We start from the raw sequence: 72,089 nt of genomic DNA on the forward strand, positions 1-72,089 counted from the left end.
TTCTTATCCTACATGTTCACCCTGGACTAGAGGGAAAGCGTTCTTGGACGCCTTTTCAGCTCTGTTTCTTACTATATTCTTCCTACCTTGTTTACCTTGAACTATTCTAGTTGACATTGTGTGTTGACATTGACTCGTTGGGCCTTTCCTCCTGTACTTGTTTGTTCCCCAGTTCTTTCCTTTAACTGAAACTAGGAGAGGGCATTTAGGCCTCTCTACTTCGTTCTTTGGTTAGGTTTAGTTTTTCACCCCCTTTCCCTTGAATAATTTACACGGGAGAGTGCATTTACGTAGTCACGTTGTGCCTCTCGGCGTATACTTTGACTTTCTGTCTCTTTGGAGAGTGCTAGTACGTTGGATACGTTGGGCTTTTTCACTGTTGTCCCTCTTCACTAGTATCCCCTGTCCCCTTTTCATAATTTGGGTCTTCATAATTTCCACCCTATTCTAAGGGGAAGCATGATGGTGCCTTTTCTTTTCAATTTCTGGCTTTGTGTTTCTTTACCTCTTACTCGTTTCATATTTAGGAGAGTGCATTTACATAGTCACGTTCTGCCTCTCTTCCTGGCTATTCTTTTCATACGCTTGTTTCTCTGAGAAGAGAAGAAATTATATTCTAAAAGGAGCTGACACATGGTGTCTCTTCACTTGTACACTTGAGGGGTCAGAGTTCATACGGTGAGGGATTCCATGAGCGATATGCGCCGGCCTGTGCCTTTACCTTGGACTTCTAATAGAACTGCTAATAGAACTGCTCGGGTCTCCTCTATCCCGAGTTCTGGATTAAGTCGTGGACTTCGGGTCGTGGCTGAACCTGTCTCTGTGGTCCTGCCTTGGGTCTCGTCATGCTGCTTCCCTGATGGCTTCCTCAGGATTGTAGCTGACATCCTCGTGGATTCATCTTCTTATTACAGACACATGCATTTCCTAACATTCGGTCTATATGCTGTAAAATGTATTATCTCTTTGATTTACACACGGCATCTATTGCACGTCTGTCCGTCCTGGGAGAGGGATCCCTCCTCTGTTGCTCTCCCTGAGGTTTCTCCCATTTTCCCCTTTAAACTGTGGGTTTTCTCTGGAAGTTTTTCCTTGTACGATGTGAGGGTCTAAGGACAGAGGGTCTGAGGACAGAGGGTCTAAGGATAGCGGGTGTCGTTTTTCTCATACTGATATTCTTAACAATCTGTGCTGTTGTATTTGCTGTAAAGTGTCTCTACTGTAGGCTATTTTTATTACATGTACAGCACTTTGGCTCGACCAAAAATCGTTTATAAATGTGCTATATATATAAAACTTGATTTGATAGTAAAAATACATTTATGAAAAACTAAAATAACTATATATACACGTCTATGAACTTTACACATATTTTAAAAGCAAAGTTCTTCATGGCGAGCATTTTCTTTGGGGGGGGGTGCAGGCCAATGAACATTACATAAGTTTCATTTCATTGCTGTTCTTACAACTGCTGCTGTTTAGCTAACATGCATTATTGAGCTACACTGTTAGTAAAAATCTATTTATCTTTTTACACATTTTTTAGGTTTTGCTTTTAATGAAGGAAGTATTATGCTCTTTTTCTCAGGAACATAGTCATGGTATTATCAATGTTATCATGAAACACCTAGAAGCTAGTAGGTATGATTCACTACGACTGTACATTAAGATAATAATTGATCATTGCACATCATTGATTCAGAGCACCACTACATTTCACACTTCAAAATAAAATGTAATTTCAAAGTTTCATTCACAATGTTGTGTCACTCTTGCTTTCCTAGGGCTTTGAATAACGGAACAGTACCTTTACAATAGACACTTCTTTTAATGCTGCCTGTAGGACCTAAACTATTCTGATTTAAAAACTCACCATGTCTGTTGCACCATCTCTTACAATATCATCCCAGTAAACTGCATTGTTTCTGATTATGTGCTGAAAATCCTATAATTGTCAGATGTTTTGAATAAATAGCCCTAAAGAAATAAAGTGTACGGTTCCATGCATTGATTTAGATATTGGAGAATGACTCCGACGCACCAGCACTCCCCGAGTTTGCAGCCTCTGACACTTGGTAGACGTCTGAAAGACAAATAACAAATTGTTATTAGGGAAAATATATCTCAGTAAATGAAAAGAACTGCTCAATTTAAAATAAAAACGTGCTTCTTCTTCCACGCAGTCGATGGAACCAGTTGAGTCCAGTGGAGGAAATGCCCCCACTTGTACTCTAAAGTAGAAAACAAATGTTATATGGTATAAATAGGTGATTGCAGGATATCTTTGTTATTTAATGGGTAGAAACATTATGAACAAGAAAAACTGCATACACTTTAAAATGACTTACTCTGGTTGTATTGGAGCCTGTGCTTGTTGTAGTTGATTTTCTTGCGAGGATAGAACGGATCTACAGGAAAATCAAATTAATCTCAATCAATTTATGTGCGATTTAGAAAACATTCAAGAAGATTAACATTTTTAAACAAAGAAAATAAGCTTCCTTGCTTTATAATTAGCATTAACACTCTTGTGAGCTTTAGAGGGGCTGCTAGGCATATTCGCACAGTAGGCTACATTTTCTCCAGCACTGCCCTTGAGATACACTTTGTTATCTGAACTATTTCCAACCAATCCATTACATATATAAGTATTCAACAAATATGCCCTTAAATCCTCTATACACATGCAACAATTACCAGTTTACCTTAAAAACAATGGATTGCAAAACAAAGCTTGAAGCAGTAAAAACAAGCTCCACCTATGCCGAACAACAACTGTAATAACATTGAGTTCTCTGAGGTTCTCTGGGTAGCATGAATGGATGTTTCACAATGGCAACATCTATGGCGTCACCTCATCAGAATACTTTTTGCAAGTAACGATTGGCTGGAATACAGCATGTCATCATTGTCAAGGAAGATAGAGACCCTCTGTTATGGCTTCACCAACCATTTGGTGTGTTTTTAAGCTTTGAATTCTAGCTCTTACATGACAGGAAGATAGTTTTAATGATTCTAAAATGGCATGTGTGCTCCAGTGAAGCTGATACATGCTAATCCTGTGCCGTCTTTCGTTCATAGCCCTTGAGACGGCATTACCTGTACGCTTTTATGTTGTTATATTTATATCTTTACTTTGAGTGCATTCTCGTAATTAGATTGCAGCCAGTTAAATGGAGTGAGCAAGTTCATTTCACACGTATGTGTATATATTCCTTATAGTCAAGGGCTTAAAACTAGGCTGCCGGTATTTCCAAGATCCAAAGCTCTTCACTACGAAATGGTGGACGAAAAAACATTCTTCCAGCAATTCTGTTAAAATTGGAGGATTTGTTTTTCTTTTTTCCCATTAAAAAGTAATGGTGTCAACACAGCCTGAACTACAGAACATAAAACAGGTGGGCGGGGTCAATAGCCAGATTAGCTGATTAGCCGGCCTTCTATTTATTGTGTTGTGTACTCTTGCTTTGGCACTGGGCTTGCTGTAACATTGTAAATGTTCCTGCCGTTGGACAGTTAACCTGTTGAACCCCATCGACCCGCCCCATGGCGGAAAAACGCGTCACTGCAGGAGACAGCGTCTGGGGGCTTCTTAATATTTAAAAACCTATGAATGTGTCACACTCAATTAACGGGAAGAAACTCAGCTACCTGCCGATACGAGCCATTTTTACCGAAACAAAACACAAATCTTACAAGAAGCGTCCAAATGAGCCCTTAGCGAAAACGGGCTAATGCTACTTCCGGTGCTAACTAGCAAAAACGATCTTTAAAACTTCATATATTGCGCACAAACGACGTATCATCTGATAGCTGAGACTCCACATATTCCATTGGTATATGTTTCATCACTGCACGACAAGAACTCACTGAGCTAGCAGCCAGAACAGAGTAAGAAAACAACAATAGTTTTCAAAACCATAACAATAATTATGTCTTACCGTTGCTGTTTTGTGATCAAAAGTCGTGTTCAAGGGAATACAAACGCTGCTCAAGGTTAATCCAATGTCTCTTAGTCACTTTAGAATTGTTCCTGATAATCCATCGTTACATTCATGGCCGCAGAGTAGGTATAAAGTTTAGCAGTCCGGGGCTAATGCTGTCGCACATGCTGTTTACGCAAACTTCTCCCTCAACGTAAATGTTTAGCCGGATTTAGGAACTGCCAGTGGATTATATTATAAAGTTTCAAAAAAGGTATCAATCACCCAAATTGACCAATGGGTTCCAGAGATAGGATCCTGCGTAGTATAAATTATGCCAGCTCCGGCTCCTTTACGCACTTCGTTCTATTGCATGACGCAGCAGCACCACAGCACCACAGCACCACAGCACCACAGCACCACAGCACCACAGCACCACAGCACCACAGCACCACAGCACCACAGCACCACAGCACCACAGCACCACAGCACCACAGCACCACAGCACCACAGCAGCAGCGAACACAGCGACGAACACAGCGACGAACACAGCGCACAGAGATGACAGAGACGACAGCAGGCAACAGAACATAATATTACAAGGACAAGGATTTATTTGCATTTAGGACTTATTTGAGCAAATAATGGCAGCCAGAAATAGGACGTATAACACAGAAGAGGCCGTGGAAATGATTTTCACTGACTCTTCGTCAGATGATGGTGATCTACTCCAGCCAGAATCAGACCCTGATTATGAACTTCGGGAAAGGTATGTACTCTCTCTGTTTGTATCTATTAGTTATGTATTTGGTATAATAGTATTCATCTATAGTAATTCCACACTCGCAAACTACAAAATGGACGCTGCTTTGTTGTTCTAGTGAAATCGTTCTGTGAGACACGAAAACAATGGGAAAATCGTGTTGGTGAACATGAATCAATAGATTAATTGTATTTTGTGACTATAACACGGCAGTATATACATAAAGCTGTATTGTATATCTACCCAGTCTGACGGTATTTACACGGCATGCATTGTGAGTGATATACTGTTATTTCACTCACACAAAATGGATATTCTGCTGTTGTTTTAGAGGAATTATTTCTGATTTGAGTTACATTTTTGAAAGAGTAAGCCAGTAAAGTAATCGATTTGTTTTTTCCACATTTGTTTTCACAGTGATAAAGACGAGTATGATATGGCTTCTGGATCACAGCCATCAACATCTGCCTCATCTAAGCTACGACGTGCATCAGATCAGCATACAGCTTCCCCAGAGCCATCAACATCTGCCTCATCGAAGCTACGACGTGCATCAGATCAGTATACAGCTGCCCCAGAGCCATCAACATCTGCCTCATCGTCATTTTTTTTCCTTTTGTATAAAAACATTTGTTTTTGGATGGAATGAATACCTATAGTGATAATAAAATGATTTTTACAGTATGGTACCTGAAAAAAGGTCAAAGGGCACTGATGGTATCCAAATGTGCCCAAAGGTTAGTCCAGACTTTATTTTAAATAAAATAATAATAATAATAAACCTCTCTAAAAAGGTCAAATGTCACTTGTTTTGCCTCAATCTTGATACAGGGTACTTAATATATGTTATACTTTGGATTCCTGAAGCTTTTAGTCTACCATCCCATCATTCAAGGGTGGTTTTCACTATAAGTAATGGGGTTTTTTTTTAGGCAGAGGTAAGAATTGACCTTGTTCTATCTGAATTTTCTCTGACACAGAAACATCTATATTGATTCTGACACTTCTACATCCAACTCACAGATGTAACCTTGCTTTGATAAAATTAATGAATCATATAACCCTTTTAGAAGTTAAGTTATAGTCATTTGTTTTGGGCACGTCATTTTCGAGCCTGAAACCTGAAAAACAGCCTTGGGGTTTAACAGGTTAAGGACTTCTGATTCTGATTCTTGATGTTTGGCTTTGTTTTGTTTTTTTTGTGATCAAATTTTTATTGATGTTAATACACGACATGTACAACTACAAGCACAACATTTTTTATTTATTTTTTTTCCTTAAATGAAATAACTGAAAGTACACAAGAGAAACAAAATTAGATAAAAATAATTACTTACAAAATATACAAAATGCAGAATTCAGAACACACAAGACAACGAAAATAAAATAAACCCTACCCTCCCTCCCAGACATATAAACACACACACACACACACACACACACACACAGGGAAACGCAAAGGTCGCAATTGAAAAGACTGGATTATGGAAAGGGAGAAATCATTCTAAAAGATCTTTGAAGGAATCGACTGCAGAGCGCCAATTGTTTATATTAGTGTCATTTGTCCTATTTATTCGGGCAGTTGACAACTCTAGATAAACAACATCCAGGGATGCAAGGACCCAGTGTCTGAAGGTGAGGGAATTAGGAGGCTTCCATCGAACCGCAACCATCTTTTTTGCAGCTGTTAGACCAGCTAGTAAGATGCACATCTTAAGCTTGGTGATATTGAGCTTTGACAGATCATTCAATAGTAGAGCGGGTGCAGTCACCGGCACTGTCACTGAGAGCACACGTGACATGCCAGAAGCCACTTTAGTCCAGAATAGAGCGACAGTCCCACATCATGTGCATAAACGTGCCAGGGGACTTCATAGTGCATAAACTACATGAGGGATCGTCTATCATTTTCATACAGTGAAGTTTACGTGGGGTAAGATATGTTCTGTGGACATAGTTAAAGTGAATCTGTTGGTGATCGGGATTCCGAGAAGCTTCTTTTATGCTTGACCAAACACCCTCCCAACTGAAATCAGGGTCTAAAACTGGGCAGTCACATCTCCATACTCTGTCCAGCTGTAGGTTATCGTAGGAAGCCTCCAGAAAGAAATTATACAGTGTAGACACCATACCCCTGTTTTTCCCTTGTACAGTAAACAACTTATAAAGAGGATGAACGGGTATAGGTTGTTGCCATGGGACACCATGTGCCTTGAGAGCAGATCTGAGCTGCAAATAGAAGAAAAACGAGCTACCTGGCAGATTGAATGCACTCTTAATTTCTTGAAAGGAGCACAAGCCCCCGTTATCATAAATGTCACTCAAGTGGTGAATACGGCTGTTGCTCCAATGAGAGGATGAGACAGGTCTCCCACCAATTAGCAGACCTTTATTATTATATATAGGAGAAAGTGTGTGCCACTTGCAGGACATCTTACATTGTGATTCAGCTGTGCGACATATCTTGATGAGATGTGAAACTATAGGGCCAAAGCGTAGTTGACATTGCCTATTTGTTAAATTGGCAAAAAGGATATCCTGCAGGTTCCAAGGTTGTACGATATTTTCCTCTATATTATGCCAAGAAACGGAAGCATTAGGGTTAAGCCACACCAGTAACGGACGAAGCACAAATGACCAAAAATACAATTTAAAATTAGGCACCGCCAGACCACCACCTTCCCTCCTCCTCTGTATAGTGGATCATTTCAGTCGTGGACGCTTTGAATTCCAGATAAAGCGCGAAATAAAAGAGTGGATTTTTTTCCAATAGTCAACCGGGGGTGAGAGGGGGATCATTGAGCTGACAAAATTAATCCTGGGTAAAATGTTCATTTTGACTATAGATATTCGGGCCCGAAGACTGTTCGGAAGGCTAGTCCATCTTTCCAAATCCATCTTAATCCTGTTCCATGTTTCTGAGTAATTATATGTTACAATACGATTTAACGATGGGAACATTTCTATCCCAAGATATTTAAAGTGCTGGACAACTGGGACATTGGGTGGAAATTGAAGCATTTTAGCTGACTCATTAAGGGGTAAGAGGGCAGATTTAGACCAATTAATCCTAAAGCCAGAGAGACAACCAAACTCCTCACAAATAGATAACAATACAGGCATAGATTGAGTCGGTTTCTCCATGAAAACCAGAATATCATCTGCGTATAGCGCCACCTGATGGTGAGTGTCACGAACAGAAATCGGATGTATACTAGGGGATTGGCGTATCATTTGGGCTAGAGGTTCAAGGGAGAGTGCAAAAAGTGCTGGGCTCAGTGGACATCCCTGACGGGAAGATCTAGAAACAGGGAATAACGCGGAGGATAATTGCCCAGTGAGCACCAGAGCTGAGGGATTAGAGTACAGCACCTTAACCATATGTATAAAGCCATTACCAAAACCCATTTTCTCCAGCACAGACCACAGAAAGGACCACTCTAGTCTGTCAAAGGCTTTCATTGCATCAAGAGACAGCACCGTTAGCAAAGTTGTCAACCTGCTAGTTTGTATCTTAAGTAATGCTAACATAACAAATGCACACTCAACGTTATGGAGTAAATATCAAATAAAATCTTGAACTGGGGGCACTAAATCACAAAGTAACAGAAATCTCTATAATTTTGTTTTAATGCTTCATGATAATCTCATTATGGAATATAAAATATGATAACAATAATGCTAAAACTGATATGACTTTAGTCATTTTTCATTGCATGATATTAAGTTATAATCTTGTATTTGAACCTTCTGGCAGGTTAAAGGATTTGAATAATTCTACTACTACTATCAAAAGAGGAATCAATCATCTATCCACAATTATTAGTTTAAAGACAACATACCTTTGAATCGAGTAGTGTCCCTGTGACGGGGCTCTATTTGTCCGTTCACAAACACTGGCCTAGTCCGTTGGGTTACGCTCCAAAAAACTTTATTCTTAACAGCAACAAAAAATATACGAACCAGCATACCTTAAACAAACAAAATAAAAGACAAAAACAGGCCGTCCATCACTCATTCAGAGTAAACGTGTTCTGGCTGTTGCCTTCTCTGCAACAAACCCCCGAACACGTCCCAGCTGTTGCCTTCACTGCAACATTCTTCAGAGTGCCACAGTCCAAAAAACCCCGTCCCTTATGAGCCCATAGTCCCTCCCACAGGCTTACCGTCAACAGGTGACACAATTAGCTCAAAACCACATTTCAACATAAAAATCCGACCCAAACATAAAACAGGTTAACCACCTCTTAATACAATCATTCCCCATAATTAACAAAAGTAAAAATAAATAAGAAATTGCATGGTTCATTTGACGGAAGAGAGCAGGAAATGTTTGGTGTGTCGGCTGTCAGTGGCGGAGTCAGTCACTCTGTGACCCGCTCCGTCACATTATCCTCTCCCTCCCCAAGGTTGGCGATGTGCGGCAACCTGGAAAGGCAAACAGCCACCTCCACGCTTTGGCAATGCGTCCCAAACCGCAACAAACAGTTTGCATGTCCTCACCGCACTGGCACTGTGGAATCTCCGCACCGCACAGTGCCTCCACCCAGGCGCCGGCTGATCAGGCCGGCCATCGGAGTCCGACCGAAGATACGGATCACCAACCGAAACAGAAGTCCGTAGGTCCCGAAGCTCCGCCAACAGGAACCCCTCTCGCCCTGGTCCACTGGCCGACCCCGAGGCCGCAGGAGCCGCTGGGCCCACCCAGGACCCGTCCTCAGTCTCCCATGCCCGCTCCGACCCGGCAGCCGCGCTCTCCTCCTGCTGCTGACGCCGGGATCGTAGTCCCGTTCGCCGCTCCGCAACGCCGCCCAGCTTCCTCGCTCTAGCCATCCCACTTCTGACACCATATGTGACGGGGCTCTATTTGTCCGTTCACAAACACTGGCCTAGTCGGTTGGGTTACGCTCCAAAAAACTTTATTCTTAACAGCAACAAAAAATATACGAACCAGCATACCTTAAACAAACAAAATAAAAGACAAAAACAGGCCGTCCATCACTCATTCAGAGTAAACGTGTTCTGGCTGTTGCCTTCTCTGCAACAAACCCCCGAACACGTCCCAGCTGTTGCCTTCACTGCAACATTCTTCAAAGTGCCACAGTCCAAAAAAACCCATCCCTTATGAGCCCATAGCCCCTCCCACAGGCTTACCGTCAACAGGTGACACAATTAGCTCAAAACCACATTTCAACATAAAAATCCGACCCAAACATAAAACAGGTTAACCACCTCTTAATACAATCATTCCCCATAATTACAAAAGTAAAAATAAATAAGAAATTGCATGGTTCATTTGACGGAAGAGAGCAGGAAATGTTTGGTGTGTCGGCTGTCAGTGGCGGAGTCAGTCACTCTGTGACCCGCTCCGTCACAGTCCCAAACACTAAAATGAAGAAACCCTGAGGAAAATGAAATAACACGCATTTTTCTTTAACATCAAAGAAATTGACAAAAATAGGTATTATATAAAAATACTGCTATGTAAGAACAAGTTGTTATTTGGTTATTTTTAATGGTTGCAAATACCTGTAGTGAATTGAAGAGTGCAAAGACAATGTGGAGTCCTCTATTTGTCAAATCTAGCATGGTCCCCACTCCTAAAGACCAGGTCAGTCCAAATAAAGGAGTCAAAATGGCCACACACCTTAGAATGACAACCAGCGTATGCCTTTCCTCTCTTTGGCCGGCGTCTCCCACGCCTCTTCTTAGCATTTTGAACAGGACCACGATTACGATAATTATGTTGATAAAAACTATAGTTAAGGCAGGTATCACAAACGCCAACAGGGCCCTTGTTTGCTCCCAGTTAAGCCAACAAGCTTCTTTGTTCGTGATGTATCCTTCTCCTGGTGCTGTGGCGGCAACAGTAACAACAGCTATGATCAGAGGGCACCCGTAGCCTAATAAGAAGCCAATAGCCAACATGACTGCCTTGGACATGTGGGAGAAGACCATGACTGTCCGGTAAAGTAGCAGAAGGCCTGAAACCAGCATCCAAAAGAACACCGCAAGGTAAAACAAGTGCATACAATTTTTTGCTGTGCTGCAAGAGTCAACTGGAACATTATAGTTATTCTTCCCCGGGTTTTCAGCTGGGTTGTCGGCAATGGAGGCTCCAATGATAAAGCAGATGTCAGCGATCAACAGAGAGAGGGCAGTGTTAATGAGGGAAACATGACGCATGAAGGCAGTGCTATTTTTAGTTATGGCTTTCCAAACGTATCCTTCAATAATTAAACATATAACTAAACTTGCCAAAGTGATCCCAACTCCAACGTAGGTGATTATATCCAAGAGTTCTTTGAATTCTTTAGGGATACCAGCAGTGGCGTAGCCAGGAATTATTGTGTGGGTGGGCCTGGAGAAATGTAGGTGGGCCAGGGGGAGACATATTAAGCGTGGGGTCTGAGCTGAAACTTCATTAATGATTTTAATGATTTTTTTAATGCACTAATAGAACATAAGCATAAATTAGCAGTGAAAACAAAAACATAGGCACGGCGGCCTCAGAATGTGTGTAAAACTGACATCCACATAGGGATGGGTATCGTTAAGGCTTTAACGGTACTACTACTTTTATCGATAGCGCTTATGCTTATGCTCCAGGTTCAGTACCAACCACATCATAAAGTACGCGGACGATACAACAGTGGTGGGACTCATCAGGGACAACAACGAACAGGCCTACAGGGAGGAGGTGAAAAATCTGACAGACTGGTGTAACACCAACAACCTGATCCTGAATGTCGATAAAACAAAAGAGATCATTGTCGACTTCAGGAACAAAAAGCACCGTCACCCACCACTCCACATCAATGGCACAGCAGTGAAGACTACAGACAGCACCAAGTTCCTGGGGGTGCATATCACAAGCAGTCTGACCTGGTCCACTCACACTACATCACTATTTACGAAGGCACAGCAGCGCCTACACACTTCCTGCACAGCTCCCCCCTCCCATCCTCACCACGTTCTACAGAGGAACCATAGAGAGCGTGCTGACATCTCCATCTAGTCGAGAGACTGCAACGCCAAAGACTGGAAGTCTCTGCAGAGAGTGGTCAGGACAGCAGAGAAGATCATCGGAGTTTCTCTCCCTCCCATCAGAGACACCGCTCAGAAACGCTGCCTGACAAAAGCCCAGAACATGTTTAAAGACCCCACTCATCCTCACCATGCTCTGTTCTCCCTGCTGCCCTCCGGCAAGAGGTTCCGCAGCATTAAGAGCAGAACAGCCAGATTCTGCAATAGCTTTTCCCCCATGCCATCAGACTGCTGAATAGCAAGTAGACCAGTAACACAGAGATTACATTACGCTGTGTAAAGAGCACTTGTTATATAGTATGTCTATTTTATTTATATGTATAGTAAGTCTTTATATTTTAAATGCACACTTTATCTTTAATTTTATCAGCACCACGTCTCTATTATTTATTTATATGTACAATTTTAGCAAGTTTTTATATTATCCTGTTCCTGTAAGCCAGTACAACGACATTTCGTTTTAATAGTACACTCTGTGTCTTGTTGAAATGACAATAAAGTATGTCTATGTCTTATCGATCCGGTCCTTTAACATTACTCTTATCGGTTCTTTTGGAGAAAAAAATAAAGTAAACTAACTAAACAAATTGTGAACAAAACTAACATTGCTTTTTATTTCAATTAAATACATAATATTTCACATCAAAAGAAACAACAACGTTTTAACAAATCGTATTAAATAATCTGATGACAGAATTGTAAACAGAATAGCTGAAACTTTAACTAAATAAATAACTCAGTTTCCTCTAATCATTAACCCGTGTTTGTATCATGGAGTTAACTCGGTGTGTTGCTGCTAGCATACATAACACCTGACGTGGAAACGTTACTCGTGGATGCGGCTACAGAGCTGCTAGAAAGACAGTCGAACCCGGTGCATTCCTCCGTCTGGATGTGGAGCACTTTTGCTAAATGTTTAGACACATTGCTCGTGTTACCGCCCTCACATGCTGAACTCTTATTCCACTTTTGGTAACGAGTATTGTCCACATCGACACGGGTATAGTTTAACCACACCTCGGAGCGCGTTCTCTCCGCCATCTCCTCAGTGTGTGTGTGTGTTGCTGCATGTAGCAGCTGCGTGTGTGTAAACTGCCCCGCCCCCTCGCACACAGACGGGGGAGAGAGATCTCTTAAATGGAGTTGGCGACACTTAAACTGCAATGTAATGTTTGTGTAGCAATAATACATACAACATATATCGGGGGCACAGGTTGTTTATCCTTGACAGTCGCACAGTGGGCACACACTGAGTGTTTTCATATTCAGCAAATGTGTACACGCTAAACTGCAGACCTCAAGAAGAAATAATACTTTCATTCACTCACGGCAAAAGTTACTTTACTTACTATAAAAACTCACGGTAAAAAAATGCACTCCCTATTCCATTGTCATGAAGGTGGAATCTAACTATATCCAGAATACGTTTTATTGGATCCAGGCTAGACACATGTTTATTTCTGCTGTAAAGTTGGGCATTTTAACATGGGGGTCTATGGGAATTGCTCCTTTTTGCATCCATCCCCTGTCGGCCACTAGATGAACTGCAGTTTGTGGCACTTCCTTCTGGGCTTCCCGGCTCTGCGATATGAAGCGCTGATTGGCTGTGGGTGGGCCAGACGTGCATGTGGGTGGGCCCAGGCCCAGGCCCACCCACAGCTACGCCGCTGGATACCAGTTGACATCAGAATTGAAAATGAGGTGAGATGGTCGCATCTGCAGGTTACTGTGTCATTTATATCAGAAACAAACTCACACCCGTCACTATCCCAACCACCCCTGTTGTCAAACAGTCTAAAGTTCCAGAAGACACACTGAGGATCTTGCGTCCGAGTCGTGTTTAACTTGGTGTAGCTTAAAGTAACGTTCCGAATCGTTTCATTTACTTTGATTAGCACCACAGCTGCGTTGATGGCATTAACGGGGTCAGTGTTATTGGTGTTGAAGAGGCTGGTGTTAAAGCTGGAGTTCCGTACTGGCATAACATTATTTAGGGTGAAGAAAGTAATAGTGGTGATAGAGACGTTGCTAAAGCCGGTGTTAGGAATGTCCAGGACAACGCTGGTGTTCAGATTTGCATAGAACAAGTTGTCAAAGGTGCTTCTGTCGAAGAGGATTGCATCAGTCTCAACGGTAAATGTCTCATTTATTTGATCAGAGAGGAGTTCCATCGAACCCAGTAAATCAGAGCTTGCGTTGTTGCTTTCGTTTGCATTCAGAACTGTCCAGGACTCTCTTGAATCCTCACCAATAATGAAATCAACTGTTTGAAGGACGCCCTGCAGATGAAGACAGATTTAATTGTGAGGTTACAGTACATCCGCATAAAAAAAATATACGTCAACTGCTCTATAAAAATCAGTCACATCGACTCCAATGTGATATAAAAGATTGATATTCTGGAAGCCAAGACATTGTTTTTTTAGAATCAAACAAAACCCCAATTGCAATGTGCTGTTGCGACATCGGACTGGTTTCAATAGAGCAGTTCACATTTGTTGACACAAAAGACATATCTAAACTAAGATAATGCTGATTGGACAGTTCTGTCACGGTGTGTGAAGCAGGTAGGACCCAAATGCAGATGAAAGTGAGAATTCCTTTATTTCAAGGCTAGGTGCTATACAAAGACAAAACAGAACACGCACCGACGAACTAGTCATGACACAAGACGAACCGACAAAGACAGACAGAAAAACCAGAACTTAAATACACACAAGACTAATCACAGAAACAAGACACAGGTGAGGAGGGAGGAGAAAACACAGGGACACCAGGTGAACACAATCGGGTAAATTAGACACACCAGGGAAACTAACGACCGGGAACCACAGACAGATTTAAACAAGACACAACGCAGACAGAAACAGGCAAGACAGGAAGTGAAGACCTTTCAACATAAAACATGAAACAAGACAAGACACCATAAAGACAGATCGTGACAGGTTCAACCTACCTCCATGACACATTGATTGACTTCCAGAGTAACATTTGCAATGTTGCCCAGGATTTCCACGATAGTTGATATGGTATTAGGTGACTTTGTTACATCATTCTTTATCACTTTGATCTCTTCACTTAGCTTCTCCACAAAATCTGGGACATCCTCCACCTGCAACACCTAAAGTAAATAATAAAAACACATACATTTATATAATGAGAGATTGTAAACCATGACAAATACAGAGATGTTTCTTTTCTGGCAACAGCTGCACATTTTAAGCCACAAAAGTACAGAAGAGGCTAAAAGAATGTGATTGTGAGGGATGGCCGTGTGCTTTGAAACTCGGTACTACCATTTGGAGACCTATCCCGTATTAACTTTAATGTTGTTTGTTTTGAAACATTATAATAACATAAATATTGTTTTTTAAATATTTTATCGGTTTTTGTCTCATATATTTATTATGCATAGTTGGAGGAACCTGGGACTCAAGATGTTCATTGCCAAAACTACACTGTAGCTACTTTGCACAAAACAATAAAGCCTTTGAATCGTTGAATCTTTAGTCTACTTAATCTGAGCCACCACAGTTTTGACAAGTTTGTCCATCTTTGTTGAAAAAGTATTGATATTTATGTGAATCCTGAAATTGATGATTTACTAGAGAGGAGGCGTATTACTTTTAAACAGTTACAGCTGATATGCAGTGGTGTAAAGTTACTAAGTACATACTCAAGTACGAATTACTGTACTTAATTACCATGTTGAGATACTATTCTTTACATTTGATGCTACTTTGTACTTGTACTTTTATTTGAGTAACATTTGCAATGCAGGACTTTTACTTGTAACATAGTATTCCTACACTGTGGTATTTCTAATTGTACTTAAGTACAAGATATGAGTACTTCTTCCCCCTCTGCTGATACGACCTATGATTGTGTGCTGCAGGAGGAGCCAGTAAAAAGAATCATTTCACAACACATCTGCTCTGCATCTGTAGCACAGTCATTTTAGCCAAAGCATACAAATAATGCATGTTATGCATACACACAAAATAACCTGCTCTAGCACAAGACTCAAGTAAACAAGAGATATAGTGATGAACAATGATCTACATCATTATTTAAAATGTAAGCCACAATAAGCACTTCCACATGAATCCAGGGGTTTGCTCCTAGAATCTGTCAAAAAAAGGATCTGTTAAAGAGACCCTATAATGCCCATTTTCAGCTTCATATTAGTATGTAGTGTCTACTGGGACATGTCTCCATGCTCTAATGTTCAAAAAGCTCTTTATTCTTCTCATACTGCCTGTGCTGCAGCACCTATGTTCACCCTCTGTCTGAAACCAGAGCCCAGTCTGCTCTGATTGGTTAGCTGGCTGGCTCTGTTGTGATTGGTCAATCGCTTAGAGATGTCGCGCCCCTTAGCCTATCACGTACAATAGGCACTTTCACACCGGAGTACTTTTACCCGTACTTTTCCCGTTTAGTTCCGTTAGTGCCTGAAATTTTGCGTTCACACCAAAAAGAGTATATTGGAGAGAACTGAAGAGAACTTTAGGATTTAGCCTTTGCAGACCATTTACCCAAAACTAGATAACACATTAAAAGAAAGGGAAACCCTCAAAAAGCATAATAGGGCTCCTTTAAAGATTAAAGAAGTGTTGCTGCAGAGCCACACTTTATATAAAAACAGTGGTCAGTTAGTTACAATAAGTTACTGGACAGCAGAAGCCGTGATGGAATGTGCTGATGTTGGTCGAAAACGTGGGTTTTTTACAACAATACAAAATATTATAACAAATTAGCATAGTACATTTTTTCTCACTTTCTCACGCGAATGTACTTCAGATGAAATACAATAGATACTAAATGACACTTCTCACAAGGTCAGTGGATTATCTTGAGCAACTGGTAATGATTTCTGCTGTTGAGTTGATTTATAAGAAACCTGACGTTTAGATTTTCTTCATACTTTAGTTGAACAGATGGTGTCTCAGAGTTGACAGGTGTAGTTTGTTAGAAAGAAAATAGTTCCTGGATACAATTGTTGCACAACACGGACTGTCTGGTTACGTAGAACTAGTGAACATAGGACCGTTTTTTGAATAACTTTATGGTATACTGTGTGTTTTATAGATTTAAAATGGGGATGAATTGTTATCCCCAGCTGATCACTTACCTCTGAAGAATCAAGCAACTCCTTGATTACTTTGATAACGCAAGTGTCCTCTAACAATATCCACTTTCCATTATCACACTTCGCCATCTTTTTTTTTGACAGAGCCAATGACAGGGGCAATAGTAGAGTTTACTGCTTTTGAAAATGCTTTATTTGCTTCAGCGAATTCTTCAGCATTAACCTTTGTAGTCTCAACAACAAACTCTGTAAATATGCTTCCTTCTCTGTAAGAACAAACACAAAACAAAATGGTGGTGTCAAATGTGTACAGATTTCCTGCTTCCATATGTCTTAAATGCCAGAATTACCATACCTGAATCCTGTCACAGAAACACCAATAAACCCTGTGATTCCTCCATACTCCTTGTTTAACTGTGGGAGAGATACGGTTCATAACATTACCAATTCAACTGAAAATACAAGTTACAATTTGATATGGTATTTATCAATGCACTTACCAATGTAGTCATGATGTCTTTAAGATTGTTGTATTCAGCACTTGTTGTATTTTTCAATGCTTCTGTGAACGTCTTGTTTAATTGCACTGTCATTTCCAAATTGAACCCTATTTATTTGAAAAGAGAATAAAAACAAGATCAAACAATTCGGTTTGTTGTGATTTAAAGAATATACTAGCTAGCCACGAGAAGAGGACACAATTGTGAATCATTTTTTTATTTGGTTTGCATGACTTGCAGATCAAGGGTATAAAACCCATGTCTCTATAAAATGCAAATATCCTTTTCAGCAACAGTGTTGAGATGTCATGTGGAAGGTAGCAATTAAATAGCCTGAGCTATATTCAAGCAGAACTGCAATTTATAATTCATCAATTCATTTTTGAATGAATTACATATACGTCCATTTACACCCTGAGGTCAAAGCCCTTTTTTCACGTTTGGCTCGCCTGTGTTTTAAATTAACCCTGTGCTGCATAATAAAGTAATATCATCGGTTAATACAAGCTTAGCTATCAGCATATGTAAGCTGCAGGGATGTCACATGAATGTTATCATTCAGAAATATATTCAAAACCCACAGTGAAAAGTAGTTTACAAGACTCTTGACATCAGAAAATAGTTTCTTTCAAGTCTTGGTGACCAAGGGGAAAAGATAAAAATCTATATGTATTTACCAAAAAAAGGTAATGGAGATGTTATAAAGCAAAGAGCTACATAGAGCCTGATAACTACATTTTTGTCAATAAAAAAGACCTCTCCCAGGAGCAGTCATCGTTGTTACTGCAGGTGTAGCCTCGGTAGCAGCAGCAGTAGTTGGTTGAGTTATGAGCAGGGCTGGACTGGCCATCTGGCATATCGGGCATTTTCCCGGTGGGCCGATGTGCCTTTTGGGCCGACACGTCATTTTTTTTTTTTTCTGAAGTCCCGGCCCATAAGACGGGTAGATTGGCCCTCTGTTTAAATGTTTTTAGTAATTGACACTGGGCCGGCCCAATCAAATCTTTAATCACCTCCCCCTTTGGGCCGCTCGGTGTGCATCATTAAATCACGCCCCCAGGAGGTGAGCCGGCCGTTGAAGCCAAACTGCTTTTTTGTCGAGAAAAAAAAAAATTCGAGTTAGAAATGGAGAAGGCGAAGGCCAAGCGAAAAGGGGGAGCAGAAAAATTGCGGGCAAGAAAAAAGCAGGCCCTTCGTGCTGATGCTGCCGCTTGTGTCAAAATAACCTACATGTTTAGTACAGGTGCAGGTCCATCTTCAGCACCCGTGGCCGATATTGGTGGTGAGGAAGATGATGAGAGGGAGAGAGATCAGCGCGAGTTGGGAAAGGGAGGAGAACTCGCGGTAAGCAGAAGCTAAGAAAATTAGGAAAAGATTATTATTAAGATTATGATACTCTGTAGTTCTGGAACCCATTAATATCCCCTTGATGAAGCACTAATAAGACAAATAAGAGAAACATTCGTTAGCCTACAAGCTAGTAAGCTGGCTTTTTTAGGTTTTCCCTGGCAAGTTAAAATATAGCTTAATGGGACTCTGATACGTTGTCTCATTGAAAGAATGTCATTATTTTGTTAACCACCATTCATGAACAATTACTGTCAGCTTGCAGCTTGTTTTGTTTAGTTTATTTACTTATGTGGTTATAAGGGCAACAGTGGTCTTTTGGGACCTGAAAAAAATGTTTATATTGATTGAAAATATATAGAATGAATAATATAGAAATAGATAAAAAATTGAGGCACACATGTAGTTTTGACCATTAACTGTGTGGTATTGTTATGTCAATGCCTATTTGTATGGACCTCTATCAGGGAATCCATTCATTCTGTATCATTGTGTTGAGCCAGGTAGCATCCCCAGAGGAGGAGAGTGTCAGCGAGAGTGAGGAGAGCAAAGAGCAGGAGGACATAGATTACTTTGCCCCATGTTACAGATGTTTTTAGAACAGCACCCACAACAACATACCAGAAATCCAGTTGTGCAGAAGGTATTCACCTGTAAAGATGGCACCAGCAGAAAGTGGCTTACATATTGCAAGGGACATCATATGTTGTTTTGTCTTGTATGTGTGGCATTTGGGAAGAGGACTAACACTGGCACATTTATAACTGGAATGTCAGATTGGAGGCACGCACACCAGCGTACAGAGGAGCACGAAAAGAGCATTACACATTCAACCTGTGCTGAAGCTTTTTTCTTACGGTGCTCTAAAGCAGACATCGAAAGCATGTTTGCTGGCAGTCAGATGTCTGCTCATAGGGAACAAGTCCGAAAGAGACGTCAGGTTTTGGAGCGTGTTGTGGATGTGGAAAGTGCTTGGGAAGAGGGGGCTAAGCTACAGGCAGGTGGAGAATGAGGGAGCATATATGCTAGCTGACAACACCGTGGACCACGGTAACTTTTTGGAGCTCATCCTTTTATTAGGAAAGTATGATGTCTGCTTAAAAAAGCATCTGGATGATTGCGTAGAGAAGAGCAATAAATTGCACCAATCCAGTGCAACAAAAGGTAGAGGGTCTCTCATCACCCTACTCTCCTGTTAACTCCATAATAGAAACTGTTGGTAGTCTAATCAAAGAAAGTATCTCCAGTGATGTCCAGAAGGCCGGAATGTTTTCTGTTCAGCTGGACACAACACAAGACATAACTTCTCAGGATCAGTGTTCAGTAATCTTAAAATATGTCAATGAGACTGTGCAAGAGAGGCTTGTGGCTTTAGTGAAGTGCCATGCATCCACTGGACAATACTTTGTGAACTTGCTCTCAGAGGTCTTAGAGCATCTGAAACTGGACAAGGGCATGTGTATAGGTAATGCAACAGATGGAGCATCCAATATGCAAGGCCGGTACAAAGGATTTTCTGCACTGATGACCTCCCAGTCACCCACTCATGTCCATGTGTGGTGCTATGCTCATGTTCTTAATCTTGTCCTGGCTGAAACTACCCAAACCGTCATCGAATGTGGAACACTTTTCAACCTAATCAATGACATAGCAGTGTTTATCAGGGAGTCATATCAGAGGGTCAATCTGTGGGAGAAACAAGCCCAAGAAAAGATGCCGTCGACTCATCCTGTAGACTCATCTGGTCCTATCTCTATTGTGTTGTCATAGAAAGGGGAGGCAGGGCACTATAGGGTCCCCCCCCCCCCTAAATTCACTAGAAGTCATCATTTAAGGGGTTATTTTAAAAACTTTCCTTCTGGGGGGGCATACCCCCCCAGACCCCCCTATTAGTGCTCGGTCACTGTTCGCTTTGTGAGAGGGTTTGAAGGTCTAATTTCTAATGATTGATAGTTACACATACTTGTGGTATGTATTAGTTGTGTTTGCCCCTGGTACGTAAAAAGGATAATAATAGCGGTTTTTTTTTAATTATACTGAGTTATTCTTCTTGTCAGGAACCGCTACTATTCGTTTGTTTTATGGATTTGGGCTGGTCTGGGTCTAAATGCCAGGGCCGATTTGCTGTCCCAGTCCTGGTTATGAGTATTGTAAAAATATTTAATTTCTTCAATTTCGTATGCTTAACTGTAATAAAGTATGATCATCTGTAGAGGGAACTACCTTACGTGAAAGTGGATCACAGAACATTTTCTACAAATAACAACCAGGGACGAGTTATCGAAACGCTTATTGCTAAAAACAGGTAATGATTGTGGTTGAAAGAGATGTTGGCGTTTGAAAGACTATTTTATAAAAGTGTGTTACTGTTGACAGTATGAGTTGAGTTATTATAGCCTTCATCACTTGCTTTAAAACCTCTTAAGCCCCAAGCCTGTTTTTCAGGTTTCAGGCTCGAAAATGACATTCCCAGAACAAATGACCATATCTTCCCTTCTAAAAGGGTTAAAATAATAATCTTTTTTCTCAAAGAAATTATAAACCTGTGAGTTGGATGTAGAAAAGTCAGAATCAAGATGTTCAGATTGAACATCTTGATGACAAAAAATATGTTGTACTTATAGTGAAAACTAACCTTGGATGATGGGTTAGTAGACTAAAAGCTTTAGGAATCCAAAGTACAACATAATAAGTACCCTGTATCAAGATTGATGCAAAACAAGTGATATTTGACCTTTTTAGACGGATTTAGCAAAAACAACCTCTTCTGGGGCCATTTGGGTGGATTTTCCTTATCTCTGGCCCCCCTTCTTCGATTTTGACATGTGACATCTCTTTCTGACTGTTACGGCCCGTCTACACTACAGGCATCAAAAAATCTTGAAGCTGGGCGTGTCTGAAGCTTGGCGATTTTTTGCGACCAACGCGACCAACAACCAATCACATGAATCTCCCGCCCCCGACATACAAAGCAATAGCAATGTTAAAACGAAGTAAACTGGATATAAACTCCCCAAACAGGCGAAAACCAACCAGTTTCACCCACTGTCTCTGCCACCTCCCTCCATGCCTGGTTCCTCCGGTTTGTATCCCGGTAAATAGTTCTGGTCGGAAAGAACCGGGTGATTTGCTACCGTAATTTCTCGTTTGGAATATGAGGAAATGAACTGCGGTCTGGCTCTCCCAGCCTGCACGCGGTTTGATTGGCTAGCGCTTGTACTGGCGGGAATTGCAAAAACGGGATTTGATTGGTTGACGCTAGCTTCGAGCAAGCATCGAGCCTCAAAAGTTAAACATTGTTCAACTTTTGACGCCGATAGACGCTCGGGATGCTTGCAACGCCTTGCCATGCCAAAATATCCTACGTCACCCCATTCAAATGAATGGGCGAAGCGTTGAAAGCATTTTTTGACGCCTGTAGTGTAGACGGGCCGTTACGGTTAATCATTGCTTTGAGAAAAAGGATTATTAATGTACCTTTTTTAGAAGGGAAGTTATTGTAATTTGTTCAGGGAATGTCATTTTCGAGCCGGAGACCTGGAAAACAGGCTTGGGGCTTAACAGGTTATATAGATTTTTGTGCATGTTAGTGGTCTGCAAAGGCTAAAATCCCTGTGTGTGGGAATTTCTCTCCCACACACTCCTCCCCCCCGCCCCCCCCCCCCCCCCCCCCCCGCCTGAAACGCCTCCATTTGACTCCTTTGTTTGCTTCAGTAACACTTGTGCTTCTATAGGCTAGCGTTCTTATACATTGTCCGTAAACAGGCTTAGGGGCGGGACATTTCAACCACATCTCTAAGCGCCTGACCAATCGCAAAAACGGCTAGCTAACCAATCAGAGCAGACTGGGCTCTGGTTTCAGACAGAGGGTGAAAAGAGGTGCTGCAGCACAGGCAGTATGAGGTAAATAAAGAGCTTTTCTACATTAAAGCATGGAGACATATTACAGTAGAGGCAGAACATAGAAATACGATCCTAAAAGTAAACAAACCTGCAAACCAACTTACCGTATTGATCAAAAGGCTGGCAGTATTGTCCATCAGGAGGAATGGCATTGATGCATCCACATGTGTTGCTTGTATTACCATCACATTTCCCATAGGTGTCACACTTATCACACGGCCAAAGATAGTCATTTTCACAGTGGCACTGAAACCCAGTGTTATCTTGGCTGCAAACTTTAAAGAGAATAACATATTTTCTCTTGTGAAAAAGGCAGAAGTTTGAAATAGATATTAAAAAAGGATATAATGCATTTGTTCTTACCTGTGGTGATATTGGCATCTAATATGTTAACTGAGGGGCTGATCTGGACAGGAAAAGTTAAACTGTTCAGGACGTTTCTCAGCTGATCCGCATCGCTGGTTTTCACCTCGATAATAATCTGGTATTCATAAAATACTAAAGGTACTGTAGAAAAAGAGAGTCGAATTAGAGACAATTATTTGTAAGTAATTTGTTCCAAATCTAGGTCGTGTCATGACATCTGGGCAACATTGCTGAGTGAAGAAATGCAATTATGGTCAAGAATAGGTATTCATGTTTCTCTCATCCTCATTCTTTTCATCTTGTCATATTGTTTGATATTTATCTGTTTGATCATTTATATTTGCTCATGTTTGTAATTCTATAGTAGGCCTATTAAATACGAGGTCACCTTGAGTGAGAGAGAATTGAAAGGACACAAATACTTTTTTTTAATAACCAAATACAGATTATAGTGCCGAAAAAAATACCAGTAAATATTATATCCATATGTATGCTTCTAAGGGCGCCCACGGTCCCAATATCAGTAAAATTCAGCTCAACATCCACATCGTACTCAACCTGAGCCAGAAGCCCTGTAGTAAAAAAACAATATGATTTAGGGTCTCTTTTGGTTAAAGGACATATCAATGTAGAGAAATCACTCAAATTAAGCTGTAGTCATTTAAAGTAATACTTAATTATGTGTTTTATCTTAGAGCTAATGGTCTATTAATGATCCCTCTAAATGTAATATATTTAATGTCTCTTATTATTTAAAAGTTTTAGCCACTGCGACCCTTCAAAAAGAAAATGTATGCTTTCTTGGGTTAAAAAGGTTTTTACGCATGTAAATGGTCTGCAAAGGCTAAAATCCCTGCGTGCCCTCCAGAGGGAGTTTTCCCCACCCACCTTTCCTGAAACGCATCCATTAAACTTATTTGTTTATTTCTGTAACAGAGTGACATGATGACATCTATGGGCCGGAACTTTCCTGCGCAGTTAACCACTCACAACAGAGCCGGCCAGCTAACCAATCAGACCAGACTGGGCTCTGGTTTCAGACAGAGGGTGAAAAGAGGTGCTTTAGCAAAGACAGTTTGAGAAATATAAAGAGCTTTTTGAACATTAAAGCATGGAGACGTGTCACAGTAGAGACACTAAATACAAATATGAACCTGAAAATGAGCATAACACACTGAACAAATTAAACATTGATTTTAATTAAATGTATCAGTCAACAGGTTCCACATACTGTACTTATATTAGGTTAGTTGAATGCAATGGTATTGAGTTGAACCTATTATTTTTTAATTGAAACGCAATATTGCTTTCAACAAACCAAATACAATTACTGTATGTGTAATTTGTTTACAAAATACATTTAAGTCAACGTTCAAAAAGATGTCAGCTCATGGCCCCTTTAAATCAGTGTTAAATGTAAGTACATTCATTGAATTTCACTGAATTGAATTGACCCTAACTACAGTATCAACACAGTCTCACTCCCCGATAGTCGAATAGCGACGCTTGGTCAGGGTCGGTCCGTGTACGTTTTGTTAGTTTGATTTTTCGCTTGAACCAAAAGCCAAAAAACGAAAATACCAGCTTTTTTTCGTTTTTGAAGACCGGAAGACCGATAACGAGAAAACCTAATAAAAAAAAGTCTGTACGTTTTGTTAGTTTGATTTTTCGTTTGAACCAAAAACGAAAAAACGCGAAACCAAAGCCGTTTTCTGAATAAAAAAACGGATAACAAGAAGACCTAATTAAAAAAACTTCATTCAATTTTCCGTTTTGTATTGAAGAATGAAGAAAAAAAGTCCGGTGGACCGGAAGTTAAAGAGCATATTTCAAAATAAAAGGCACGAGGATATAATGGCAATGCTGTAAAAATTAAATCCTGGAACCCAGAAGTCTGACGACCTTTGGCCCCCCTGCTTCCGGCACCCATGCTGACGAGGATACGTGTATTTCTGCATTCACATGCAGATAAGCGTTTATAGAGAATACAAGTAATCTTTGCATAACTTTATTTCGCTGACTTCCGGTTTGTACTGTGTCGGCAAATCCAGTGTCCAGCTTGTCGCTGTGTGACAACGTCATGTTTGTTGCATACCTGCAAGATTTACCTGTAACAAATGTCAGCGATGTGAACAGAACTGTGGCCCTACTTTCACCTGCACCCAGCAGCAAGCGGGAGAACAATATATCATACAGTTCACACAGTAATGGAACAGTTGTTAATAGAGATGTCCCGATCCGATCACGTGATTTTTTAAAAGATCGTAATCGGGAGAAAGAGATCGGGGATCGGGAATCCTTACAAACTTATTTTATTTAATGTTACAAAACAAAAATGACCATGTTCACGTCTTAAAGTCATCCTGAGGCTTTATTTTTAGTTTAAAATTACACAACATCATGTATGTGTTGCTTCTTTTGGGCTTGTTTTCAGACCTGGTTGCTTATTCCTCTCAAAGCAACAGAGAGGGCGCAGGGTCTAATAGTAGCAGCAAGCTAACGAGAGGCTACGTTCAGCTGGTGACTCGGGAGGCGGGACGGAGAAAATGTCAGGAGTTTGGAAGTATTATAACATTGAAAGCGAAGGCAGTGTAACAGCCAGATGCAATGTTTGCAAGGCGGAGGTTCCGCTTGGTGGAAAGAACAGAGCTACGTTCAACACGACCAATCTAATACGATTGTTTGTTTTTTCATTTTTTTGCCCGTTTTTTTTTCAAATTGCATTTATTGAAATCTCCAATATCAACGTAAGAGCTTGTGCCTCTTCGGGGGGTGCTAACTCTTAACCATAAACGTTATCGTTTACTTTCTCCGTCTTTATATATAACGTCTTTTCTCCGTTAATCTCCGTCACGTTGTTTCCAAAGCAACAACAACTTCCTGTCAACAGCGCTACTTTTCCTTCAAAATAAAAGCATGTCCACAAATAGGAAGCCAAGCCAAATTACACTTAAGACACATACAACTGCAACGAAAGTAACAAACACAATATATCCTTTTCAATTTCAAAGAACACAAATTGGGTTACATTAACAAATGACTATAAAACAACAATATTGATTACTATTGAATTGTGTTACTCCAGTAAGATGGAAATATAATACTTTGTTTATTCATGTTATGTTAAGCTGCTGTTGTTCATTGCATTATTACTAGACTAGTTAGTCTTAAGGCTAGAATTCTGCACTAAGCCACATTTTTATTTTATTTTATTATTTGTGACTGAATGTGAACTTGTGAAGCTAGTCAAGCTACCTCTTTCCAGTAGAGTTATTTTTGTTTTGTTACTGCACTATCTGCACTCAATTTGTTTACATGGTTATTTTGTGGTGGACGACTGATAAGCTTTATTTTGTTTTGATCCAATGCTGCACAACTGAACTGATCCAATGCTGCTGTGAACAAAATAAGCTATATCCATGTTGGATAGAATGGATAGTTGGGTACTGTCATTTAAATTAAAAAAAATAACCTTAAGGGACAACTTGAATGCTTTTTTCCTTTTTCTTTTCTTAATGCATTGCATAAAGATCGGATCGGGAAAAATTGGTATCGGCAGATTGTCAAAATCAAAAGATCGGAATCGGATCGGGAGCAAAAAAAGGTGATCGGGACATCCCTAGTTGTTAAGCATTATTTTGTCCAACTAGTCTCTACATTATGAATTTGATGTTTGTCTAAACTGCTAAGAAGCTGACACCTGAGTTAGAACAGAAAGACATGCAGGCCATAATCACTAACTAATAACTAAACTAATAATTAAACTAATAACTAAACCGTCTGTATTACTTTACGCTTACCACGACACATTCTGGGTGCAGGGGCTTGATAATTGAGTGTGGTATTTCAATGGCAGTGTTTTGCAAACAACACACAGGCTGTCGGTTTTGAATAACGTGTCTGATGTAAATAAGAGTGTAGTTATTTGGTCATTCCAGTGTCCAGCTTGTCGCTGTGTGACAACGTCATGTTTGTTGCGATACCTACAAGATTTACCTGTGACAAATGTCAGCGATGTAAACAGAAATGTCGACCTACTTTCACCTGCACCCAGCAGCAAGCGGGAGAAATGTTTCAAGTTGTGCTTGTGAAGTTATGTCTACAATAAGGAGGGTGAGTAATTAAGCTTTTATTTCTGTAATGTTAAACTTATTGTCTTTCTTCAACAAGTTTGACTACATTGAAATACAGAGGAGGGACAGTATGTGCATTCTTAATGAACATACTTTGTGTTTTTTATGTGTCAGGGTGTTATGCTACAGGTCCATGAGGACAGGCCCCACAGTGAGTTCAGGATGAAGTGTTGTTACTGTCTTAGTTACCGCTCAACATGTTCCTGGGGATTCGGACAGGTTAGACACAGCCAATATTAAAACATAAACTTTAATATAACTAGCACAAGGTAGCTACTCCCCAGAAATGGACTGACTGGTCTGTGTGTGCTGCACAGAGGTCACAGTTGTGTTTTGATCCTGTTCTGTTGTTAAAGAGTCATTTTTCTTCGTTCATAGTATAAAAGTAAATCAATTCATATCAGTATGTATAAGAAGATGCAAGTATAGAAAACATTTAGGAAAACATATATTAATTCTTATTTACTCCTTAAAATAGCACAATGTTATTAAACCAAAATGTTACCCTAAAAGAAATAATACAAAGCAAACTGAATACGTATTTATTTTGTTTCTCTTCTTACATGTGGGGCTGAAAGACTCGACCCTCGTTGAGCTGGAGCATCATGGCTGCAGGTGTGACGTGTGTTACTCTCCTGCTCCAGTCACATGACTCCCAGTGGATCCCCAGTACTCAGCTGTACAGAGCAGCAGTGGTACAAACCAAGAACTATGGCAAGTCTGAGAACAATGTCATTGTAATTCAAATACTAAAACTACACACTCATCATGTCTATATCTTGCTTAAACTCACAGTTGCGGCTTTCACACCAGCGCTTTTCCCTTTCTAGCTCCGAGCTAGAGCTTTTCTGGTTCAGCTCCGGTTTCCCTTTTCTGCTCCCGCTCTGTTCACACCGCCCAGCACCCGACTGGTGCTGCCGCTGCTGCGTCATGACGTCACCGTTTACATCGCTGATTTGCTCCCCAACGGCATTACGGCGCTCACAACAACAACGGGGAACTGCTTCGGGTCGATGATCGTGTTGCTTTTAATCACACGAAGCCAGAATAAATTGAATAACAATTCAATTCAATTCAAATTCAATTCAAAACCTTTATTTATACAGATAAAACCCATTGAGATCATAGACCTCTTTTACAATGGTGACCTGCTTCAATTAGTTCCAAACATGAATACAAACATGACAGAAAACGACTTCTCCAACCTTATACTTTGCTCCAGAGTGCCGTGGTTCATTGTTTATTAATGTGTTTCTGCAGCATTTACCGACCGCTGCAGTGTTGGCTGCTCTTCCACGGGAGTTTATTCTCCTCCGTTAGCTCTCGGTTAGCTCACACTGCAGCGGCCGCTCTAAAGTATTAACTATCCGACTCACACAAGCAGCTGATACATATCCCCAGTTCCCCTTAGCCTAAGTGAATGTGTGTCAGTCTGAATTGACGCTGTTTGGCATCACAACGCTGTTATGAAAGTTTCTCTGGTATAAAATGGGTGATGTTAGCATAGCAACCGAAGCTAAACTGACTACTTGCTATTGCTATCCTATTGTGGCATAAACCGTTTTCTACAGGCACATTTTACAGGCGTATTTTTATTATGATTCTACTTGTGATAGTCGGACACGACAACCTGTGCAGCCCATGTATTGATTCCATCCGATAGCTGCTATAATACAAAACAACACGTCTGCCTCTCTCCACAATGATCAATAACAGTGAACGGATGGTCAAGGTAAGGTACAAATAAACAGAATCACACAAAGCCTGGTTAGTGTTGCCTGACTTTATAAAGTGTGTTTATTAAGCACTACTGCTTGTAGGCAGGCATGACAGTCGACCCATGTTCAGCGGAGGAGGGTTTAGTTTCCTGCACGCCTCGACGTAAGAGAGACGTAAGCGACGCCACCTCTTAGCTCCGAAGCTCTTGCCTCTAGACTGACAATTTTTTGGAGCTGGAAGTGAACCGGATTCCGCCGCTGCGGTGTGAACAGGAACAACCGGCGCTTTTCAGGCTCCAGCTCCGAGCCGGAGCTGAAAAAGCGCTGGTGTGAAAGGGGCAACAGTGTAAAACCAGGCCCGGTAGAGAACATGGCTGGGATGTCCGCAATCCAAAGCAGAGAACAATGTCAGAGAAAGTAAAGTGAGAGAATAGTAGTTATGTGAAAGTAAGCTATGCACGCAGAATAGTTGATGTGTTGATGTCTCTGAGAGCTGAGAGCTGCTGGATCTGTCTGCCCTCAAAGTGCCAGGGATCTACAAGGACTTCACCGCTGCTTCTGCACCATAGGTATCCCTGTGAGGTGCCACTAGTGGACTCTGCTCTCGGTAAAGTTCAAGCTGGCAGTCCCTTGTCATATGAACATCACCATGACAGCTAGAAGTCACACTGCTGCCCACCACCATGCTCCACCACCATGTTCCACCACGGCCAGATCTACCACTGTCTGGCTACAGAGTACAACCTGCATGCGTTTTTTGTTGTTCTGAACATCAACAGCTGCCCTTAAAGGGATAGTTCTGGTCTTTTGAAGTGGGGTAGTATGTGGTGTATATATCCATATTCAGCGTGTCAAAATGTCATGTGTGCCATGTCAACCGACATGGACCGATGCGGTGCATCGCTGAGCGTCAAATACCGCCGCCAATGGGAATACATTGCAATCAGTTGAAAGCTCTTTGCGTCCGTTTATGAAGCTGAAGGAGACTTGGCGCGTCACAACTGCACGCCAAAGGACCCTGACCAAGCGTTGCTATTGGACTATCAGGGAGTGAGACTGTGTTGACAGTATAGCCCTTCCTTCACCAGGCTGCTGCTGGTAATTAGCAATGAACGGAAATCAATAAGTGATGACTTGTTCACCTGATATTGCCTGGCAGGACTGTCCATCAGCTGGAATAGCATCAATGCATGTACAGATGCCACTAACAATGGAATCACAGGCTCCATATGTGACACATGTGCATGGCTGGATATGCCAATACTGGCCAGCCTCTGCTTCAGAATATGATGATCGACGGTATCGAACGCTTTGGAAAGATCAATAAACAGAGCTGCACAACTCTGCTTTTTGTGTAAGATATCCGCAATATCATTTACCACTTTCATTGTCGCAGTGATGGTGCTATGTTGCTTTCTGAAGCCTGACTGATGTTTACATAGGATGTCATTGTTACTTAAAAACACCTTTACCTGCTCACTCACTAGGCGTTCAAGAACCTTGGCCAGAACTGGCAATTTAGAGATTGGTCTATAATTATTTAATGAGGTGGCCTCCCCTCCTTTTAGTAAAGGTAGGCCATAAGCTGACTTCCATACTTTATTCAATATTCTACAATATTTAATAATGAGACTTACCACTCCTTTTTCCCCTGGTGTGAGGTATACATGATTCTTCTTCATTGTGTTCCTGAGACAACAGATAGGGTTCAGGTTCAAATAATTGCTTTGTGTATTGAAGGCTGTGTTCCCATATTTGTTGTGCAGTATTGTAATCACCTACCGGTAAAACCTGACTTGGAGATTCAATGAAGTTCCCTGTTTCCAAAATAGTTAGTGTCAGGAGAAGGGCAAAGATGGACAAGCATGTCTTAAATATTTCCATTCCTTTTAAGAAAAAAAACATTATATGATCATACCACCCAGCTTTACATTGTTTGTATTGTTAGATAATTACATATATATTGAACACTGTCACAATTATATCTTGTTCTTATACCACGGAACAAATAAAGGTCAAGCGCAATGTTGAGGGTTTCTTAACCTAATAATTATCTTATTACATCATTGAATTCAACTTTATTGGCCTATAAAGATGCATTTCCAATCATGGCTTGGATTTGGCCACCATTTTAAGAAATGTGTACAAGGTATATTTTAGAAAAACTATATTTACTTAGCCAAATAAAGTTTAGCTGGGAAACCAACAGATTTACATACACTGAACAAAAATATAAACGCAACACTTTTGTTTTTGCTCCCATTTTTCATGAGATGAACTCAAAGATCTAAAACATTTTCTATGTACACAAAATAACCATTTCTCTCAAATATTGTTCACAAATCTGAAAGAATCTGTGATAGTGAGCACTTCTCCTTTGCCCAGATAATCCATCCCACCTCACAGGTGTGGCATATCAAGATGCTGATTAGACAGCATGGTTATTGCACAGGTGTGCCTTAGGCTGGCCACAACAAAAGGCCACTCTGAAACGTGCAGTTTTGCTTTATTGGGGGGGTCTGGGGGGGTCCGAAAACCAGTCAGTATCTGGTGTGAGGGGTAGGATTAGGGTTAGGGGTAGGGTTAGGGTAATGTTGTGAATCAAGTGGCCTGTGTTCGTCGTCCATAACATACGCCTGCCCATACCATAACCCCACCACCACCATGGGCCACTCAATTCACAACATTACCCTAACCCTACCCCTCACACCAGATACTGACTGGTTTTCGGACCCCCCCAGACCCCCCCAATAAAGCAAAACTGCACGTTTCAGAGTGGCCTTTTATTGTGGCCAGCCTAAGGCACACCTGTGCAATAATCATGCTGTCTAATCAGCATCTTGATATGCCACACCTGTGAGGTGGGATGGATTATCTCGGCAAAGGAGAAGTGCTCACTATCACAGATTTTTTCAGATTTGTGAACAATATTTGAGAGAAATGGTTATTTTGTGTATCTAGAAAAGGTTTTAGATCTTTGAGTTCATCTCATGAAAAATGGGAGCAAAAACAAAAGTGTTGCGTTTATATTTTTGTTCAGTGTAGATAGGACACGGCTGGCTTGAGCGATCCACTTGATAACCCGCGTCGTAGTACCGTTTAGCGAGAGCGCGTATGTTTTGGATTAGGCCAACCGGCTAACTCAAACATATCCAGGTTAGGTTGAACCAGCTTCGTAGTACTGATTTAAGTCATCTGAACTTCCTGAACATTCTGTCTGTATCTTCAATCTGCTTATGTTTTCAAGTTTTTACCACTGATCTTCAGATATAAATACTGGTTTTAGGGCAGGCACCTTTGCCTTTAACAGAAACTGATTAATGTTCATGCCTTATGTTGGAACATTTTAATAAATAAAGGACAATAAGGGTAGAGCACTGATAAAGTGGGATTTAAGACACAACAACAGTCTCTAAATTGCACACACATGTACTGCACCAAGCCATAGCCATATAAGGAGACCTCCATCATAATGAGCATTAGAAAAACGGAATATTTGGTGAGGAAAATACGAAATATTCCAATCATGTTGCTGCATTATTTACTAAATTCCCCTTAAGGAAATAGATCTTGAAGCTTAATGGTATGAAACAGGTACTTATAGGTAAGTAAAAACTATAACTTATTCCCATAGCACAATTGCTTTCCAATATCACAATAAAACATCTTCATAATAAAGAGTTAAATAAGACAAGTTGCTAAGAATACAGAAGGTATGCCTTTCTCTTTGGCTCTATGTTTCCTTTTTAGTGCCTAAAGCTCTTTTCATTAGTCAATGTTAATGTTGGTGGTTTGGAATTTAAAATATATTTTCAACTTCTGTTGATTATTCAAATAAATATATACATTGTTTTATTCATGAATAACAATTTTGCAGAAGATAAAGTAATTGTTATTGTGATTGTAGTAATGTGTTTTTTTACACAGCACTTTGGCTCAAAATACAGATGTTAATACTACGAAAATGGCAACTTTTTTGTATATGCAAAGTCATTAAGAGAACATCATGTCACAGAAAACACTCAGCAAATACAGCAGCCTGAGCAAACACAGATGCAGATCAGCCAAACCAAACAGAACTCAGGGGATGTGATTTCACCGCAACCAAAATCCTTTCACACTAACACACACATTTACAAAGCTATGAAATGCTAGCTCAGATCAGTCCTGTGAAACACTAAAAAAAAGTATTCAATAAAGTCCCAATAATTATGCATTTTCAAAGTCATGGTTAGCTTCTTACCATGCTCTTTCTCTTCTTGCTGTTTATCCACTTTAATGTTTTGGACTCACTGGAGCAGAGTGTGAAGACTGTCAACCAGCAAGTGGAGCGATGATAAACACGCTGCACCTGTAATATAATAAGGGACTGCTGGTTGGTTTAATTATTCCCTCAGCTTCCTTGTCTGATGTTATCAGCCTTTGTGCCTGTTCATCATGGGGAACAAAGCATATATGTTCACAGAGAGAACAATAGGTAGATTTATCATAATCAAATAAAAAGGTACTTTTTAATGTTTGCCTTGGGGGGCATTCTCTGGAGGTGGCCTTATCAGCAATACCGGTAAAAGATTAGACAATACCCAAAACACCAGAACTGACTCAGTGCTGAGCACAGTAACACCTATTTAACCCTTACTGTATGTTGTGTTCGGGTCTCCCGTGACCCGTTTCAAGTTACAATTATATTATAACTACGCTCTAGTTGTTTCATGATATCCTAGCTATATAAACACTACTAAACAGATTTTGACCATTTTTGCCAAGTCTGAAGGACAAAAAGTGTATAACAAAAGTGTATAATTTGGTGTTCAGGTCTGGGGAGACCCAGCTGAATTGTTTTGGGTGACTCGAGGTCAAATTTGGCCCAATCAAGATTCATCTTTGTCTTTAGACACCCCAGCCCCTACCCCTTCATCAACTGTAACCATTTTTTTTCTAAACATGCACCTGGTCTCCCCTCCCTCTGCCCCCCTCCCTAATGAATTATTAGAATTAAAATGGGTTTTGTTGTTGTTTGTTTTCCAGCAGAGGATGTTGTTTCCATGGCGGACTCCACGATTACGACCGAGGACATCGAAGGAGAGCTGAGCAAAATTGAGCGGATAAGAGACATTTTGGTACGGAGGGAATCCGAGCTGAGATACATGTAAGAATTGCACATTTAAAATAACACAAACAAAAGAACACTGACAGAGTTACGACCCAAGATGACTCCCAAGAAGAGTATTTGTTTTTGTCTGGAACTTTTCAAACTGAGGGAAATGACACCGGTGAGGTTAAGGAAAAGTGGTTAGGAAAGACAGACAAACAAACAGAGGACAACACATGTGAAATTGAAAAAATAAGTGCTGTACAGAGATCTGAATAAACGACATACTGTCAGCAGCCCCTCAGGAAACAGAGACGAAACACTGTGACTGTCAGAGAGAGCAGCCATGTGCACGACGGCAAAAAGTGTGTGAAGAAAACAGCAGAGCTTTAAGTCTGAGCAGAATACCAACACACACACACACACACATTTTCTTTACAGATCTCAAAGGATGCCCGTTTCTCCGTTCTCTCTCTTATCCTTTCTTTTCATTATTTCAAAAAAATTCTGTCAATGCCGTCCTCATTATTTCGACTCATGAGAACAGCGACCAGCTCTGCATAATGCGGCCAAAAGATGAATCAGAGAAACAGAGAATAATGACTTCTGGTTTTGTTTTTGCTGCCTCCAGTTTTTAATGTTGCTGGTCTTTTAAGTTTAGGCTTTCAGATTCACACATCATGTTTTCACTTTAGTTCATGATTCTCTTTAAGCCCCTGTCACACTGTCCCGAAATTGACACCCGATGGACACACGAATATGGAATTGTGAATTTCGCACGAAGATGGCCCCGAACCACACACGAAGGCAACATTTACATTACATTTAAGACATACAACTGCAATGAAAGTACCAAAAACAATTATGTTACAGTACTATGATACTGTGCTGATATCTTCAGACTTTGTTCTTTACTTTATCCGTCGTTATATGTAGAAAATATTACGTTTTCTCCGTAATGTTGTTTCCATAACAACAACAACTTCCTGTCAACTGTTCCTTTTTAGTTTCACAGAACACAAATTGGGTTATTTACATAATATATTTACATGATTTTGTTGTGCAATAAAACAACCCGATGGACACACGATAAAGGAAATGTTCAAATTCGGCTGTGATCGTAGCAACATCGGGCCATTCGTGAGGGCATCTTAAGCCTTCGTATGACCGCCGGTGGAGTTTCTCAGGCTCCGGCAGCAACTTCGTGAGCGGTGGCAAAATCTTTGGCATGCCAAAAAATTGCCGAAGGACCTTGAGAAGGTTCATTTTCGTGTTGAATTTGTGTGTCAATTTTGCCCTTCGTAAGGCCATCGTGAGGGCATGTTGTTATCATCGGTGCCATCGGGCATTCGCCCCGATCAGAGTGAGGGCGAATGCACCGATGATGACACGAAGATGACACGATTTGACAAGATGCCCTCACGAGTGCCTTACGAAGTTGCCGCTCACGAAGTTGCTGCCGGAGCCTGAGAAACTCCACCGGCGGTCATACGATGGCTTAGATGCCCTCACGAATGGCCCGATGTTGCTACGATCACAGCCGAATTTGAACATTTCCTTTATCGTGTGTCCATCGGGTGTCAATTTCGGGACAGTGTGACAGGGCCTTTATCCAGAGGCTGACGAAGCGATGCACAACATCACTATCAATCATGTTGTTTTCCTGCATGTATTTCATAACTGCAACAAAGACAATAACTGAAGCCCAGCCATTGTGGGGAGAGTTGGTATGACTGCACAATTGTACCATATTAAAATCATAGACAACATGTATATAGTAAGTAAGCATAGTCAACATGATGGCTTTTTTATGGCTTGGTTATGGCCTTATGGACGCCGTCATCTTATTTTTTAGGAATCAAAAATGACCATATTTTGACGAGAAGGCAGAGATGAGAAAGTGCGGGGCCAGGTCTCATTAGCATGGCAAACATTAAATAACATGCTAATGCTAGCTTGGTTAGCAGGGCCCATCTGTAATTCACGTTAACTGTAATACAACTATTAATTGTATAGCAAAAAACTATTTTATTTATAACGAAATGTATAGAAAAAAAACTTGTCTCTTAAAGTACAATCGAATGCAGAACAAGAAATGTTTTAAGGCAACTAAAATGCTGCCCAAACCCTGAATTATCATGATCTACAATGATTAATAATTCATCAAACTAGAGTTAGATGGAGAAAAAAATAGAACTGACTTTCATTTTTATCATTGCTAATCAACACATGCTAGCCTTTAGCACAGGCATGGGCAAACTAAGGCCCACGGGCCATATACGGCCCGTTGGGCTTTTGAATCCGGCTCGCCGAATATTGGTACGAAATTGTCCAAATTATAGTAAAGACCGCATTCATTTTGCCTTTTTCCTGCAATACCCGGCATTTCAGTTGATCCCACTAGATGGCGCACTCCAGACACAATTTACCTTTGCTGGAGTCGGCAACCCGGCAAGATCAAAGAACCAAATATGTCACGCTTACATTGGAGGGGGCGAGATTAACCTGAGTAATAACAGTTCATGGTGAGTATGGCGAATACAAGTTGTAACAAGCAGTAGCGCTGAGCAAAGTGACTAGAACGCGACCACACACTTATAAAAAACACTTATATAAAGTCAGGCAACACTAGCCAGGCTTAGTGTGATTCTGTTTATTTGACCTTACTTTAATAACCATCCGTTCACTGTTATTGACCATTGCGAAAAGGCAGACGTGTTCTGTTTTGTATTATTGCAGCTATCGGATGGAATCAATTCATGGGCTACATGTGGCCATCACAATTAAAATCATAACGAAAACTACGCCGGTAAAATATGCGTGTAGAAAACGGCTTATGCCACAAAATGATAGCAACAAGTAGTCAAGATAGTCTGATTAGCTAACATCACCTGTAGAATGCCAGAGAAATGTTCATAACAGCGTTTGAATAGCTTTCAAACTAAAACACATTCACTTATGGGGATGGGGGATATTTATCAGCAGCTTGTGACAGTCAGACAATGAAAACTTTACTGCGGCCGCTGGCGTGAGTTTACGGGAGAATAAACTCCGGTAGACGAGCAGCACTGCAGCGGGCAGTAATGCAGCTGAACCACATTAATAAACAATGCACCACGGCAGAAAGGTATAAGGTTGGAGAAGTAGTTCTTTAATTTAATCTGGCTTCGTATAATTAAATACTACCATCCTCTATTGTTGTGAGCGGTGTTGCGGGAAAAATCAGCGACGTAAAACGCTGTGTGGGTTATAAGAAGGCATGTAAACGGTTACGTCATGACGTAAACGATGACGTAATGACCCAATGACGCAATAATTCACCTCTGAACCTGCATCTGTAACAATGAGTGGACCAAAGAAAAGAAAAGTCAACATTGAGTGCCGAGTGTTTAATGAGGAGTGGACAGCTACATATTTTTTCACCGATCTGCTACTGGCCCGGCCCGTCTGTCAAATTTTAAAACTCATAGTGGCCCCCAAGCCAAAAAGTTTGCCCACCCCTGCTTTAGCAGGTAGCATTGCAACAGAACTGCTCGCATGGCCGTTGATTTGCGGCTTTCTACTGAAATCCCACTTTTGCCAGTTAATGCAGTACAATTATTTAAACTCACTGTTTTGCAAAGAAGCCTCTCATGCAGTAACATTTGTAAATGAACTCTCCAAACTGGCATTTCATCCTGAAATATATAATACCCTCTGCTGAAGGACACTAAAGTGAACCCTATTTTTGTTATTGACCAAGAGCTGAGAGTCTATTTTTCAATCACAGTCATTACCCTGTTTATGCCATCACTATAAAAAAGCTCACACACACACAGAGACTCACACACACACACACACACACACACACACACCCACACACACACACACACACACACACACACACACACATACCATGTATGCATCACTTAAGGGGACATTACATTGACTTACATGCATTTCCTGGAGACTTATCCTAACCTTAACCATAACCAACACATGCCTAACCCTAACCCTATTTAGAGAGAATGGACGTCCATTCTCGGGAGACGTCTGACAGTGGTGCGGTTACCCAAAGTGACAGACCTAATTTTACCTCTATTTAGAGGCAATGGACTTCCACTCTCGGGAGAGCCCCAAACAACAGACTGTAAGCAGGGTCCCACACTCAAAGGCACCCAGAGATCCAGGGTGATGCACATGGCTTTCTTACCCAGGAATGAGTGTGTGAAACCTGGGGAACATGTACAGGAATCTGTCCATTTCATCCACATTTGACTCATGAAATGTACAGGAACATAGGTACAGCAGAGTCACTGCTGTAAGCAGGGTCCCACACTCACAGGCAGAGATCCAGGGTGATGCACATGGCTTTCTTACCCAGGAATGAGTGTGTGAAAGCTGGGTAAAAGTGATGTGAATACAGGGGGGGAGAGAGCAGCAGCAGCAGGCTGTGACCCAGAGAGCTCCTTCCAGCACCTCGCTCAATCCCACCCAGAGGACAGGCTGCTGCTTACAGAGTCACTGGTCCCACACTCACAGGCAGAGATCCAGGGTGATGTACATGGGTCAGAAAAAGTCTAAGTTAACTTTTGGGAGAACCATATAAAAGGGTGAAAATGGATAAAATGTATCCGAAAATAGTGTCTCTTAAGGCGGGTAGAGTCCCCCGACAACTCCCGTTACATTCCTCCAGAGTCAGAAAAAGTCTAAGTTAACTTTTGGAAGAACCAGAAAAAAGGGGTGAAAATGGATAAATTGTACCACAAAATAGTGTCTCTTAAGGCGGGTAAAAGTTATGTGAATATGGGGTGACGTATATGGACACTTGAGCACCAGCAAGACCCCCACCTCCATAACCTTGTGCACCAGGCGAACCTGTGTACCCACACTTAAGCACTCCCCCACGGACTACACCAAGAGGGAACACCGGTCAGAAGTTCGTGCCCCTGGTAACACTGAATAACAAAAATGCCATTAAAACTGCTATGCATTGAGGATTTTAGTCCGAGATGAGTGCTTATCTGCGGGTATCTTGTGTCAGCTTCGTGGACCCCAATTTAAAAGGAAATGTCCATGATATTGACAAACATATTTATATACAGAATGATGATTATTTTACCCTCAGACACATGTGTTGCACCCTCAAGTGTTGGTTTACAGTTGGTCAAATGTGTCCTGCCGGTGGCAGGGACTTTGCATTGGAAGTTGACATCACATTTCCATTGTGCGGACATGTGTACATTTGAAGGACAAGTCCCATGTTAACTCTGTCCATAAGGCAGACCTTTTCCTTACATGAGCAAACAGGCTATGCCAGACTTCCATGATATACACCGGGAAAAGCACCTCTCTGTGGCGGCTCACAGAGCCCCAAATGACGGACAAAGCAGCTCCAGGTTCGCTCCCTCACATGAGCAAACAGGCTATTTTACACTAACAGGAGACAGAGCGCGAAAACCACCTCTCTGTGGCCGCTCCAAGACCCCCAAATCACGGACTAATTCGCTCCAGCATCGCTCCCTGACATGAGTAAACAGGCTATGTCAGACTTCCATGAAATACACCGGGAAAAGCACCTATTTGTAGCCGCTCACAGAGCCCCAAACGACGGACTAATCAGCTCCAGCATCTCTCCCTGACATGTACACTTCCATAACCTCGCGCACCTTGGGTCCCCGGGCCCCCGGACTTAAGCACTGCCCCACGGACTAAACCCAGATGATCACACCCTCAAGAAGCTCGTGCCCCTGGTTACCTTAAAGGGGGGTGGATTTTGCGGTGCTTTACCGTCCGCCCATCGGCATCCATATTCGGCCTTATTCACAGCAGCACCACCCACCCTCCTGTGGAGGATGTTCTCATGCCCCTGGTAATCTTAAAGGTGGTGGATTTTGTGGTGCTTTACTGTCCGCACACCAGCATCCATATTCATCCTTATGCACAGCCCCACCCACCCTCCTGTGGAGGATGTTCTCATGCTCCTGGTAACCCTTTAAATAGTCTGATACTACCACTGCACTTTACAAGCCAGAAATAATGTTTAAATTGTCGGGAAAAGAGTTTTTAAACATCTGGAAGAGATTATTAGCCTGTTATTTTTGCAAGATATCATTTAACATTGAAGCTCTCTTGGAGAAGGACAGAATATGTCCATTTCCAAGAGAGCTTCAATGTTAAATCATATCTTGCAAAATGACAGGCTAAAAGCCAGGAATAAGTGTTTCAAAGGCGGGGAAAAGTTGTTTAAAATAGTCTGATACCTCCAGGGCGCATCACCACATTTTACAAGCCAGAGAAGGTGTCTGAATCCTGGGTAAACTTTGTTTAAATAGTATGGTACCTCCAGAGCGCATCACCGCATTTTACAAGCCAGGGAAGGTGTCTGAATCCTGGGTAAACTTTGTTTAAATAGTATGGTACCTCCAGGGCGCATCACCGCATTTTACAAGCCAGGAAAGGTGTCTGAATCCTGGGTAAACTTTGTGCAAATAGTCTGATACTACCAGGGCTCATCACTGCACTTTACAAGCCAGAAATAATGTTTAAATTGTCAGGAAAAGAGTTTTTAAACATCTGGAAGTGATTTTTAGCCTGTCATTTTGCAAGATATCATTTAACATTGAAGCTCTCTTGGAGAAGGACAGAATATGTCAATTTCCAGGAGAGCTTCAATGTTAAATAATATCTTAGCTTAGTAGCTCTCTGTCTACCGGGCCATTTTCGTTCCTACCCTCACCTATGGTCATGAAGGATGGGTCATGACCGAAAGAACGAGATCGCGGATACAAGCGGCCGAGATGGGTTTTCTCCGCAGGGTGGCTGGTGTCTCCCTTAGGGATAAGGTGAGAAGTTCGGTCATCAGGGAGGGACTCGGAGTTGAGCCGCTCCTCCTTCGCGTCGAAAGGAGCCAGTTGAGGTGGTTCGGGCACCTAGTTAGGATGCCACCTGGGCACCTCCCTAGGGAGGTGTTCCAGGCACGTCCAGCTGGGAAGAGACCAAGGGGTAGACCTAGGACCAGGTGGAGGGATTATATATCTTCGCTGGCCTGGGAGCGCCTTGGGATCCCCCAGTCAGAGCTGGTTGATGTCGCCAGGGAAAAGAAAGTTTGGGGCTCTCTGCTGGAACTGCTACCCCCGCGACCCGACCACGGATAAGCGGAAGAAGATGGATGGATGGATGGATGACAGGCTAAAATCCAGTAATAAGTGTTTCAAAGGCGGGGAAAAGTTGTTTAAAATAGTCTGATACCTCCAGGGCGCATCACCGCATTTTACAAGCCAGGGAAGGTGTCTGAATCCTGGGTAAACTTTGTTTAAATAGTCTGATACCTGGCACTGTATCAACCCCTGGGAACCTTAAACGTTATTAAAATGTTTTTTTATTTATTTAATTATCACATTATTTTTACAAAAACAGTATAAACAGTATGCATAATAAACATAATAATAACATGATAAAAACATGATTAGCGGGGGCCCGGGGTCCATATTAGCCGTCTAACTTGTACGGTTCACCGGGTGAAAAGGCTGATTCCACGGCCCCTACCCCCACATCAGGAGTATCAACCGGCCCAGAAGAAGAGGTATCGCTGGTCTCCGCCCCTGAGTCCTCTTCGGAGGTATCTGACGGCGGTAGAACTCCTTCCGATGATGCTGCTGCTGCAGCTGCTGCCGCCCTGAACATGGAGCGGATCTTCAATCCCTCCTTCATTCCAGGCGTATTCGCATAGAACCGGTCTGCAGTGCTTACGTCGTGACACATAAACCTGGCGAGAATCGACCTGCTTTCTGGATCTTGGTGATGCTTGATATTGTCTGCCAGGGCAGTGCGCAGGATTGTGAAGGTGACGGCTGTTTCTAGCCCAGCATCAGCCCAAGCCCTCTTCAAGTGAGCGTTCAGGTTCCTGGAGGCATGCTTCCCCGTTGTGAAAAGGAAGAATTCATTCTGAGGACCCGACAAGCCCTCTTTTATCCCCATCCACCGCATGACCCAGCTAAACTCCTTTACTGTAAGCACCAGCTGTGCTTTGCCAAATGTCTTGGCAGTCTTGTGATCCTGCACATGGATGATGTAGCCCTCAGCAGTGCCCCTTATGTCCGCCTCTAACACCTCAGTGTTGGTCATGTTTGCGTACACACCCGGACGGTGGCCATACAGGAGGCTCCAATGGAGGGTTAGATAGCCGTATAGCAGGTACTGGGTGATTGAGGTCGGGTTGCAAGCCATCAGGTCAAGTAAATCAGGGATGCAGTTCTCAGCGGCCGCCATGGCGGCGAGAAGCTCCGCCTGGCTCGGCAGACAATCCAGCTTGTTCCTCTTCATCTTGAACTGGTGGACAGTGACAGACTTTTTCAAGTTGTTCATGTTGGCTTTCACCTCTCTGATAATGTGGGTCATATCAGACTGGGTGAGCCTGCACCCCCGGAGCTTTGACTCAGACAAGTACCTCAGGAAATGGTTCACATTCTTCAGGAACAACAGCGCTGTTGTGACTGCCCGGCCCGACTTTACAATATACTCACTCCAGCCACGGACCCTCTCCGTGTCTTTTAGGAATAGCCAATCTGACAGCCGGTTAACACCATGGGCCATGAATACGAGGAAGTTCTTTATCCGGCTGACATTGGACAGACAATTTTCTTTACGTTTTACTGTCGGTGCGACACCCTCACAATGATGCCTGTATGTCTGAATGTACGTCTCCATGCTTTGAGGCAACTTGATTTCACGCATGGTATTCCCCCGTCCCCTCCCAGTGGACCAGTGAGGAGAGGGCCAGTCCTCATTACGGGAGGCTGCTGGGGACCGCATGACAGTCTTGACCGGGGTCTTGAGAGGGGTATTGCTGCCAGAGGCTACTGTGTTTATGCCGGAGGTACTTGAGATTGCCAGGCCCTTAAATCGTATACATTCTTCCTCTTCCTAAAAGCACAGCAGCAGTGGCACTCTGCTTCCTAGGTTTTAGCCCCTTTTTCAGCCTGGAGCGCAGGGTCTTCACCTCATCAATGAGGGCATCCTTCTGAGCCCTCAATGCCACATTTTCTAGCATCACCTGCCTGCAGTCCTCTTCGTCACACTCGGTATGTGGGGAGAAGTGTGGAGGGTGCACCGGGTATTCCTCCTCATTGTCTATATCCAATGATGTAGCCATTCCAATGATGGGATTAGTCTCTCGGAGGTCATGGAGCAACTGCAGGGCCACACTATGCTTCAGCCTTGCCATGACCTGATGTGCCTCATCTCGGGAGAACTCAGGGTGGTCATGAGTTACATGACGGTCTAGTCTCTTCCCAGCATACGAACACCCTGTGATGGGACAGGGTTTGGTCCGAACATTTATTCTGCCACTGGCCATTTTAAGAATGATGCCTCTTTCCTCCAAGTTCCACACTGCATGTTTGTGCTTAAGGTGCTTGTTCAAAGCCAGATAGAAGAGTCTGCACACCGGGCATGCATCATGAGCCCGCAAGAGTCCCCTGTCAACTCCCCTTGCATTCCTCCAGAGTCAGAAAAAAGTCTGACTTAACTTTTTGGAGAACCATAAAAAAGGGGTCAAAATGTAAAAAAGTATCCGAAAATAGTGCCTTATAACCCGGGTAGAGTCCCCTGTCAACTCCCATGTAATTCCTCCACAGGCAAAATAGTCAGAGTCAAGTTTTTGGAGAACCAGGGAAAATGGGTGAAAATTAAAAAAAGTATCCGAAAATAGTGCCTCATAAGGCGGGTAGAGTCCCCTGTCAACTCCCCTTACATTCCTCCAGAGTCAGAAAAAAGTCTGACTTAACTTTTTGGAGAACCATAAAAAAAGGGGTGAAAATGTAAAAAAGTATCCGAAAATAGTGCCTCATAAGGCGGGTAGAGTCCCCTGTCAACTCCCCTTACATTCCTCCAGAGTCAGAAAAAAGCCTGAGTTAACTTTTTGAAGAACCATAAAAAAGGGCTAAAAGTGATAAAAATGTATCCGAAAATAGTGACTCATAATGCGGGTAGAGTCCCCTCAAACTCCCCCTACATTCCTCCAGAGACCAGTTCAAAAACTTAAAGTTTGGGAAGAACCATGCTGGGGGGTCTCTGGGCAACAAATTCATCCGAGCCAGAGTGCACATGGAGCGGATACATTCCTCCATGAAGTGAAACAGCCTGAGTCCTCTCAAAAACCGGGTTTCGTCTCGTGCAGACAGTAGTCTGAAATTGATGAATGCATTTTTTTGACGGAGAAGGGGAGGTTTGGTTTCCCCTCTCCGTTGTAGGTTGCAACGGGGGAGTGGAAAAGTGTCCGGGGCTTCGGCCCGAAGCGCTGAAGGGTTGAGCTTTGTTGAGCCCCTTCTCTGTTGGCACTTTGAAGTTTTTTCCACAATTTTTTAAAACTTAATTTTTGATTATTTTAAGATATAATTGACCGTTTTCTTTACTTTTTTCTTCTTTCCTCGGGTGGGGGCACATGGAAGGCCGTCTATGAGCTCCCAAATTCGGCCTTTGTGGGCTAAGCTCCATAAACTGACAAAGTCACCCAGAAATGTCACTTTTATAGCCCAAAAATATAATATACAAATACATTTAAATAGTAAAAGGTACAATTGTGCTCTGGATTACCCGGAATTTGATTTATATAGCCCCATGATAGTGATATAAATCATTTTCATGGAAAGAAGTGTTAAAACGCCTGATTAAAGCATATGCAGGACCCCAGTGAGCTCTAGACTATGTGCATTGTGATAGGGAACCATATTAATGATAAAATAAATCATTTAAATGCATATCATTTTTAGGGGGACAACTGTGGAGAGGAGCCTGAAAATTACTCTCCAGCACCCCGGAGAAGCAGGCTGTGAGACCCACAGAGCGCACCCAGAGAACAGGCTGCTTCATCTCACTTTATAACCCAAGAAAGGAGCTCGAATCGTGGGTATATGAGTGTTAAAAGTGCATTAAACTGTTTTAATTCAAATGTGCATTTGACTGCTTAAACAGCCGGTGATATGGACAGAAATCTGTCCATTTCGTCCACATTTGACTCATGAAATGTACAGGAAACTGTCCATTTCGTCCACATTCGACTGGTGAAATGTACAAGAAGGTAAAAACAGCAGAGTCACTGCTGTTAGGGTCTCAGACTCACAGGCACATATGCAGATATCCAGGGTGATGCACATGGCTTTTATACCCAGCAATAAGTCTTTGAAACCTGGGGGAAAGTGGTGTGAATAGAGGCAGAGCGCAGCCAGAGAGGAGCGGGCTGCGAGACCCACAGAGCGCACCCAGAGAGCTCCTCGCAGCACGTGGCTCTTGCACCCAGAGGACAAGCTGCTTCATCTCACTTTATAACCCAGGAAAGGATCTCGAATCGTGGGTACATGAGTGTTAAAAGTGCATTAAACTGTTTTAATTCAAATGTTCATTTGACTGCTTAAACAGCCGGCGATATGGACAGAAATCTGTCCATTTCGTCCACATTCGACGGGTGAAATGTACAAGAACGTAAAATCAGCAGAGTCACTGCTGTTAGGGTCTCAGACTCACAGGCACACATGCAGAGATCCAGGGTGATGCACTTGGCTTTTCTACCCATCAATAAGTCTCTGAAAGGCGGGGAAAACTGGTGTGAATAGAGGCAGAGCGCAGCCAGAGAGGAGCAGGTTGCGAGACCCACAGAGCGCACCCAGAGAGCTCCTCGCAGCACGTGGCTCTTGCACCCAGAGGACAAGCTGCTTCATCTCACTTTATAAACCAGGGAAGGTGCCTGAATCCTGGGTAAACATTGTTTAATTGTGTAAGTGTTTTTAAATGTGTGGAACAGTGTTTTGTCACTTTCAAAACTCTTCCGCCATTGACCGTAGAAATTGGGTCGATGTTGTATTCAATCTGACCGTTAATATTCCAGTGAGACGAAGTACGTACAATGACCGGAGTGATCCCATGTTAATTTTGTCCCAAAACCGGAGCATTCCCTCACCCAGAGAACCTCCAGTCTTTGGGCTTGGAGAGCAGCGGGAGCTGGACCACGGCACAGAGACGGGCGGCAGAGAGGAGGTGGATTCATCGCCTCAAAACGATAGACCCTAAAGGCCTCAATGAAAAATATCAGTGATGGGTCCGCCTCCTTTTTATCAGATGGTTTTTAAATCTCTTTTACACATTATAATTTTAATTTTTTTAAAAGATACTTACCTTTTTTAAGACTTAAAAGGTCCCTCCTGTCCTCCCGACGTGTGCTTCTCCCCTCCGGATGTTTTTAGACCCCCTCTCTGCGGTGACGGCAAACCAGAAGTTCCACCCTATTTTATATTTTATATACATTACCTAAGGGTATTGCTTTTTAAATTAACTATCTAATTATTTATTTATCAATGTATTATTTATTTATATTGTAGTATTTATCTGTGTATTATTTATTATTTACTTTGTATACATATTTCCTATCATTATTTTATAAATCCTCCTCATCTGGACCCCTTTATGATTTTTTAAATGCATGGGTTTCTTTGTTTATTATTATTATTATTATTATTATTATTATTATTATTATACAATAATAATAATTAATAATTAACAATGCCCTCTCAGAGCCCCGGACCATAAGTACAGGAGCCCCCCCAGGGATGTGTGAGCTCCCCGGTCCTCTTCACACTGTACACAAACGACTGTGCGAGAATCCACCCGTAGAATTATATCATCAAATTCTCAGATGGTACAGCCATCCTTGGCTTAATGCACAAAGGCAGCAGTTCATCGGCTTATCACTCTGAAATCAACCCACTCTCTTCAGTCTGCGTACACATGACATGACTTTACACATTGGAAATACGTGCAATAGATACGCAGAAGTCCTATTTTGCGTGCATATGATACGCTAACCATTCCCATTGAGATCTGATGCCGAGTTTTGCGTACATATGATACGCCACATTTTGTCCGTCGGGTCTTGGTAGACCGGAAGCTGTGTGGTTCATAAAAACATGTTCTTACTCAATACCAAGCTACGATTATTGTTTTTATTTTAAATCGTATAATGTCGGACTTTTTTTGCCGTCTGTGAGGAAAAGAAATAGGGCTCGGAATAATGAAATCTGTATTTTTTTAAATCTTTTTTTCCTTCTAATTTGTTATTCTTTTCTAAATAACACACTGTTATTTAATCAACAATAAAACACAATTATCCTTGTTTTTATTTATTCGTTTAATTCTATAATCTTGTGCTTTTTAGCATGCTTTTTAGCTGTAAATAAAGTCACCGGAAACAGACGGTAAACTGATTACCCAAGATCCTCAGCTTGAAGCTCGGGATGTTTTAGCCGCAATGCACGTTGGGATATGGTGTTAATGTGATATGTGTGAAAATCTGAGTTTAGGATGGCCGAAGACACTACACTACCCATAATCCCCAGCTATTGTTTGGGACTACAGTCCTGTTGACAAACCCTGTGATTAATCTTCAAGCTCTGGGATTGGATGTTGGAGTGGCAGTGCGCCAAGGTTACGCCGAGCGTCAAGCTCTGTGAAATGGAACGAAACCACGGCAGACCATCCAAAACTGGACTAGAACGCCCCCCCAGAATTACACATGCTGGCTACAGGCTAGTTGCACGGGATGACGTATTTCCATTTCCGGTTCATTGAGTGAGCGCTTGTAAACTTCCGGTCTACGGTAGAGCGGGTAGATAGCGATATAGATAGCGAGAGATAGATAGATAGAAAGATAGAGATACAGATAGCAAGATAGATAGATAGCAAGATAGATAGCATACAGATAGCATACAGATAGCAGTAGAGCGAAGTGAGAAGGCTAATGTTAACGTGATGGCACTATTTTACACACGATGTCTCCAAGACCTACCGAAGGTTAACATCAGTGATGTAAATCGGCTGGTACAAGCGACAAGCTCAGCTCCGAGGAGCAAATGAGAAAAGGGGTTCAAGATGTACATATCCAGTTACATCGACAATTATGAAGTGTGTGCAACCCGATTTTGACAGGATAACAACTGGTGACTTCTAGAATTGTGTGAGTAACATTCTGTTTTTAGACTTCTCTGTTTCAGTGTGTGTATTCTGTATAAATGCTCTGTAGTTGATCTGACTGAAATTGTGATTTTAAATCTCAAAACTGCTACAGTATCTGTCAGGCAGAAACTTGGGACAACTCATTTGACAGAAACCTTAAAACTGAACTAATTGACTGCTAGGGTTAACTTTGATTTAAACATTTGTAGAATACTAAGAGCTTTATTGAGTAGGTGTAACTGTATTAAGGGTTAAACTCATAACTTTATAACTTAGGGTTTAATGTAATTGGAAAACCATCGTGACACTGAAAATACAATAACAACTCAGGAGGGAGGCAGTCTAGATTTCCTTTTGAGGGCCACCAGCTGCAGAGTATTAACGAATTAAAGGGGCGTGGCCCCACAGCTGTGAGAACTCAGCAATCAGGTGTCCATTTTAGGTAACTTTCCTGGAGCGTCAGACTAAGACTGAGAAAGACAAAGGAGTCCTGTTGGAGTCACGAGGGAGGCAAAGAGGAGGCAAATCCTACTCTGATTGACCTAAGTATCGCTGGTGTTTTATTTTATTTTCTTTAGTTTTCTAGCCCCTCATGCTATAATCATGTGTATTTTCTCCATTCCTGTTCATGTGTCTTCTCGCAACTATCACTGGCCCTGTGTATCTCCTAATCGATATAACCGGCCTGCTCTCGTCTATCCCATATGCTCCACTGAGATCCAACATCTAGTTTCAGGGGGCCTGTGGAACTGCCAGTCAGCTGTTCCTAAGGCTGACTTCATCTCTGGCTACGCCTCCCTGCAGTCTCTGGATTTCCTTGCTCTCACGGAGACCTGGATTACTCCATTCAACACATCCACCCCAGCAGCTCTCTCCACAGCATATTCCTTCACCCATACACCCAGACCCACTGGCAGAGGAGGTGGCACTGGTCTCCTGCTCTCTCCCAAATGGAGCTTTTCCCTCTTCAAGCTACCTAACTTCACTCCTTCCACCTTTGAATTCCATGCCGTCACAGTAACCCATCCTATACAATTAACCATTGTTGTTCTCTACCGTCCACCAGGCGCCTTGGGGGACTTCTTGGAGGAATTAGATAATCTCCTCTCACACATCCCTGAAACTGGCCCTCCCACTGTACTTCTCGGAGACTTCAACCTCCAGACTGGGAAGATATCTGAACTAACATCTCTTTTAACCGCCTTTGCTTTCTCACTGTCTCCATCCCCACTAACTCATAAAGCTGGCAATGTCCTTGATCTCATATTCTCAAGGAACTGCACTACTTCTAACCTCTCTGTAAACCCGCTTCACACATCAGATCACTTCTTAATTTCATTCTCTCTACCCCTTTCCAAACATAACAAACTAATCTCTTCTAACTCTGCACCTGTCCGCCGTAACCTTCGTTCCCTCTCCCCCTCTACCCTTGCCTCATCGGTGCTCTCAGCCCTCCCTTCCTCTGACTCGTTCCAACTCCTGCCTCCAAACTCTGCTGCAGAAACTCTCCTCTCTACTCTCTCATCCTCTCTGGACTCTCTCTGTCCTCTCACATCTCGGCAGGCTCGTCAGTCCCCTCCTGCTCCCTGGCTAAATGACGCACTAATAGAGTGCTAATAGAACCATCCTTCAGGCAGCAGAGCGGAAAAGGTGGAAATCCAAACACCATGACGACCTCCTAACCTATTAAGCTCTGCTGTGCACTGTTATGGTGTAAATATAACCTATATACCAATTGGATCAAATATAAAAGTCAGCCGAATTAAGGTTGATACTGCAAGGAGACGTATTATGTGAAAAGAAATGGAAGATGTTGTTTAATTGCTGATATATTTATGATCCACGTCACATATTCAGTTTCTGTGGCTGTTCTTCCTGTTTGTCCAGAAGTCTTCTCATCAGGGCTCTGTAAATAAAGAACTAAGGCAGATGTGTAATATGTAATGCAGCCGAACCGTGTATTACAATGCCGTTATGTGATGACTTCCAAAGAGAAAAGCAAGCACACTCGGAATAAAGTATTATTTTCTTTTTTTAAATGTTTTTTGGATTTTATATTGCATTAACACCATATCCCAACATGCATTGCGGCTAAATAATCCAATCACTGAGCTTCTAGCTGAGGATCTTGGGTAATCAGTTCAGTGGGTTTGTGTTGTGTATCGCGATGATGCTCGAAATGTCCCTTATAGGCCTACGTCTGTTTCCGGTGACTTTATATTGAAATTCAGTTCCTGAGAAACGGCTAAAAAGCCTGAGATTATAGAATTAAACGAATAAATAAAAACAAGGATAATTGTGTGTTATTGAGTAAATGACAGTGTGTTATTCAGAAAAGAATAACAAATTAGAAGGAAAAATAGATTAAAAAAAATACAGATTTCATTATTCTGAGGCTCCGAGCCCTATTTCTTTTACTCACAGACGGCAAAAAAAGTCAGACATTATACGATTTAAAATAAAAACAATAATCGTGGCTTGGTATGCAACTAGCCTGTAGCCAGCATGTGTAATTCTGGGGGGGCGTTCGAGTCCAGTTTTGGATGGTCTGCCGTGGTTTCGTTCCATTTCACAGAGCTTGACGCTCGGCGTAACCTTGGCGCACTGCCACTCCAACATCCAATCCCAGAGCTTGAAGATTAATCACAGGGTTTGTCAACAGGACTGTAGTCCCAAACAATAGCTGGGGATTATGGGTAGTGTAGTGTCTTCGGCCATCCTAAACTCAGATTTTCACACATATCACATTAACACCATATCCCAACGTGCATTGCGGCTAAAACATCCCGAGCTTCAAGCTGAGGATCTTGGGTAATCAGTTTACCGTCTGTTTCCGGTGACTTTATTTACAGCTAAAAAGCATGCTAAAAAGCACAAGATTATAGAATTAAACGAATAAATAAAAACAAGGATAATTGTGTTTTATTGTTGATTAAATAACAGTGTGTTATTTAGAAAAGAATAACAAATTAGAAGGAAAAAAAGATTTTAAAAAATACAGATTTCATTATTCTGAGGCTCCGAGCCCTATTTCTTTTCCTCACAGACGGCAAAAAAAGTCCGACATTATACGTTTTAAAATAAAAACAATAATCGTAGCTTGGTATTGAGTAAGAACATGTTTTTATGAACCACACAGCTTCCGGTCTACCAAGACCCGACGGACAAAACGTGGCGTATCATATGTACGCAAAACTCGGCATCAGATCTCAATGGGAATGGTTAGCGTATCATATGCACGCAAAATAGGACTTCCGCGTATTTATTGCACGCATTTCCAATGTGTAAAGTCGTGTCATTTGTACGCAGACTGAAGAGAGTGGGTTGCTGAAATAGACAGATATCCTAAGATGTAGTCATAAAGCTAGTGCCCTTTAAATACAAATACTGACTTTTTGTTCATCCAAACATATGATATCGACGATATTGTTGGCTGTGTCCACTTGGTGCAGGCATTATGTTGTAATTCCTATACACCAAGAAAGCATTTCATTATCAATTGACTTTCTGATAATCCATATTTATGTATGTGAACACAATAAAAGTTGGTCACCTGTGTATTTACCGGCAGCTGCTACTGCACCTCCTACAGTGGATTAAATTAAATATTAATAGGTGTTACGTTGCTGAGCACTGAGTCACTTCTGGTGTTTTGGGTATTGTCTAATCTTTAACAGATAAACAGCAAGAAGAGAAAGATCATGGTAAGAAGCTATCCATGCCTTTGAAAATGCATATTTGTTGGGACTTTATTGAATACGTTTTTTTAGTGTTTCACAGGACTGATCCGAGCATGAATTTTACAGTTTCACCTCTTTTCTGATTATTTCCAAATGCTTTTCTAAGCCTTTTAAACAGATCATAGCTTAGTAAACGTGTGTTTTAGTGTATAAGGATTTTGGTTGCGGTGAAATCACGTCCCCTGAGTTCTGTTTGGTTTGGCTGATCTGCATCTGTGTTTGCTCAGGCTGCTGTATTTGCCGAGTGTTTTCTGTGACATGATGTTCTCTTAATAACTGAAAAGACAATACTAATCAGATACAATTATTCCTTCACATTAAGTCTGTCAACATATATCACATGTATCCATCTTTAGGTATCAAGATTTGTTTTATATGAACATATTGATATTCAATCTTTATCATTTTCATATACAAAAAAGGTGCCATTTTCATAGTATTAACATCTGTATTTTTAAAACTTGATGGCTCTTTTATCTTCAGTAAAATTGTTATTCATGAATAAAACAATGTATATATTTATTTGAATAATCAACAGAAGTTGAAAATATATTTTAAATTCCAAACCACCAACATTAACATTGACTAATGAAAAGAGCTTTAGGCACTAAAAAGGAAACATAGAGCCAAAGAGAAAGGCATACCTTCTGTATTCTTAGCAACTTGTCTTATTTAACTCTTTATTATGAAGATGTTTTATTGTGATATTGGAAAGCAATTGTGCTATGGGAATAAGTTATAGTTTTTACTTACCTATAAGTACCTGTTTCATACCATTAAGCTTCAAGATCTATTTCCTTCAGGGGGATTTAGTAAAGAATGCAGCAACATGATTGACCTAAAAAGACAAAAATGGAATAAAATGACACCTTTTCTCATTCCTGTCAGGCCGAGCTATTATCAGGTTGTTAAGCTTCGTGAGCATACGTTTTCCAGCACTTCTTTTTTTCTTTTGTATTTTTTCAAAGCAATATTTCGTATTTTCCTCACCGAATATCCCGTTTTTCTAACGCTCATTATGATGGAGGTCTCCTTATATGGCTATGGCTTGGTGCAGTGTATGTGTGTGCAATTTAGAGACGGTTGTGTAAAGGATAATGTGCAGCTTTCATTATGGGTAAAAGAACACCCGACAGGCAGATCAGGAGCCCGATGCGAAGCGGAGGGATCTTGATCAGGAATATCCTGCTTATTACGTGACCGTTGCGTAAAAAGGAGGGTTTCTGCCCCGTTATTTCTCCGCTGTGTTCTTGTCCCAGTTTGAAGGTTTTTTTGAAGGCCAAACTGTATACACTGCAATCGACCGGACTTCTTTCTGCAGATGTAGAATGCAGAAATGGGCAGATCAGATAATACAAACAGACCTCGGAGACCTTGGCCGTACACACCAGACAGTCTGGCAGGGAACAAGTGAGAACCAGGAGGAAGGCAGGATCTAAAATGACAGGGAAGTTATTGAAATGGTATACCAGAAATAACTATGATTGTGTGGAACTTCCATCGTCAATTTATATTTAAAGTTTAATATCCTTAGCACTTTCTACATGCTTTTGAGCAAGGCATCCTACCCCATACCACTTCTTGGGCATTTTATACAGTATATGTAATAGCTACCTACTGTTCTACTAGGAAATGCTGAGTACATTTGTGTCAATTTAAATGTGTTAAGATTGTATTACTCCATACCCATTTCTATCATATTGTCCAAAACCAGCATGTTGAAACGAAAATCACAATCAGAAATCGGAAATTCTTAATTAGTGTGCCACTGGAAATACACACATGATTAGATTCCTTTTTCTGGTTTTTTTCCCCTTGTTGTTAAAATGCTTCAATATGTTTCACACTCTTCAAATTCTGAACTAGTCTCTTAATCTTCTTACAATTGATAAATCTTCTGTTGTTGTGCCATCCAGCAACACTGGATCTTGTTGACTCCCAGCCAACACTACTGTATGTGGGAGTGTCTCTGTCCAATGCAGTTAACTTGAAGAGGACAAGTCATTAAAGGTATGTTTACTTGAAAACAACGTGAGGTTGTGTCAAATTGTCTGTACATAAAAACTACACTATGTATTTCACTTTTGACATGACATAGTACAGCAGGTAGATAACATGTTAACATTTTCCATTGGTTGGCTTTCATTAGTCTATTTGGGGGAATGGCAAATAACCAGACTGTCAGTAGTGCTCTAACTTCAGCAATAAAGCGACCTGTGATTTGAATCATGAGTAACTACTTTAATTACACACGCAGCAGAGCAACAACAGCCATCAAGTGTTTTAACTTGTGAAACAAAAAATAACCTGTCCTCACAGATATTGCACCAATCAAATTACAGTACCAATTTTTCCAATAGTAACCAGAAATTCAATCCCCCAGACAAATACATTTTGTAAATTCATTACATAGAAATTCATCAAATATAATTTATATAATTGATAATAATTGATGTGTTGGTTTCCCAGCTAAACTTTATTTGGATAAGTAAATACAGTTCTTCTTAAATATACCTTGTACACATTTCTTAAAATGGTGGCCAAACCCAAAGTCATGATTGGAAATGCATCTTTATAGGCCTATACAGATGAATCCAATGATGTAATAAGATAATTATTAGGTTAAGAAACCCTCAACATTGCGCTTGACCTTTATTTGTTCTGTGGTATAAGAACAAGGTATAATTGTGACAGTGTTCAATATCTATGTAATAAACAATGTAAAGCTGGGTGGTATGATTATATAATGTTTTTTTTTCTTTTCTGTCCCACTTTCTTAAAAGGAATGGCAATATTTAAGACATGCTTGTCCATCTTTGCCCTTCTCCTGACACTAACTATTTTGGAAACAGGGAACTTCATTGAATCTCCAAGTCAGGTTTTACTGGTAGGTCAACGGTGATTACAATACTGTACAGAACATATGGGATCACAGCCTTCAATACACAAAGCAATTATTTGAACCTGAACCCTATCTGTTGTCTCAGGAACACAATGAAGAAGAATCATGTATACCTCACACCAGGGGGAAAAGGAGTGGTAAGTCTCATTATTAAATATTAAAGAATATTGGAATAATAACACTTTATAACTGATAGATAGTTTAAAAGATGTAAAACATGAGAGGTGTGACTGCTGTCCCCGGAATATGTAGTGTACATAGCTTAACAGCCAGATAAACTCCCTCCGTACACCAAGACTCTGAAGACGTGAATCCTTTGCCCACAGGTTTATTGGTATAAGGATGGTGTGAAACTAAAATAAACAAGACAAAATGTAATTAATTCTATGATCATTTTTACATGCACAAATATGCACAATGGATATATATCAACACAGCTTTAACATGAATACAATTGCCTCGTTATATTTACTGTAAGCTTTTTAATGTATTTATTTTAATTCTAGAACTTAAACAGTTATAAATGGCATCATATTTTAAACATCTAATCAACCATTTGTACATTTATTTATTTAACTCTCCTTGCATTAACCTTGTACAATATTGAGACAACTCGGAAGATCTCCAGCATTAAACACCACAGAATACAATATTTAAAAAAAAAAATCATCTTTAATTAGGGATAGGTATCGTTAGGATTTTATCAATACCGATACTGCTTATCGATACCGGTATTTTTCGATACTCTTATCGATACTTTTCAATAATTTGGTGCTCAAAATTATAGACATGATTACAAGATGTGAAGATTAAACAACAGTCATTTTATTGTAATTTATTTATTTATTATTTAATGTAACTTTTTCAATGTCATACCAAGCAGGTATGAGTGTGTTTGACAGTGTGTCTCTGGAAGGGGGGCGGTAATTAGGGGCAGTTCATAAATCCATGTAAACATGACCATTATTCAGTTAAAACGAGACGCTGCGTGCGCACCTCCTAAACCGGAAGCTCCGGTCGCTAATCATTACAATCCGTTTATTGTGTTTATTATTTAAATTGTAATGATGGATTATCAGTAATCATTTTAAAGTTACACAGAGACATTGGATTAGCCGTTGTTGTGCCCTTGAACACAACTTTTGATCACAAAACAGCAAAGGTAAGACTTAATTATCATCATGGCTACGTAAAGTGAAGTTGTTTTCTTGCTATTTCCTGGTTGCTAGTTCAGTGAGTTGTGGTCGTATGAGACTTATACCAATAAACAAAGAAGTCCAATTGATGCGTTTCAGGGAGGGTGGGGGGATGGGGCGGGCAAACTCCCTCTGGAGGGCACAAAGGGATTTTAGCCTTTGCAGACCATTTACATGCACAAAAACCTTTTTAACCCAAAAAAGCATACATTTTCTTTTTGAACGGTCGCAGTGGCTAACACTTTTAAATAATAAGAGATATCAAATATATTACATTTAGAGGGATCATTAATAGAACATTAGCTCTAAGATAAAACACATAATTAAGTATTACTTTAAATGACTACAGCTTAATTTGAGTGATTTCTCTACATTGATATGTCCTTTAACCAAAAGAGACCCTAAATCATGTTGTTTTTTTACTACAGGGCTTCTGGCTCAGGTTGAGTACGATGTGGATGTTGACCTGAATTTTACTGATATTGGGACCGTGGACGCCCTTAGAAGCATCCTGGATGCAGGTGGCTTTTCCCTAGCCTTGGGTCCAACTGTGAACGTCACACACATTAACATCACCACAGGTAAGCATGGTGGTAAAAGTATGGGGGGGAAATGTTGTTAGACAAGACAAAGGGCGCCTGGGCATTAAAGTGTACTGTGTCCTTTTTCCCCACATTTGACCATGTGATACATTCAATTCAATCAATTATATTTTCTTTCAAGTGTTTACAGAGTAATGGCTCACTTATTAACTGTGGACAATGGGAGAATATGCTCTCGTGACCTTCATATAACTAAACCATTATAAACTACTATATAGTCCTCCTCTAAAATTGGGACTTTCCCTTCTCATTGAGGTGAAGCAAGTTTGGAAAGTTCAAGAATGTCCACATACTTTTGAGTATCAAAAAGAATAATCCTCCAGGGCTTCTCAGACAAGGCACTAGCAAGGCGTGTGCACAAGTTAAACAATAATATTATTTCCAATCATTGATCTTATACAAGTTTCATTTTTTAGATTTCCAAGTCTGAAATACATACTGTTTACAGTATCTCCAGAGTAAGGAATGTTTGAACAGACCATTACTCCTCAACACAAAATCATCTAAAATATGTCCCATTGGACCTAAAGCTAGAAACCAAGAAACCAAACACCTAGTCTCAGTCCAAGGAACATGGCTAATTATTAGGCAGAATGGTGTAATCAGATTGGGCCTGCCAAGAGTTTTTTTTCTGTTGGCAAGTTTACTTTGGCAAAGGGTAGAGTAGAGCAGGTCATGCCTTTCCCAACAGGAAAAATATCATGAAGGTCCATCAGTCTGCATAACAATAATCTATTTGCTTCTGTTTGTTGCGCAGGGAGGGTTTATCTTTGGAGCGAAGGGGCCTTCAAACAATAGGTGGTTGGTTTTTGGGGGTAATGTGCTGTTGGAAATATTGGTCATGGACATCTTTCTGACCATTAAGCTGCTTTCACAAGATACACGTCGAAACGGCTCTGCACTTACGTGGTGTATTTTTTGGAGAGAGCAGTGCTGCCCGACTAGGCGGAAGCGCTTCTCTCGGCGTCGCACATCACTCAAAATGATCGTCAAGCACGGCGCTCAAAGATCAAATAATTTAAACTTTGACCTTGTTTAACGCTGACCTTCGCAACCAATCAGATGCCAGCTGTGCTATGCTAGCAGGGGAAGTCAATCTGCTCTTTTCTCACCACGTGGTTGGGCACAGAGCCTTGCAGTGAAAACGATAGTTACGTATGTAACTACGGTTCTATGAATACTGGATGACCGCCAGAGGCGGTGCTTTAGCACTGAATATCTTCCGTCTCGCGCATGCGTAGGTCGAATATTTATATCAACAAAGTCACGTGTGACCTCGTATGACCCTGGAAGGCATAAGTTCCGGTGTTGTCAACGAGTTCAGTTGTATGGAATCTTCTCGCGGAAACACGAGATTCCGAGTGACCAAGAAACTCTGGCGGTCATCCAGTATTCATAGAACCGTAGTTACATACGTAACTATCGTTCTATTTCATCCTTACTGACCGCCAGAGGCGGTGCTTTAGCACTGGATGACCTATACCAACAGAGTCACGAGGAAGTCTGAATACTCCCCCTGCTATAAGGATGGCCTAGGCTGACTCTGCAGGAGGACCACACCCAGCGGGTGAGGGGCGGCAACATTCACCCTGTAGTATCTGGCGAATGTGCTCTGGGATGCCCATGTGGCCGCAGCACATATGTCCTTGCACCTTAGAGAGGAACGCTGCGTTCGGCCATAAGGTGACACCTGAGCCATCTGAGTTCCACCTCAGACACGAGCTGTTCACGGACAAGGCCTGAAGCTCGCTTACACGCTTTGCTGAGGTGATGGCAAGAAGGAAAGCAGTCTTAGCTGAGAGCCACTCCAGTTCTGCCTGTAACAAAGGTTCAACAGGAGGCGAGCATAGGGCATCCAGCACCAAGGGCAGGTCCCATGTAGGGGCACTTGGGATATTCGGGGGGGCGAAGACTCAGAGCTCCCCCTTAAAAAGAGGGATACCAACCTATGGCTCCCACTGTGCTGTTGTCAGCCCTTGCGTGTTGAGCTGATATAGCAGCCACATACACCCTGACGGTAGCGGGACACCGGCCGTCGTCCAGGAGGGACTGCAGGAACTCAAGGGTCGTAGGCACCGAGCAATATACTGGGTCCTCATTTCGCCCTTGGCACCAGTCAAAAAAACAAAACAGTTTCCACCTGTTTTCGTGCTGCCTACCAGTAGATGGTGCCCTGGCATTTGAGAATAGTCTTCCTGACAGGCTCTATGCAGTCGCTCAGCAGTGGGTCGGGCCCTCCAGTGGCCAGACCCACAGCTGGAGGCGGCAGGGGTCGGGGTGCCACATCCGACCCTCCAACTGAGACAAGAGGTCCTTCCTGTTGGGGAGACGCCAAGGCGTCCCACAGCAGAGTCTGTGCAGCATATGGACACGCCCGCACCTAGCTGGGTTAAACAAGGAAGTTTAACAGGACAGCCTAGCTGCCTAGCTCCTGCTAGAATCAAGCAACACGCCTACCAGGAGCAGGGGCGAGAACACTGCCTTCACTGGTTGAGTTGATAACGAATTCCAGATGCAGCGTAACCGGGAGCGGGTGCAAGAACACAGCCTCCACCAGCTACCTGCTGAACGTAAAGAGTAGAGCAATGCTACACGCCGAACACAGAGAGGGATGTAAATTTCCTACACCACGTTACCAGCAGAGAGAGCGGGAGCGAGCACTGCATTCACCTCGGTGGATTAGATAAGGACATTTAACAGGGCAGTTTAGCCAGGCAGCTGCTGCTAGAATGAAGCAGCGCGTCTACCAGGAGCGGGGGCGAGAACACCGCCCTCACTGGTTGAGTTAATAACGAATGCCAGATGCAGCGTAGGCGGGAGCGGGGTGCGAGAACACAGCCTTCATCAGCTACCCGCTGAAAGGAAAGAGTAGAGCAACGCTCCTACTCGCCGAACACAAAAGGGATGTAACTACACCCATGTTACCAGCAGAGGGAGCGGGAGCGAGAGCACTGCCTTCACCTAGCTGAAAAAAAAGAAGTTTCAGCAGGACAGCCTATCCAGTCGGCTGCTGCTAGAATAAAGCATCACGTCTACCAGGAGTGGGGCGAGAACACTGCTTTCGCTGGTTGAGTGACTGTGTCCAGAGCCACCCCAATGAAGGTTAGGCTCTGAGAGGGGTTCAGACAACTCTTCTCCATGTTCACCATGAGGCCTAGCCGGGCAACATGAGAGAGAAGGAGAGCCGTGTCCTGGATCGTCTGTAACCGGGATGGTGCACAGATTAACCAGTCGTCTAAGGAGAGGGAGAGTCCGAATGGAACACCCTGAACTGGAAATGACGGCCTCTGAAGGCAAAGCGAAGAAACTGCCTGTGATGAGGCACAATAGGCACATGAAAATAAGCGTCCTTCAAGTCGACGGACGTGAACCATTCCCCCCTGGCCACGGTACGAAGAACGTCCGCTGTGCTCAGCACATGGAAAAGTAAAATCTTTAGGAACTTGTTGAGTCCCCTCAGATCGAGGATTGGGAGAAGTCCACCGCCTTTCTTCCTTACCAGGAAGTAGGTTAAGTAGAAGCCCCGGGCTGTGAGATGGGGTCCACAGGCTCGATTGCACCCTTGGCAAGGAGGACTGACAGCTCCTGGTTTAGGGCGATTTCCTTTGCCAGGTCGCTTATGGTGGTCATCTTGACCCGGCTGAAGACTGGGGGCCAGCGTCGGAACTGAAGCTTGTACCCTTGGGTTAGGTGGAAACCACCCAGGGGTCTCAAGCTTAAGCTACCCGGTAGTTGAGCTGCTGCTGGGAGAGATAACCAACAGCCGGCCCCAGACCCTCAGTACCTTGCCCCCCGGCCTCTGGCTCTGGGGGGGCGACGGTTAGGCATCGGATACCGAGGCTGCCTTGGGGGCGAGTTAACAGGACCGTAGCGGGCCAGCCCCCTCGTGGGGCGCTGAGGCCCATGGCGGGTACCGGGGTGAGCCGGTGGACGGAGAGTCCTACATGTCTCTGATAAGGGTGACTGTGTCAGCCAAACCTGGCGACGAGTCTGGACGAGAGTGGACATCAGGCGCCCAAGCTCTCTGGACATCAGAGCAAACGCCTGTAATGAGGCGTCACTGAGGCTGGTAGAGGAAGCCCTAAGAGCATCCTGCTGCGGGGAAGCTGAGAGGGCGACTATGAGATGAGAGAGGGAATTGCCTATACGGCCCATGCGCGCCGCTGCATCGTAAGCCTTAGTGAGCAGGTCATCAGTGACCCAACATTGGAGTCGAGGGCATCTGGCCTCCGACCTCAGAGCTTCGTCAGGGGAAACTATGAGGGAAGCAATGGTAGGCTCAACAGCCGGCGTGTGGTCCAAGCCAACTCTTGCCGCATCCTGCATGGCTGCCAGGGCTCGGCCATCGGACGTAAGACTGTAAAGAGCCTTAGTGTCTTCCAGCATGCATGTAACTCCCTCAGATACTCACAAGAGGGAGGAACAGTAAAGGTGGCGTGTGCCGGAGTGCGCCTAAAGAACACACTGGCAGGCGCTGTTTTGGGCTGCTGCGCATCCAGCTGCTGGTGAGCCAGTGCCATGCGAATGACGGTACCCATGGAGCCGTCATCTGCCTCCTCCGAGGGACCATGAGCTGAGGTACAGGAGCCAGGCCCAGAAGCATGGGATGGGCTCTCCCCGTCATACTCATCAAATTGAGTGGCTGAAGCTGCCATCGAGAACACATCGTCATCTAGAACCAGCTCAGCCACGGGTGGGCAGCGGCGTGCTCTGCACGGGCACCAGAATGGAGAGCCAAGAGGAGTGACTTTATCTGGGCTAGCTCAGTAGTGAGTAGGTCCACCCTGGAGGACAGCCTATCAGGCTTAGTCCTCTTCTTGGGCGGTGCACCCGCAGCCTCTGCGGCCCAACGGCTAGGATGGGTAGGTTAGGCTGTGCAGAGTTGACTGTGCAGGGGGAAGGCCACCCTCAGTCAGTAGTTCAACCTCGGCTAGTCTAGCAGCTCCTACCGCACGAGGCATGATGGTGCAATTCATGCACGGGTCCTCCGAAAGGCCCTCCCTCAGATGCTAGAGGCCAAGACAAGAGGGATTGATTGATTGATTGAAAAGTTTATTAACAGCTTGTATATTGGGTACAGTACAGTACAGCTCAAAACATACAATTGTTAAGGGGATGCAGACCAGAGAAAGACTTTCGTCTTGTTTACATCAGGGTCCCCCATTTCCAATTCATCATGTCATTTAAGACATAGAGGCAAAGGGGGGCAAAAGGTCATGGCCATCCTCTGGTTAAAGAGGAGCCATACAGGTGTTAGAGCCGTTAGTCCTAGCGTTAGCTAGAGCACTCAGCTGACTGTAAATAACTGGGCCAGGAAACGAATATGCAGTGGAGGGGAGTGAGCACAATAGTAGTTAGCTTGAGCGTGAGCACTCTGCTAACTGGGGTGAGAACAATGAAGTAAGTTAATGGTGTTATGCCGTGAGAGGAGAGTGGGAATACTCTCTCCACTAGCGACGTAGCGAGTTAGCCTAAGCGAGAGCACTCTGCTAACTGAAGGATGGAACAGGAACCAACTGTGAGCAGGGAGAGGGGAGCGGAAACACTCTCTTCACTAGCGCTGTAGCAAGTTAACGTGGACCTGTCATGCTATATTTGAATAATATAGTGTAGGACCATACCTATATAAGGCATATTTATACTTTTTATTTTTCAAAATACCAAACAGATCATGCTGATGGGCTGATTCTGTGAGAACAGCACCATCTACAGGCCTGGCATATGTACTACAGCGTCTCCAGCACTTTCGAACGGCAATGTCCGTGGCTGTCTCCTCCTGATTGGTGGAGTTGGCCCAATAGCCGTAGCACCACTTCTGTGACGTCATAGAAGTGTTCAAATCTGGATCAGTCTGTATCAGATCCGTTGCAGCCCCTTTTTAAGAGATTTGGGTATAGAGGAAAATAGAGAGGGTTGTGTTTTCTGACACTTGGTGAGTTCCCTGGAACACCGGGGACACATATTAAGACGTACAAAAGTGCATTTTGCATGATAGGTCACCTTTAACTTTGAGCGAGAGCACTCAGTTAACTGGAGGGTGGAACAGGAACCAACTGTGTGCAGGGAGAGGAGATCGGAAACACTCTCTTCACTAGCGCTGTAGCAAGTTAACTTTGAGCGAGAGCACTCAGTTAACTGGAGGATGGATGCACTTTATATGTTGTTGCCACTCCTTGCATATCATGTATTTTGTTTTTTACCATGTTTGTAAAATGTAATTTCCTTAAATGTTTTATGTGAGGGAATGGAAAGTAGCTCAAAGCTAAATCTGGCACTGTTACGCTTGACATATTTAAATGTCTTAAGTGTTCATTACAGTGCATGTCCCTGTCAAATAAACGATTAAATAAAATAACCAATTGTGCGCCGTGAGAGGGGAGCGAAGACACTCTCCTCACTAGCGCTGTAGCAAGTTAGCTTTGAGCGAGAGCACTCAGCTAACTGGGGATAGAACAGGAACTAATTGTGAGCTGTGAGAGGGGAGCAAACACACTCTCTTCACTAGCGCTGTAGCAAGTTAGCTTTGAGCGAGAGCACTCTGCTAACTGGGGATAGAACAGGAACTAATTGTGAGCTGTGAGAGGGGAGCGGAGACACTCTCTTCACTAGCGCTGTAGCAAGTTAGCTTTGAGCGAGAGCACTCTGCTAACTGGGGATAGAACAGGAACTAATTGTGAGCTGTGAGAGGGGAGTGAAGACACTCTCCTCACTAGCGCCATAACAGTTAGCTTGAGCGAGAACACTCAGCTAACTGGACGATGGAACAGGTAAGGAAACAAATGTATGCGGTGAGAGGGGGGCGGAGACGCTCCCTTCACTAGCGCCGTAACAGTTAGCTTGAACGAAAACACTCAGCTAACTGGACGATAAAACAGGTAAGGAACCAAATGTATGTAGTGAGAGGGGGGCGGAGACGATCCCTTCACTAGCGCCGTAACAGTTAGCTTGAACGAAAACACTCGGCTAACTGGACGATAGAACAGGTGTTACGTCCCCACAAAAGGTTTATTTTGTAAACCCAGAACCGAACAGACATATAACTGAAACCTTAGTTGGTGAGGAGGAGGAGGAGTCAAAGGATTGCGCCAAACAAAAGAAACAAGCATAACAAAACCAGGCCTATCTCTACATCTATCCTTTGAAACCAAAACTCAAACAAAAACCCTCACTAACTAAACTACGAAGAAGTTGACAAAACAATATACAGGGGTGGCAACAATCCGCTAACCTAGTGTGTCTAAACATTAGTTAGCTACGTGGTGAGAAATGTACAGGGTACCCCAGACTTACCTAACTCCTCCACCTCTCAACACACACACTTTCAAAAAGGTCTGACAATACAAAGTGAATTAGTTGCTAAACACTGCAGGCTCCTTCATCAGCAACAGGCCCAGAGTGAGAGAGCGAGAAGACTTCCTGGGTGCCTCCTTTATGGTCGGCCCTGGCTGCTGATAGGCCAGCTGAGGGTGAGAGGATCCATTCAGCCATCAGACTCAGATGCACAGGCAGATACCGATCAGCTGATGATTAGCTGTGCAGAAGACAGGGAGAAGAGAGAAACACAGGAGGGAAGGAAAACCACACCAGGCACGTAACAACAGGCAAGGAACCAAATGTATGTAGTGAGAGGGGGGCGGAGACGCTCCCTTCACTAGCGCAGTAATAAATTAGCGAGAGCCCCCGGCTAACTTGTACACAGTTATCTCATTAGCTTGAGAATAGATAGCACAATCAGCGATAAATGGTAGCGATCTCACCGGCTGACGTGCGTTATGGCACGAGCGTCCGCTCTTTACCGGTCCGGAGCTCCTAGGGTCCGTGTAGTGAATACCGCGGTCCCCTCCCTTGGGAGGGTGGACAGCTAGCTCGTTGCAGCCTTTGGAGGGCGAGCGTTTTCCTAGCCCGCAGCTCCGATCGAGACGATCACAAGGCTACAGGTAGCGATGAGCTAGAATCTTAATTTTCAATAAGCTAGCTTGGCTTCTACTCAAAAAATAGTAACCTGCGCAGCGAGAAGATGAAAAAGAACTGAACTCGTTGACAACACCGGAACTTATGCCTTCCGGGGTCATACGAGGTCACACGTGACTTTGTTGATATAAATATTCGACCTACGCATGCGCGAGACGGAAGATATCCAGTGCTAAAGCACCGCCTCTGGCGGTCAGTAAGGATGAAATAGAACAGCCAGTATGGTTACCTCCCGTGCTAGCTTGTGCCGCTACATACAGCTGTCATCTGATTGGTTGCGTGTCCAAAGGTCAATCATATGACAAACCAGGTAAAATTCTAAATAATTTCAACTTGGAATGCATCGCTTGGCAACAATTTGGAGCCATGCACAACACAGAAGGCAGTTATTCCGCCTCTTCAGGTGGCATCGCTCTCTCCATAGAAACACAATGTCAGCGCAGAGTCGTTTTCCCGTGTATCATGAGAATGCAGCGTTCTGGAATGACTGGCCTTCAATACAATAAGCACTACGCTATAAATCAAGTAGGCTATGGATATAAAAAACTGCTGCATATCATTTACGTGGTTGGCTGTGGCTCAGGATGTAAAGTTGGTTGTCAACTAATCCGAAGATCAATGGTCCTGCTCCTTCTGTCTGCATTGAAGTGTCATTGGGCAAAGATACCATGGCAAAGTATCTCCCAAGGCCAGGGACGTGCACAGGTACGGGCTAATGTTGCCCGGGCAACGGCCCGTTTGGCCTTTTTGGCTGACCTGCCGCTCTGGAGAGAGCGAGAGTTTGTTTTTCTTTTTTCTTGTGGCCGAATCAACATGATGAACCCACAATTAGTATTGTAGCGTCTCGCTGCGGGAAACACACTGTCAGCGCTGTCATCTGCCGGTGCGTTAAGACCACCTCAGTGTCGGATTTTGGAAACTTGATTTTGAGTTCTCTCATGGCAGTTAGGGTATAAGGGACAAACCAGGGGACTTTACTTCCTCTTGATACCGTCGGTTATTTACAAAAAAACACCTAAATATAGCCTACTTGTTGTTATTGAGCTTCTGTCTTTCTGTGTCTTCTCATCTGTAAACTCCCTCAACGCTCGCTCTCTTTTCTTGATCGCCCTCTCACGGGTGAACAGTTCAATTTCCCGCTTCCTTGTAGGATTTCTGCCATGTCTCTACTTTAGTTTGACCATCTCTGTTACTAAGTTATGGAATACTAAATAAATAAGTAATTAGATACCTTACCGTTACTGGCTGCACTCATAAAGAATGATAAGAATAAGAATAATGCGTATTGAACTGGTTTCATTAATTAGTGAGTTTATTTAAGGTAATTAGTTAGAGGCCCTATTGTATCAGTATGTCTGGACTGCACAGCAGTTACAATGGTCAAACTACATTAGAACAGAATTGTCCCCATTTTGTCTTTAATAGTTACTAACATTAGATATTTTAATGAGATATGGACCGCAAAATAAAAAATGAATTACTGTTCAATTTAGTTGATGTAATAATCGTTTGGTTCTTTTACATTCCAGTAAAAACAAGTTACAATTTTCAAAAGGTTGTGTTTTTTATCGGGGGGAGGCCCTTTTTCCAGTTTAGAGCAATAGCCCCTCCAAATGTCTGTGCACGTCCCTGCTCAAGGCACAGCAAAATGTGGAAATAAGCATTAGATAGATCCTCATGAGTCCAGTTTGTCAACTTGTTAACCCTGCTATCAGTTTATAAATGTGTGTGAATGGATACATCTTGACATGTAAGGCAGAGGAACTTTGAGTAGTGGTAAGACTATAACTGATTATAATGTCTGTTTAATTGTTTTTCTTTTTAATGTAGTTTGTTACCCAAATGGTACAAACTTCCAGTGCAGATGTGAGGAACAGTATGTGTGGTCATTAAGCAACTGTAATACATACGGAGCCTGCGATGACATCATTGACAACACGTGTGGGTGTATCAACAGTATTCCTACCACTGGACAATACTGCGTGCCACAGACAGGTGATACACTTTTACATTTAAAGTAACATCACACATGTGGATATAATATTTACTGGTATTTTTTTCGGCACTGTTATTTAAAAAAAGCATTTGTGTCCTTTCAATTCTCTCTCACTCAAGCTGACCTTGTATTTAATAGGCCTACTATAGGATTACAAACATGAGCAAATCTAAATGAGCAAACAGATAATAACAAACAATATGACAAGATGAAAAGAAACAGAGAGAAACATGAATACCTATTCTTGACCATAATTGCATTTCTTCACTCAGCAATGTTGCCCAGATGTCATGACACGACCTAGATTTGGAACAAATTACTTACAAATAATTGTCTCTAATTCGACTCTCTTTTTCTACAGTACCTTTAGTATTTTATGAATACCAGATTATTATCGAGGTGAAAACCAGCGATGTGGATCAGCTGAGAAACGTCCTGAACAGTTTAACTTTTCCTGTCCAGATCAGCTCCTCAGTTAACATATTAGATGCCAATATCACCACAGGTAAGAACAAATGCATTATATCCTTTTTTAATATCTATTTCAAACTTCTGCCTTTTTCACAAGAGAAAATATGTTATTCTCTTTAAAGTTTGCAGCCAAGATAACACTGGGTTTCAGTGCCACTGTGAAAATGACTATCTTTGGCCGTGTGATAAGTGTGACACCTATGGGAAATGTGATGGTAATACAAGCAACACATGTGGATGCATCAATGCCATTCCTCCTGATGGACAATACTGCCAGCCTTTTGATCAATACGGTAAGTTGGTTTGCAGGTTTGTTTACTTTTAGGATCGTATTTCTATGTTCTGCCTCTACTGTAACATGTCTCCATGCTTTAATGTAGAAAAGTGCTTTATTTACCTCATACTGCCTGTGCTGCAGCACCTCTTTTCACCCTCTGTCTGAAACCAGAGCCCAGTCTGCTCTGATTGGTTAGCTAGCCGTTTTTGGGATTGGTCAGGGGCTTAGAGATGTGGTTGAAATGTCCCGCCCCTTAGCCTTTTACGGACAATGTATGGGGGGGGGGGGGAGTTTGTGGGAGAGAAACTCCGTCTGGAGGGAACACAGGGATTTTAGCCTTTGCAGACCATTAACATGCACAAAAACGTTGAGTTACGTATGGTAACCCTTGTTATATAAGCACAGGTGAGCCCTCTACTGGACTCTAAGGGTACTCCCGTGTATCCTATCCGTGCACGCATTCCTTCACTGAGACTTCCCTAGACGTAGCCGGTCCCTGGGTGGGCCTACCTGAATGCCATCCTTTACTTCTCTTCAGCAAGCAGCATAGGACAGACAGTGCCTCCATAGGTAGAGGGCTCACCTGTGCTTATATAACAAGGGTTACCATACGTAACACAACGTTATATCTCTCACAGGCTCCGCCCTCTACTGGACTCTATGGGTACAGGTGTATATACGCACTGCTGTCCCGCAACAACATCGCTCCATCTCCCTGTTTCTGACCGGCTTTCTGGTTAGAGGCCGCTGTGCCTCACTCATCTCTCCCTCGGTCGTAACCGTGGAGAGAAAGAGGCTGCGGCTGGCCGAGCACACCCTGACTCACTTACCCCGCGGAGGTGTGCCATAACGTGGAGGACTCCCTCCTCCTGTCTTAAAGCATGGAAAAAGGAGTCCTCCAGCCCCTATGGGCCCCTGTGCGCGTCACGTCCGTAAGCACATTACGTCCGGGGAGGGGGTCAGCTGCCCACTGACCCACAGCCCTCCTCTCTCTGCTCACCAGTCCTGTGTTGCCCCAGCAAGCACAGACGATGAAAAGGAGCCAGACATGTCAAAGAGATAAAACTTAATGAAGGGACCTGGTGTTGACCAAGATGCCGCCGTGCATATGTCCTCCACACTCACGCCGCTAAATAGGGCTGTTGACACAGCCATGGCTCGTGTAGAGTGTGCACGGACCCCTGTGGGAAAGGCTCTCCCCGCCTGTCCGTAGGCATGTGTAATGCACTCGCAGAGCCAGCCTGCCTGGCGTTTCTTGGACAGAGCTTTTCCAGTTACCCCACCCCCGAAACACACAAAGAGCTGTTCTGTGTGTCTAAGGGCAGCCGTGCGCTCCACATAAAATGCCAGCGCACGCACCGGCCAGAGGAGGTGTAATTTATCCTCCCTCGCCCCACTTTGGGGGGGGGAAATTAAAACCCCCCAACTGAATAGCCCTCGACCTGAATGCACTCCTTAGGCTCTTGGGCACAAAGGAGGGGTTCGGTCTGAGTGTCCCCCCGCTCTGGTCACCCCGGATTATGAAACAACTCGGGTGCCACGATAAAGCAGTTAACTCAGACACTCTTTTGGCTGACATTAAGGCAAGTAGCAATACTGTCTTCCATGACAGTGCTTTCAGGGAAGAGAGCTCCAGAGGCTCGAATGGTCCTGTGAGCCTCGAGTACCAGCGGCAGGTCCCACTGCAGGGCGGAGGCCCGCACCACTGGGCGCAGCCTCCTGACCCCCCGCAAAAACCGTGACGTGGATTCATCTTCTTATTACAGACACATGCATTTCCTAACATTCGGTCTATATGCTGTAACATTTATTATCTCTTCGATTTACACACGGCATCTATTGCACGTCTGTCCGTCCTGGGAGAGGGACCCCTCCTCTGTTGCTCTCCCTGAGGTTTCTCCCATTTTTTCCCCTTAAACTGTGGGTTTTCTCTGGAAGTGTTTCCTTGTACGATGTGAGGGTCTAAGGACAGAGGGTCTAAGGATAGAGGGTGTCGTTTTTCTCATACTGATATTCTGAACAATCTGTGCTGTTGTATTTGCTGTAAAGTGTCTCTACTGTAGGCTATTTTTATTATATGTACAGCACTTTGGCTCGACCAAAAATCGTTTATAAATGTGCTATATAAATAAAACTTGATTTGATTTGATTAGCGGCTGAGCAAAAACTGACCTGCCGCCAAATCCCTCATGGCAGGACGAGATGACTGCTGCATACACTTTCACTGTGGAATGAGCAAGCCCTCTGTCCACCAACAACTGTAAGTACGAGAAAATAGATCCCAATTCACAAGATAGGGGCTCTATTTTCCGCTCCTCACACCATCGCCGGAATCCCAGCCACTTTGGCCTGTAACAGGCTGTGGTGGATCCCGCTCTAGCTGCCTGGATAGACTGAATAACACTGTCAGACAATCCACCCTGCCTCAGCCTGTCCCCCTCAGGAGCCAAGCCTGGAGAGGTTGGCCCAGAGTGGGTAACGCCCCGATTGCACCTGCCTCCTGGGAGATCACCCCCCAAATTTGAGGGAGCGCCCAGGGCTGACCCACCTTCATCTGTGTCATCTCTGAGTACCACGGCGCCCCCACGCGATCCGGCGCTACCAGGATGATTGACAGACGTTCTCGCCTCACTCTCCCCAGGAGAGGGAGAATGAGACGCAACGGTGGAAAGGCGTAAAGCAGCTTATTTGGCCATGGCTCGTGTGCAAACGCGTCCACCCCCAAAGGCGGGTCGTCGCTCAGAGCCATGGAGAATCACAGTGCGCAGTGGGTGTTGCGCCGGCTGGCGAACAGATCCACCTCTGCTGTCCCGAACCAGGCCCAGATCCGCTTCACCACCTCTGGGTGAAGCGCCCACTCGCCTGGCAGGGGTCCTCCCCTCGACATGAGGTCGGCCCCCCTGTTCTCCAGACCTGAAATGTGGAGGGCTCTGCAGCCCATAACCACAATTTCTCCGCCATGGTCAACAAAGCGGCGGTGTTGATATATGCCACTGTGGTGCTGTTGTCTCTCCTGACCATTACATGTTTTCCCTGGATTAAGGGTTTGAAATGTTGGAGGACTAATACTACTGCCCGTAGCTCTAGGAGGTTGCTGTGCCGCGTCTCTGTTAGAGACCAGCGCCCCCCTATAGTTTTTCCCAGGCAGGTTCCCCCCATCCCGTTCCGGATGGATCCGTGAACACTGAGATGTAGGAGGTCACCCGTCCCAGCGCGGACCCCCTCCGGAGGTGATCCGGGGACCGCCAGAACCGGAGGTTGCCCCCCACCGAGGGGGGGATGGTCACCAGCCGCCGTTTGTGTCTCTTGGGATCTAAACACGGGCTGGAGAACCACCTCTGCAGCGCATATGCAGTAACCCAAGCGGGACCACACCGTGTGCCGCCGCCATGAGACCCAAGGTCTGCATGACAGTCAAAGATGTCACCGTTGCCCCCTGTCGCAGTCTGCAAACTGCCCACAGCAAGGATGCCTGTCTGCTCTCTGACAGGGTGGCGCGTAGCCTGCCTGCATCGAGCACCACTCCCAAATACAACACCTGTTGGTGAGTTATGGGGGCGCTCTTCTTCCAATTGATCGCAAATCCTAACTTGGTTAGGTGTAGGATCAATTGAGCTGTATAACACATTGCCCGTTCCCTGGACCTGGCCATAACTATGAGGTCGTCCAGATAAAAGAAAACTCTCATGCCCCGGCAGCGCAGCGGCTGGAGCACGACAGCCACACACTTGCTGAACGTGCACGGGGACAGGGAGTAGCCGAACGGCAGCCTGTTGTACTCGTAGGCCACCCCCTGAAAGGCAAAACGTAAATACTTTCTGTGTCTTGGAGCAATTCCGACATGAAAGTAAGCGTCCTTCAGGTCGATGGTTGTAAACCAATCGCCTGGCTGCACCAGTTCCAGTAATCGTTTTATAGTTAACATCTGGAATGTTCTGCGTGCAATGTGGAGATTCAGACCGCGGAGATCCAGAATGGGCCTGTATTCGCCTGTTTTCTTGGGCACCAGGAAGTACAGGGAATAATGCCCCCTCTCTCTGTCTTGCGTGCGCACAACAGATACTGTCTGTTTTTGCACCAAGGCCTGAACCTCTGCTGAGAGAAAGCCTATCTCCTTTCGGGATGATAGCTTTGCCTCTCTTATGCCTGTAAACGGAGGATGGATGCTGGAAAACTGGAGTAAATAACCCCGTCTCAGCATCCTGTCCATCCACTCCGTCAACATGCAGCTGCGTTTCCATTCCCCATAACATTGTGTCAGGGGATGTGCAAACAATTGTGGGGCCCCAGCAATAAAGCTGTGATATTCTCTGGCAACCCGTACCGCCGCAAACTTCCCCGTGAAGGGAAACTTTGCCCATGGAGGGTCGACACGGAAAGGGCCGACTCTCTACTGAGGTCTTTGAACGCACCAGCGCGCTCCGCCATGATGTTTTCACCCGAACAGTGAAAAACATCAAGCGGAGCTTTCACACTTGGAAAGCTATACGGGTCCCTGTACCCGCACAGCGCGGTTTATCACTCTCACCTGCGCAGGTGCACTAGCTGCCTCCTTTACTGGAGTTACAGTGGGGAAACTGTACTGACAACATTACGTGGCTGTGTGGGTGTGTGGAAAACAGAGACACTCAAACTGGAATACAGTTTATCTCTTTTATTGCAGAAAGATGATTTTGCAATCAAAGGGTCAAACAGGGAGGAGGCAGGATTTGCCATTGCGTCTTGGCCGGAGAATTCCCCTCTCCCTGCCGAGACGCTTCCTCCCGCCACCAGTCAACTCCCTCCGCTGCGGCGGCACCAGAGTGCGGGCCAGAGCAGGAGCCCGACGGATTCTGTCAGCCTGTCCCCGCAGGGGCCGGTACTGACCCGGTACCTCAGGACTAGGGTTGCCAACTTCCAGAAATGGAGAAACGGGACATATATATGTGTCCCCCGCTTTTCGGTTTTCTGGCGGATTTAGTTACTTTTTTTTGTTACTTTATTTCGGTTTTAGGGTTAGGTTAGGGTTATGTTATTTAATTATTTTGGGGGAGCCAGCCCCTAGGGTTCGAAAATGTTTTTGGGGGTCAA

General features: G+C 43.1%; 2 protein-coding genes across 2 annotated transcripts; one reads left to right on the plus strand and one right to left on the minus strand.

The window, feature by feature from the left end:
* Nucleotides 1-1,521: 1,521 nt before the first annotated feature.
* Nucleotides 1,522-33,087, minus strand: LOC117550312 (adhesion G protein-coupled receptor F5-like). Its single transcript, XM_034222688.1, is given in 18 exon segments — nucleotides 1,522-2,083; nucleotides 2,168-2,231; nucleotides 2,349-2,408; nucleotides 5,539-5,553; nucleotides 10,062-10,088; nucleotides 10,216-10,997; nucleotides 13,397-14,012; nucleotides 14,690-14,854; nucleotides 16,865-16,954; nucleotides 16,956-17,088; nucleotides 18,587-18,677; nucleotides 22,677-22,847; nucleotides 22,936-23,109; nucleotides 23,406-23,510; nucleotides 29,932-30,066; nucleotides 30,427-30,478; nucleotides 30,572-30,675; nucleotides 33,033-33,087. Coding segments are annotated over 17 exon segments (2,853 nt in total). The 5' UTR covers nucleotides 30,674-30,675; nucleotides 33,033-33,087; the 3' UTR covers nucleotides 1,522-2,012.
* Nucleotides 33,088-53,517: 20,430 nt separating this feature from the next.
* Nucleotides 53,518-69,868, plus strand: LOC117550313. The gene is made up of 8 exons (XM_034222689.1): nucleotides 53,518-53,614; nucleotides 54,388-54,491; nucleotides 54,592-54,643; nucleotides 56,131-56,283; nucleotides 66,106-66,270; nucleotides 66,633-66,776; nucleotides 66,865-67,035; nucleotides 69,747-69,868. The coding sequence occupies exons 2-8, from the start codon at nucleotides 54,390-54,392 to the stop codon at nucleotides 69,866-69,868; spliced, it is 909 nt and encodes a 302-aa protein (XP_034078580.1). The 5' UTR covers nucleotides 53,518-53,614; nucleotides 54,388-54,389.
* Nucleotides 69,869-72,089: the final 2,221 nt, after the last annotated feature.

Source organism: Gymnodraco acuticeps, unplaced genomic scaffold (assembly GCF_902827175.1).
Source record: "Gymnodraco acuticeps unplaced genomic scaffold, fGymAcu1.1, whole genome shotgun sequence".
In the NCBI taxonomy this organism is placed as follows: domain Eukaryota; kingdom Metazoa; phylum Chordata; class Actinopteri; order Perciformes; family Bathydraconidae; genus Gymnodraco; species Gymnodraco acuticeps.

What these genes read in the sequence shown, in the direction of transcription:
- LOC117550313 (XM_034222689.1), top strand. Translation starts at nt 54,390, where the DNA reads ATGGCAATATTTAAGACATGCTTGTCCATCTTTGCCCTTCTCCTGACA. An exon ending in CTCCAAGTCAGGTTTTACTG is followed by an intron (nt 54,492 to 54,591) that starts GTAGGTCAACGG and finishes CTGTTGTCTCAG; the next exon opens with GAACACAATGAAGAAGAATC. An exon ending in ACACATTAACATCACCACAG is followed by an intron (nt 56,284 to 66,105) that starts GTAAGCATGGTG and finishes TTTTTAATGTAG; the next exon opens with TTTGTTACCCAAATGGTACA.